Source organism: Phyllostomus discolor, chromosome 12 (assembly GCF_004126475.2).
Source record: "Phyllostomus discolor isolate MPI-MPIP mPhyDis1 chromosome 12, mPhyDis1.pri.v3, whole genome shotgun sequence".
In the NCBI taxonomy this organism is placed as follows: Eukaryota; Metazoa; Chordata; class Mammalia; order Chiroptera; family Phyllostomidae; genus Phyllostomus; species Phyllostomus discolor.
Window position 1 is genome coordinate 52,065,880 of NC_040914.2, and position 70,234 is coordinate 52,136,113.

Genomic DNA, 70,234 nt, shown 5'->3' on the forward strand with positions numbered 1-70,234 from the left:
CAAAGCCCCACAGCCTAGCATTCACCTGCCAGCGCCCTTAATGAAGTATTTTCCATTATTTTATGGTGCAAGAACTTAAAGTAAAAAGTGTATGTCACACATCCATAATAATGTGCATTTAAAAAGAATCATTAAAAAATAAAATAAAAAGAATCATTAAGGACTCTACAGTTTTGTGACTAGAGGTACTTTTTAAAAAAAAAAAAGAATTAAGGCTTTAGCTTTACCCCCCAATAAATAACAAGCCAAAAGAACATATATTTATCCATTTATTTTTTAAAGGAAAAAGAGCTCACAGAATAAAGAAGGGCAATTAGTAGGCTATTATTGCCATATAGACATACTTTAATAAACTACGAACTTAAAGTGAAACCTGTTTTCAACCTTTTCCACTAGAGACTGTTCCACCAGCCGCCTTAGTCCCCGGACCCAAAGCCCAGTGCTCTCCCGTCCTGGTGGGAGTCGGCTCGTGGGGGGGCTCTGCGAAGGGAGAGCGTGTTGAGGGGAGGTGCTACAGCGGAGCCCCCCGCCCCCCCGGCACGTCACCCAGCTTGGACAGACCACACAGAGAGCTGGCGTGGACACGAACAAGGATTTTCAGGGAGACAAGGGCTGCCTGAGGTTGATATGCACCTGCCCCGTTCCCGGGCCCGGGAGGGCCGGTACCCTGCCTTGCCTACCCAGGGCGGGGCAGAAGTAGGGTTACAGTGGTGAGCATGTGAAACACGGTGTTGGTTCTTGCACTGTTATTTATTAATTGTTGTGTTATCTTCCAGGAGAACGACTGTGGACCCACTTTTGCCCCGCCCTGTATCCGAATAAGCTCCGAGACCTGGTCTCCGAGTCCACGGAGCATTGAAGCAGCGATGGGAAGGGCAGAGGGAGGGCCGCAGGCAGGCCAGTGGGAACACGGCAGACAGCGATGGGAACAGACCCGCCTTAAGAAATGCCAATGAATATTTAAAAAAAAAAAAAACACAAAAAATTAAAACAAAACACTCAAGTCCTTTAATGAGAGCTGAGTTTTACAGTCAATTCTTACTGGTGACCACGAGTTACTACCAAAGTTCAGTGAGACTCCTATAGTTTTCAAGACAAGAGGGAAAGTTACCATCCAACTTTAAAAGGTTTCTATCACAAATAATCCATGCTAGTTCTTTATGACATTAATAAAACTTGGCTAGCTTGAATAGCCCACACCCTCAGGGTTCCAGATTATCATGGTTTTGCTGTAGATACTTTTATAGTTAATGTAGCATGGTATAAATAAATATAGCTTAGCTTAAGTGTCTCCACTGAAAATACGTATGCCATAAAATGACAAATATAATAAGTTAGGTCAATAACCAAACCCATGACATCAGAATAAACTAGAACTAGTCCTCTTCAAAACTGATGACAAATTTATTTAAAATGCACCTTCAAAATAACTGTCCAAAGGTAAATGATGAGAAAAGAAGCTTAAAATTGCTAACTTAAGCCCTATTGATAAAATCTAAATAATTATGCGTATATTCTATGCCCATGAGAAGAAGCTACAGGAAAACAAACCTAGCGTATACACCTGTGCGATGATCAAGTAATTTTCCATTCCTCTCTCATTGGATCTCATGTCATACATAGTAGGTGCTCAATAAATTGTTGTCGAATTGAAATCTATCTCGCAAGTGGTTTGGATGTCACACGAGTAAAAGGTGGCAGCCAGTGGGAGTCACACCAGCTGAGGGTGGCCTCGGACGCGTAAGACGTCAGCAAAGGGGAGAGTCTGAGACTCGAGGGGGAAGCGCCCCACGGCGGCTGCTCGCAAACCCCGCCTCCTCCTCCTCTGTGCGCTCTGGGCAGTTTGGCCCGCTTACCCGGGCAACTCAGAGTGACCCTGGAAAACTACAAAAAAACGGCACAGTCCCCACCCCCAGCCATTGTTTTCCCCAACTGCAGCCTGGTCTCCCGAGCTGCCCCGTTGTCCGGAGCGAAGGGGCAATCCCTTGCCGGCCCTCCACGTTTCACGTCTCCGCCCCTGATTTCTGCGGACAGACCGGTATTTCCGAACAACTCAGATCCGTGTGCCTGGACATCACAGGAATGTCCAATTGCTTGAGGAGTTCCCAAGTGCTTTCTCTTGTTTTTGGTGTTTATCTTGTCACAGGCTGATAAAAACCTAGTTTGCAGACTTCTGGTTCCCGGTCTGGCTCGAAGGAGCATGGGAGTCACCCACCACCCCACCCAAACGACAAAAGGTATGCAAACCGAAAACTCACCATATCTTCTCAGATCTGTAAGAGTAGCGAGGTCACAAGGCAGATCACTGCCCCACCCTCTACCCACCCAAATCCTAGACAGACAGGTGAGCACAGAGGATCACAGCTTAGCTCCATGGGAACCAAGGCCGGGAGTGGGGCGGGTAGGAGAACCTAAATTATAATTGACGGATTGCTGGAGGCTCCGTGTAGACAACTCTTGAGAGTAAAAAAAACTCCAGGGGATGCAGTCACAGGGGGTCCCCTACACTTTTGTGAGTTTTCCCTCCAGGAGTTCAACCAGCTTCTCACGGAGAACAGCAGAGGAAAATTCCCCTGAGCTTCAGGCAGCGGGAGAGGAAAAGGAATCCCTTTGAAAAGTGCCAGAGCGTTTCTGTTCTTCTTAACAAGACACACTCTCGGGAGAAGCTGTTTCCCCAGCACCTGGCCTGCTGGGGTTTTATCAGGGCCCAGGTGACCCGGGGAAGGAATGCCCACTCCCAGCTGGCTGCACCCTTCCACACAGAGGAAGTACACAACTCTTTCTGAGAATTCCAACATCCCTGCCCCTCCCTTGGTCCCCCCGCCCGCAGGGAGGGACAAACGGAGGGGCAGGGAGGAGGTGACAAAGAAGCACTTTGGAAGTTGAGGCACTGGGCTCACTAAAAGACGGAGACCCAGTCACAGGGCTAGTAAATGCTTCCCCACCCGCCACACCTTGTCACCCCATCACCAAAGGCCCACCTACAATAGTCCTCTTACACAGGACATCACATGTAGCTACCAGGAAAATATTACGAGACATACTAAAAGGAAAAAAAGCAGAGTTTGAAGAGACAGAGCAAGCTTCAGAACCAGACACTGTTATGACTGGGATGTTGGAATTCTTAGACCCGACATTTAAAACAACTATGATTAAATGAGAAAAATGCTAATGGGTAAAGTAGACGGCATGCAACAACAGATGGGTAATATAAGCCGAGAGACAGAAATTCTAAGAAAAAAATCAGAAAAGAAATGCTAGCAATCAAAAACACTGTCACAGAAATGAAGCGTGCCTTTGATCGGCTTATTAGCAGACTGCACATTGGCTGAGAGAGAATCTCTGAGCTTGAAGATACCTCAGTAGAAACCTCTAAAACTAAACCAGAGAGAGAAAATAAAACTGAAAAAAGAAAAAAGAACAGTATCTGAGAACTGGGGGATAAATACGAGAGGAGTACATATGCATAAAGATACACCAGAAGAAGCAAGGAACAGGGGAAATAGATGAAGCAATAACGACTGAGAATTTCCCTAAATTAATGTCAGATATCAACCCACACATCCAGGAAACTGAGAACAACAAGCAGGTAAGTGCAAAACAAAACAAAATAATACAAAAAACAAACAAACAAAAATCCAACCCACAAAAACTATATATGTAGGCATATTATACTTAAACTGCAGAAAAGCAGAGATTGAAAGAGAAAGAACCTCATCAATCTAGAATTCTGTACCCTAAAAAATTATCCATCGAACATGAAGAAGAAATAAAGACTTTCTTAGAAAAACAAAAAATGGAGAGAACTTGCTGACAGTAGACCTGTCTTGCAAGAAATGTTGAAAGTTTTTTAGAGGAAAGAAAAAAAGATATAGTTCAGAAACTCATATCTACATACGAAAGGATGAGCATGGCTGAAGGAATAAGTGAAGGTAAAATAAATTTGCTTATACGATAAATCCCTAATTGCAGTGGGAGATTCTAATACCTCTCTCAACTGACAAAACAAAAAACAAACAAAAAACTCCCCCTCAAACCTGGCTGGCGTAGCTCAGTGGATTGAGCTCGGGCTGCAAACCAAAGTATCACATGTTCGATTCCCAGTCAGGGCACATGCCTGGGTTGCAGGCCATGGCCCCCAGCAACCGCACATGGATGTTTCTCTCTCTCTCTCTCTCTCTCTTTCTCCCTCCCTTCCCTCTCTAAAAATAAATAAGACTGTATTGGTGGATGCGGGTCATTATGCATTCGTCCGAGCCCTAGGGCATACACCACCAAGAGGGAACCCGAATGCGGGCCATGGACTTTGGGTGATAAGGACGTCACTTTAGACCCATCGGCTGTAAAACACAGACCACTCTGGTATCAGTAAGTGGGAGGTTAGGCAGGCGTGGGGCCAGGAGGTGCATGGAAAATCTCTGTACTTTCCGCTCCATTTGACCGTGAACCCCAGACCACTTTAAAAGTAAGGGCTGCTGTTTGCAAGCCTGTGGTCTGTCCCATTAAGGGACCTGCGGACTGTGGCCTTTGAGGTACAAGGACCTCAATTCCTCAGCCTCGAACCCCGGTGTCTGTTACAGCGGGAAGGGGCTCCCGCATGGGATTGGGGAGGCTTCGGAAGGTGAAACTGACCTACCCGGAGAGGATCTCTGAGGGTGACAGTGACCTGCTTTGGTCGCCAGGGCAGGAGCAAGGCCACGGACCCAGGCAAAGCGTTGAGGGGGGATGGGAAGAACGAGGCTCAGCGCAGAGAGGACAGTGGGGGGGCCATCAGGAGCTGCCCCAGGAGACGGCGGAAAACCCCAGGCAGGGCTGGGGCAGGGGAGCAAGGCCCAAGTGAAGGGCCGTGCCCCGGAGACCAGCTACCTCGGAGGGGTTCACTGAGGGGGGTGGCCAGCAGGAGCAAAAGTCAGGGGTCAAAGAACCCAGGGGGCGGGGCGGCAGGAGCTCAGAGGCCAAGAGGAAGGTCAAACTGAAAACCCTCCGATGTAGCAGCTGGGCCTTCAGAGAACTGGAAATCCAGATCGCGCGGGGATGAATGAGAGAGTGGGGAGAACCAGCATTTCCACCCCGCGTCTCCCCGTGAGCTCCTCAACGGGGGAGGGACACGCTCAGAGGGGGGCCTGGGGCAGTGCAGGGTCAGGAGGGGGCTTCAGAACAGGAGCCGCTGAGGAAAAGGGAGGAAGCGCATGGGGCAGGCTCTCGGGGGAAGAGGAGAGGGAGGAGAAGGAGAAAAGTTAGCCAGGAGGAGGGACGCCCACTCCCCCGAAAAGGGAAGCACGATGGAGAAAGTGTAGCAATACCGCATTGTGGCTTGCTCAGAGGTAATTCCATTTGCTTTTAAAATGTAAAAAAACCTGCATGAGTTCCGCTTCCCAGTGGATGTCAAGTGTTCAAAGCCAAAGTTTCAAGGAATTACTAGGTTCTCATTTCCTTCTAACTCTAAACCCCGTGCACACAATCTCAAGTTTTTGTTTGTTTTTGGCCCTTACCCCTTTCAGCAAATGAGTCTATTCCGTAGCCGCCGGGGGAACAGCTGAGAGGCACGGTCTGCACCCACCCCAGCTCCCCGCTCCGAGAAGCCATCCCACCACGCCCACCTCCCAGGGAGAAAGTCAAGGCCGCACGGAATCCTTTTTTCCCTCCTGTGAACGCAGTGGTGCCTCTGGGGGTGCACGTATTTATTGCTCTGGGATTTGAGAGTCACAGCTGTCCTCACCCCGTACAGCAAGTATATTAAGCAGACACCGACAGGAGCATCAAAAAGGCCTCCCTTCAGGATTTCAAACCCGTCCGCTGGACCATACAGCGGGTGGGGTGAAGGACCCAGCCCGGGGGCCCCAGGGCTCCCACTCTACGGGTGCCCCTCATCCAGCAGGTGCTGAGTGCTCATGAGATGGATGTCTGAGGCAGTAAGACCCAGATAACATTACATGCTAATGACTTAAGCACACAGTGCAATCCAAACCCATCCATTTCTGAAAACAAAAATATTCTCCAGAGCCTCTTCTCTCGGAGATGCTGAGCCCCTCTCTATCCTTGAGTCCCCACGCACAACTGACATTCCCTCTACTGCGTCCCCTGACACATTTAGGGGACAAGGGCAGCTCGGAACACTCTCGCCCCCTTACTTTTCATTGTCTGAGCCCCATGCTGGTCAAAAGAAACACTGCCCACTAACCCCGATCAGTTCATCCCAGACCCAGGGCCACTACAGCTCTATCCTGCAGTGAAAAACTTGATGATGAAAGAACATACGTTTTTTGAGGAATCTGCCCTTTAAGAGAGTAAAACACATACCACTACGAGAGACCACCAGGTTCCCCGCCTGCTAGTAAGTTGCGTGTTCCAAACCCCTCGGAGAGCCTCCTAGCGCCTCCCAACCCACTGCTGCTCAGCCCACCCGCACTGTCCCTTCTCTCCCCACGTGACCTGTCTCCGGTCACCGCCCCCACAACCGATGGCTGAAGCCCTCTGGACACCCCTGTTGACATGCTTCCCCTCGACCCTCGTGTGTGACCGGCCACCAAGTCCTTTTACTTCTAGCACCTCAGTATCTACCCCTGGACTCGCTGACAGCTCTCCCTCCCCGGCCACTCTCTCGGGGCAGGCACCTGTCCTCTCACCTGGAGGATTACTCACTAAAACCACCTTACGTGCCTCTCGCTGTCCATCTTGCTGGCCTCCAATGCGCTTCCCTCGCCACCGCCAAACTCCAGGTCCCTGAAACGCAGACCTGAGCGGGGAAGTGAGGATGCAGTGTGGGCTTCTCAGGTATCTAGCAGGCCCTCCGCAGCGTGGCCCCCACTTCCTCACCCACCTTCTCCTTCCCCTCTCTGCACACACTCCTCCTTCGCAACCGCCTGCAGCCTCCCAGTGCACTGCACCCTCCCATCTTTGCTCCCCCTGTCTGGAACGCTCTTCCCTTCAGGACTCAACCCCAAACACCCCTCTCCTCCAGGGGGCCTTCCTTGGCCTTGCCCATCCTGCCAGGCTTGGTTAGGGGTGGCCCCCCGTGGGCCCACAGAACCTGGCCTTTCCCTCGCACCATGCTGTGACAAATGGCCTGTTTGTGCCTCTCTCCGCACAGCAGACGCTGAGCTCCAGGCTCCACAGGAGCAAACGCTGTAAGCCCTTCACCGCTCTCTCTCCAGGCCTGGGCCCGGCGCCCACGCTGTTCAAGTCAGGGAGTATGTCGTATTCATGCTTGCTTCCCCGGATGCGTCACAATGCTAAAACACCGTAGGTATGCACAAATGGTAATGAATGAATGGAACATTCTACTGGTTAAAATTCAGTCTTGAGATTAGCACCCTCTAATTTGCTGCTTATCCTTGTTCAGTGACCAAATGTTCAGACGACTCGTACAGATGACAGGAGACCTTTACTTCTACCGTGTGCAGGGGGAAAAGCACTGCTGGGAATAAATAGGGTTGTGATACAAGCATCCGTTTGCCGAATTCCCAGGACTGGGGACCGGCCTCTGCAAGTTGGCAGCCTGGGCTCTGGAGCCCAAAGATCCTCGTTATCACTTACCAGCGAGTCGTTGCATCTTCCCGGGACTCGGCTTCTTCATGGGAGAAGCAAGCCTTCCCCAGGTTCACAAGCCAGCACGTGGAAGCGGCCTGCTATTTTTACGCATTGAGTTTGAAAGGCGTTGTGAATAATAAGGCTCCCGGAAAAAATAAAATAGTCTACCCCTGCCTCTTGCAACCGACGCCTGAGTGCACACACTCACGCATACAGTGTTTTAAAGACGGCAAGTGGGCTAAGGACGTTTAGCACTAAGTTGTTCTGGAAACATTCTACGGAGAAATGTATATAAACAGTTCTAGACAAAATGACACAGGCCCAGTGCTTGAAAAGCATGTACATAGAATACAGCGACCGTGGCAGGGCCAGGGAGCCTAGTGGTAACCAACCTATGATTTGCAGTGTTTGTAAAAATTTTTTTTAAGAACCATCTAAAATTGCACCTCTTTCTTTTTTTTTTTTTACTGGCTAGATAAGCAGTATGACAAGATGATTGCACAATGCTGGATCATTCTATACACCCCGAACTTTTAGGTCACCGACTTCCTGTAGCTCTTTCTTAAAACACAGTTCATTTTGGCTTCCCCATGGGCAATGCTATAGAGCTGGGGGTGCTGGGGTCAATGTTATTCCACATACAATCCCGAGTACCTTCACCGCGCTGTCTTCGTTACCAGTTCGATGGCTCGGTTTAAAGAAACGGCAAGAGACCTCGTGTCTCTTTCTTCTTCCAAGTCCCCAAGTTAAAGGGGGCTCAGTCATAGTTACAGCTTCCTATTTTAGCCGCCTAAAATTAGATGCACAGTTACAAAGCCTCTCAGCTCAACTACCACCTTGCACAGTTTAAAAAAAATGATGCACAGAAACGCTTGCACTTTCTTAGGCTGCTCAAAGGAGTTTTTTCTTGTTAAGGCCATCAGATTTATATATAATCTTACAGATGCACGCTTCGTGTAACTTTGTATCTATATGTGATTTGGAGTTCTTCAAAAGATCTTTAGGTTCTTCTGTTATTTTAAGCCTAAAATAAACTTAAATTTTATAAAGGATGATCATCTTACAGATCATGCATTTAAGATAACAGAAAAGCATAAAAGAGCATATTCTTTACCAAACATAAAAATAACAAACAGCTCGAGCCTCTGCCACCTAACTTCCAAGTCGCACTTTTGGGAGAAAGAGCACCTATTCGTTTTTTCACTCAAACCCACATGTTTAAATTCAAACACCACTCTCCAAAAAAACTCAGCATGCCTCCTTTCTGGCAAGTTGCTAAAGCCCAGGAAGCTGTTAAAGACACAGGGAGGCAGTGACATACCCCTTGGCCGCCCCAGGCAGTTCCAGCCCAGATTGCAGCCCCCTTGCAGCAAGCCGCCCTCCAGCCCGGGCCCCTCCCTCAGCTGGTGTCCTCCCCCGTAGCACCTATTGCACCTTCAGCATTCACGCCTGGCCTGCCACTTCCTGCAGGGCGGGCTGCAGGGGTCTCAGCTCTCCTGAGCTCTGAAGGCTCCCGATTTCCAGCGAGGTGGCACAGTTGTGTTGGTCTCTAGCTCTGTATCCTTTTATGTTGACCATCCCCACCGCCCGAGCGAAGCACTGTGAGGACTATACTATGCTCACAGTGACGGGGCTGCTCTTCTGCACTCTTAGGTTCCCGGTGCCTGCAAGTGCTAGACAATGGGGCGCATCAAGGGGCGCTCACAGATGAATGACAGCTGGTACAGAAAGACTCCATGCGTCTATTCCATCTTTTACCCGGGTCGTTCTTAAGAGCAAGGATTTTTATTATCTTATGTCATTTGTACCACCGGGGTCCTGACCATAATGGGCTGAGGATGAAACAATATTTAGAAACACTGAAAGATGGGGATCCCCTGAGCCTAGTGCCCCACGCAAACACGGGCAAGGCTGATGATGCTGACTTGTATTAGGAGGGTCATTTGACCAGTTAACCACATGCAATGTTTCAAAAAAAAAATGGAGGTACATCTTCTGTAAGAGTTCTAAAGTCAATGTATCTGGTGAAAATATGAGAGTGAAAAGTATCCTTCCAGTGGGTCTCCCCCACAAACACAGCATATGAGGTCCTGCACATACTGCCCCACGTCTCAGTAAGGAGCGTGTGACGGTGACGTCTCCACCAGGATTTGGAACAGAGCTGTTGTTTCTGCCATTAAACATGCTGTAAAGCAGTTGCATTTTTTGGAGCCGTGTTCTAGGAAAAAAAAATACTTAATTTTTTCTCTCTTTCCTACTCAGTGTGTATAGTTGAATTAAAGGAGCAGTCAATGCAACAGCACTGAACAGACATTGTAAACATAATCAATTAATTCTACCAATAGAAACTGCAGGGAAGACGATGGCCACAGAAGCTCAAGAGTCTGACTCGGGAACTGCCACAAGGAATCCCTGAGCGCCGAGTCTTTACCGGCACCCAGCAAACCCTCCGAAAGCTTCTCCGAGCGACTGGTCCGCTGTGCACCGTCTTTTCTATAGGGCATGTCTGCGTTTATTCCTTTACATAGAAATTGTTTTTTTAATATATATATATATATTTTTTTTTTAAAGATTTTATTTATTTATTTTTAGAGAGGGAAGGGAGGGGGAGAGAGAGAGAGAGAAACATCAATGTGCGGTTGCTGGGGGCCATGGCCTGCAACCCAGGCATGTGCCCTGACTGGGAATCGAACCTGTGATGCTTTGGTTCGTAGCCCGCGCTCAATCCAGTGAGCTATGCCAGCCGGGGTCTTTACATAGAAATTGTTTACCAACTGCTCTCCCCCCCACCCCCGGGGCAAAAGGAGTCATTTTTGAAGACGTATTTCCCTCAAAATAAGAAAATATCTAGGTTGTGGAAAACTGTCTTTTGATATTTGGCAACAAGTTATTTATGATAGTCTGCATGTTTTAAAGTCCTCAACAAATTCGGTTACAGCAAAAACACCACAAAAATGCAGATGTCCTCTGTTTTCCCTTACACACACACACACACACACACACACACAATCAATTCTAGTCTTCAAAAAGTACTGTATGTAATTATCATATGAACCACAATTGCATTCCTGGGCCTTTATGCCAGGAAAATGAAAACTTACATTCACACAAAAACCTGTACACGAATGTTTATAGCAGCTTTCCTTGCAATCATCAAAACCTAAAACGACCCCGTCCCAGCTGGTGCACGGTTAAGCAAACTGTGGGCCAGTCACACCTGGGGATACCACCCAAGCATGAAAACAGAACAAAGCATTGTGTACGCAAGTTGAAATCTCTATGAAGTGACGCTGATCGACAAATGCCATCCCAAAAGGTTCCATGGTATACGGTCCCACTTAGGTCACATGCTAGAGAAGACACAATGATCGAACCGGGGGACAGACCGGTGGCTGCGGGGTTAGGCAGAGGGGTTGGAAACGTCTGAGTGTATGGATGCAGAAGGGCGACATGAGGAATTCTTTTCTTTTAAATTTTTTTGTATTGATTTTTTTTTATAAAGAGAGGAAGAGAGAGTGAGAGAGAGAGCGGAACACCGAATTGTTGTTCTGCATGCTTGTGCATTCACTCACGGGTAGGTTTTGGTGAGTGCCCTGACCAGGAGTCAACCCCACCACCTTGCAGTATTGGGACGATGCTGGAACCAGCTGAGCTGACTGGCCAGGGCGGGGAGCCCTCATGGTGATGGGAGAAATGCCCTTTGTGCGCCTCGGTGTCCAGGCTGTGGTACTGCCCTCCACACTGCAACACGTGACTGTTGGGAGACACTGGGTAAAGGGCACAAGGGAGCTATCTGCTATTCAGTACAACTGTGTTGGGAACCGCCCTGCCTGGCTGCAGAAGCTGCAATCCCCCGTGGCTAAGGCTGAGTAAAGGACCTTGGGACCATAAGCCACTTAGGAGACAAAGCTCATCTTCCTTGTAGGGGAACCACCTCTGCCCCCTTTCTCTTCACCCTGCTTGGCCCTGGGCAGATGACTGGTTAGCCAAGGACAGGTAAGATTCCTCAAAAGAGGGACAACCTAAGATAGGCACGGTCGTGAAGGGGCCCTCGGGGAAGGACTTGGGGGGCTATAGAAAAAGGGGGTGATGGACCCTCGCCCCTCAGCTTTGACATAGCCTGAGTCCTCATTCTGTCTGCAAGAAGTCTCCTAATCTCTTGGCCCACTTCCTTCCCCTGCCTGACTTAAGCCTGAAACAATGCTGGAGGTAGGTGCGGCCCTGGGCTGGAAAGGGCGGGTTCCCTAGGGTGGTCAGGCCTAAGAAAGAATGCATAAAATCCTAGGAAACCTACTTTGCTGATACCCTCAATTGAAATGATAAGGGTCCGAGCAGGAAGTTTGTTCCCCAAAGTTTTATGGCCCTTTAACTATCTGACCCTGACTCAGAATAAGCCCTTAGTTCTTTGAATGTTATCTATTGTTTAATCACTTCTGCCTGGCAACGATTGATGAGCTTTACGTATACACCCTATATTCCTCTGAAAATTAAGTCCAATAAAATCTTGTCAAGGCAAGGGTTGAGGTGCTCTCCCCTGGAGAGAGTGGGTGTGCCGTCCCTTTTCCTCCACAGGACTCGGTGGTTCCTGTGAATTTGCCTCATCTCGTCCATCAGGCCGCAGGCCCCAGGAGCCGGGATCCGAGACACGACTGCATGTGAAATACATCGTCACCTCAAAACACAGAGTCTAATTAAAAGTAAAAATTAAAAAGGAGACTCTAATCTAATAGATTAATCTCGCCACATTGCAACGTGCACCTAAGCGCTCACCACCTCGCCTGGAGTCTCTGCAGAAACCACAGACCTGGAAGAACCGCACACTGTCCCCCCCCCCCACCCCCCCCGCCCCGACAACACTGCACCGCGCTGCAGTTAGCACGGTGGGTGCCAGCGCCAGCGAGCCCCCCAGCTCCACGGCCGCGGGCCCCTCTGGTCAGGCGCACCCGTCCCCCCTAAGCATCCACAGAACCATCCTCCCATTTCCCCCCGGCCACCGCGAAGGCCACCAGGAGCACTTCCCCGTGGGAAGGCAGCGCTGCTGCTCGGGCTCCGCAAAGGGAAGGCGTCTGTGAACACGGGTGCCAGCCTCCTCTGCGCGCACCACACGTCCCGACACGGACCCGACGCTCGGCCGGCGCCGGGGACGGCTTCTTGTGCGTGAGCGAGCGGATGGATCTGGCGAGCAGAAAACGTCCCATTCCAGAGGCACTGAATACAGAGAATTAAAGTGTGTGTGTGTGTGTGCATACATACACGCACGCTCCAAGTCTTTTCCCTTCCCGGACTGCAGCATGCTCGCATCAGGAAAAGGTTTTAAACCTGCTCCCACGACACTGGACTGTCAGAATCTCTGTGATGGAGAAGGGGATTTTTTCTGGAGACTTCTCTTTCAGGTACAAACATTCATCCAACCCAATAAAGACGTTTTAGGGGAAAAAGTCAATCTATAAAATTGATTTTCCCCTATACTTTGATTAGAACAGATAATGTTTGCTAACACGCCGCAATACTGAGCATTTAAAACTGATGGCCACCGGAAGTGCAAAACCTTCTTCGGAATGAGAACGGAGAGTTCTAACGGGAAAAACACCGTGGTCTATAAATAGGAACATCCCACACATATTTAAACCCCTTGAGCACTTGATTGCTACATGACCTTCGCATCGAGATTGAACAGACCACGGGAAATCTCAGACCGAGGGCTGAATCTCAGAGAAAGAAAATCCGTTTAGCGGTCAGGGTCCTTGTCACCTTCAGTCTCTGACATCTGCCACCTCCCCGAGTGCACTTGACTCCGCCCCGCCACTGTACCTTGGGGAGAAGCCCGGTCCCTGATCGACTGTGCACACTAATGAAGAACGCTACCTGTCGGAGGCACCTGAATAACGTTGTGCCAGGGGTGTCCCTCCTCACCGCTCACTTGAAAACGCACGCGACAGCACGCCAGCCAGGACGCACGGAGCGTGTACAGACACGCACCGCTACCGTCAATCTGCACCCGCTGTCACACTGCCTCTCCCACAGCCGTGTGCCTCTCACATGGGCTGAGGTTGCCTGGAATATAGAATTATATGCCAATTTGTTCCCATATGAAGTTATCATGGAAGGTCTGGCCAAACACAGTGAAACGAATTCTGAAAAAAAATATTAACTAAGTTGGCTGGTCCGTACCACAGCAACCAACGTAAACGATTCGTCTTAAGAGATATAAATACAAGAAATATTTTTCAAATGCACATTTTCTCCTCTTCAATAAATAAATGCTTTAGCCAACCCAAGGCAGCGACTCGCATGATTTAACAATGTTTACGTGGTTTCTCCCCACAGGAGCACAAGGACAGGCTGTTGCTGTTTTCAGGAGGGCAGGGAGATGGAGAATGGTGCAGTGAATCCCAAAAGAGAAACAGTTTGCCCGGAAGATGCTTTATTGTATCTACGCATTTATTAAATGCAATTCACATAAATAGCCCTCCACAGGTACTGTAAAATGAACACACAGGTTTAAAAGAATGCTGAGGTCAAGAGGCACTCAATACAATGTATTTACTATTTCACTCCAAAATAAACTAAGCACAACAATACAGATGTTTTCCTTAGAATAGATTTGTCGGAAGAAACTATGCTTTATTTAAAAAAAAAAAAAAACCTATTAAAATCTCTTTCCTGGAAGGCATAGCCGAATGTCTTATCCATAGGTAAGTGCTGTGGACGCTACATCCACTTAAACAATTATAAACCAAAGTAAAGGTTGGAGAATGAGGACCGCCAGTTTTATGCTAGGGTGGTGGTGCGTCCCTCCTGTTTCTATTTCCAAAGGCTCTTTCATAGAACAGGGAAAGGACGTGGGGGCAGGACGACGTAGAGTCGAGGTCCCACGGCATCCAGAACCACGAAACCGGTCTTTTATAAACCGCCTGGCTCACTGCGGGGCCCCACGAAGGCAAGCGACAGAAGTCCTCTGTGTCCCGGCCTTAGGCAAGTACCGGGGCAAAACAAAACGGTGAATTTTTGTGCTAGAGGCCATCCCGTGTTCCACGAAAAGGTATGTTTACGGGTTTCATTTTATTGCAACATTCCTAATGCCAGCACTGCACTCACAAAGAGCCATCTGAACTTTCTTGAAATGACAACTACGATTTAATTTCTAAAGGGATTCCACCGATTGCTTTTTAATAAGATTTTATTATTATGAGTTATCATAGAACATGTTAGGTTCCCATGAAATAATCAGTTTGACATCTTGTTCAAATAGTTACTTTTCTGCTACATGTTACTGCCGTTGTTTGCCCTATTGCTCCTTATCAAGCTAGATATGGAGATACTGGTTCGGGCATAAAATCTTCAGGCTTCGTGACGGACTAGGAAACAAAGCTATATGCTTTTTTGCTGTCACCCCTGCGTGAAAGACCTTCTGTGTTGAGATCTTCATCCACAAAAAGGTGAGAAGGACATTTTTAAAAGGGGGAGAAGTCTGATAAAAACAAAAACACACACCAGCATCTACAATATCAGGGCTTAAGTAAATCAATCTTCATCCCCCCTGAAAGGGATCTGATGTCCGGGGACTGGGAGTTATTCTACCATAAAACACGGCACATTAACTACTACCATAACCCATTTGAAATGTCTTAAGGTAATTATTATGTCACCTACAAGGGACTGTGCGTATGGTTACATTTTAATATTCATGACCGAAGGTCTAATGCAAAATATGTGGAAGCTGTAAAAATATTATGTGGGTTAAAGATCAGCTCGAGCAAATCAGCAGCCATCCCGTCACTCAAGTACGAGTCCACACGAGATTTCAAAAAGAAATCGCTAAGAGCCAGGGCGAAACATTTGGACCGCGGTTCTCCGGAACACCACCGTCATTCCTGCTGCTTTGCATATAAAACTCTTTATCTCCACTAGCTGGCTGGAAAGAATGAAAAGCTCCTTGCAACCAGCCGAAAAGCAAGTCTTTGCCATGCCCCTTGAAAAAGCTCATTTTCACATTACTCAGGCTTCATTATGCTAAATCAATATTCGTTTAGTCACTGGGGTTATTGACATATTTTAAAATAAAAGTATACCCTTCAGCTACTGCGCTCATTACAGGTAATTTGTCTTGTCAGAGAGCAGGGAATATTATCCTGGCCTTTCAGGGGCTGACAGCCCGTGGAAATGCCTCCCCATGGTTACAACTGTAAATAATTTTAAGGTAAAATATTGAAAAATCAATGACTGCTTCCTGCAATCTGTCACAAACAGATCAATCATAATCTTCACTGCCAGAGAGGGGGACGTGGCGGAGGTGGGGGCAGACGTAATTCTTGGCTGGAACCTCTCATTTCAAAATCACTTCACAGAATGGTGTCATCATTTAAACACTTAGCAGTCGGCACGGCCGCCACTGCGACACCGCGCTGGACAAAACCACAAGGAGGAGGAGGAGGAGGAGAAAATGCCATTGCTATTATGTTAACAAACATTTAATTTAAATGGTTGCTGCATTAGGAAATTTCAGCTCAACACGGTTTTGCCTGCCCCCTTCCAGACTCCTAAATTAATCAAGGCTGTTTTTCTGTGTACTAAGGCTTAATAAATCAGCCCGAGACTCAAAATTTCACTCTCTGAAGCACGTACACACCTTTTATTGGAAAAGCCCCAATACGGAGACTAGAATTTGGAATTAATAAATACATTTGAAATGTAGAATAGCCATAATTCTATCTACATAACAAAGACAAAAATAGTGTCATAGATGTCAAGATTATACTTTTAAAATAGGTTGAAAGGTCTCAGTTGCCCAGATATTAAATTTTATATTTTCCTTCTATTAATAAATATGACATTGTAACTTTGTAATATCGTAGCATATTTTAAGGTGACCAGCAAGGGCTGTTAGCCAATTCAAAAAGACTCTTACGTTCTGCGTGAAGCTATTCCAGAGGCCGGTATTTTACACACTGGAGCCATAAACCAAGCACATGAAGTGTAAAAGTTGGTCAAGGTCCTAATACTGGACTGCTTCGCAGACCTAAACTGCTTTCTAAGGAATCACTCCAGTATCACCATTTTTTCTCGGCCCCATTGTAACGCTTTCCTCGGCTGCTTACAACCACTACCTGGGCGTGAAGGAAAGAACTTTTGAGATTGGTAATATTTTCCCCTTCCTGTTGTGTTAACCAAACACAGCGTTTGATTTAAAGATTGAAGGGGATTTCCCGAGGGTCTTTGTTTCCAAGTGTACACTAGCTCCTTTAGTGGAAGAAATTAATTTGAGTTACCACCTTGCTCACCAATTTCCTCATTATGTAATTAGACACCACGAAGCCCTTTATTGTCCTGCTAATATCTTCCCACAGATATAACTCAGGGAGTAGATATTTTCGATGGCTAGAGAAGTGTATCATTTTCCTTAAAAGTGAGACATATATAAACACCGTGACTCAAAGTGACCCTTCATGAGCATTTTTAGAGGTGCTAACTGGCCCTTTACAAAAAGCTTTTACGTTTTCAATTTAACCTGCGCACTCGATGCGGTAACACAGTTTGAGAAGACAGAAGCTTTTCTTATGGGCACAGACTGAACATGACACTTGTTCTTCAAGAATCTCAGACTCAGTCTTTATCACCGACACGGGGTTCTTGCAAATGAAACGGCCCGCGAATGGATTATCAAGGACATCCTCCAGAATCACACAGGGCTCTCCATTCCACGGGACTCCCCGCAACAGCTGCCAAGGAAGCAGCGGGCCGACCTAACGAGAGGAAAGGGAAAGCATTACCCGCAGCCCGGGATCACGCAAAACACGGAAAGGGACTTAACGCTGCGAACCAGGGAAAGCACCCGCGCCGGTGAGCTCCCAGCCTGCGGCGCCCTGGAGCGGCCTGGGCCGAGGCCGGGCCGAGTCAACTCCTTGGCAGAGCCCTGGCACCGGGAGTCCAGCACCCATCTCCCACTCGGGGTGTGGCCGTGGCAATGAACGCAGACGGAGCGCTCACCCAGATAAGACAACAAAGGCCGGGAGGTAAACCAGGGCAGCTAAGCGACCTGCCGACGACACCCACATCAGTGACAAACTAACACAACATCTCGCAGGACCGCTCGGGCCACCGCCACGGTCCGGATTCCCAGAAAGACGCTATTTTAAGGGTGCTGAGTAGGCCCCGACGGGATTTCTCAGCTCCCCCAGCACAACCCGCAGCCCTGGAAGAAGCAGCTCAGAACTTAGCACGGACAAAAAAAAATCAGATCATTTTCCTATCTCCAATGTAAAGACATTGCTGTCCACTAGATAAAGTTCTTATATGTAATAAGGGCTTAGGATTATAGAGGAAAGTATTCTTTAAAAAAAAAAAGAAAAGATAATATTACCTCCCTATCTTCAGAATCTCCTCCTTCCAATAGCCAGTGCGGTAGCTCTGTTGCGGACGGCAGAGTCTTGAAAAGAAAAACAGCCATAAGTTAGCCTCATCTCTCCCACTCTTCCGTCCTTCATGGAATTACAATTTAATTACCAACACCTCAATTGATTTTATTCCTGAATTATACATTTCTCAAAGAGTAGACTCGAGCTATTTCCACCAGAGAACATTCAGGACAACCTTCTCAATTAATCAGCCACAACCTATTCCTGCCGAAAGGACACGTTTTCTTCACACCCTCAAAAGAGTGGGGAGCCTCCTGCCAGCTCCCCGCCCCACCGACAGACCTATTTTATGTAAAAGGAGTCTTAGTTTTAATATGTTTGACTACCATTAACATACATGACATATTCAACTTAATACTATATGTTGGCTGACAGCAAATATAAAACTCAGCCAATTCACATATATGTTTAGATTTTTTTCCTGTATTTATTCTCAGGAGGAAAAAAAAAACCCAATGCTCTTACCTTTTAAATTCTGCAACTTTAACGTGGTTAAAACAATACAGGGGGTGGGGGGAAAAACCTAAGCTTAAAGGCACACAAAGAGAAATCAGAATACTCACTGCTTAACGTGTTCTTTACATTTGTGTCGCGCGTTTTCTAACTTGTCGTCATACTTCAGCTCTCGGTCATCCGTGCAACCCCATGTCGATCAGGCCTAATTGGCAATAGGGGAACACACGTGTGCTTTTTAAGTACAATTACACATCACTTTGCATGACGTTAAAAATCACTCTCCTGCCCTTGAAGGTGTTCACAGAGAAGCATTTGCTCCACTGCAGGCTCTGCGGACTACAGGGTCTTCTGCACAATCTGCTTCTCTGGGTCACACAACCATTTCCTTTTACTTAACAGAATGTTTTCTCTCACCAAGTCTGGTCCTTTGCCCTCCTCGCCACACAACACAAATACGTTGCAAAATCATTTGTTCTCATAGCTTTTCTCGTCTGCCTGTGTTCGGCAGCCCCCGTTCTGATGAGAAACGACAAGTTTCACACCTGGCTGCGCACTCTGGGCTACCGAAAGAGCGCGGCACTCACACCTGGGGCTCATGCTCCCGCCGCGTGTATTCTGGAGAGAGCTGGGTAATGAAAACAATCAAAACCTGCAGTTTGGTCTAAACAAATTATTTCTTTAATCTGTTTAAAATTCTTTTATAAAAGATAACCTCAGCCTTGATTTTATGAAAAGCACTCTCATAAATCTCACTATCTAATGATACTGTTAAAAATGAACGATTCAGAGTATTTCCGTGAGTAATCAAAATGTTTTCTGCTCCTGAAGCTCTGTTTCATGCGCGGGTACAATCACACAGTCCAAGGCCCCAAGTGGCTCGCTGCGCTCGGTGCCCAACAGCAATACAAATGCTTGGGTAACACCGACACTGCCGCTCCCTGGGGCTCCCTGCACGCACACGCCCCGTGCGGACACTCACTCGCAGATGGGCCCAGGGGTGTGCAAGGGCGCCGTGCAGCCAGCACCTGGAGGAAGCCCACGGGTCAGCAGTCACCTCAGCTGAAAACATCCCAGTGTGTTACGGAAGCACCACACTCACCGCCTGCACGGCAAACGGAGACGATTCTGTTTAGGGAAGCACAGAAGACTAGTTAAGTACTTTGGGGATATTAGACATGAATATCTAATCGAATTTTCTCCAAGGAATCACTGCATATCACGGCGAGTAAACAAATAAAGGCCCTATCAAGGTGTGGAATATCATTAGCCCGAGAAAAGGCGAGAAAAGTGAATTACGTAAATGACAACTGCAAGAGAAAATTATATTCCCTTCTCCTGAACAAATGTTAAGAGCACCCTTACTAATAAAGACTTAAATTCAAACTACATTAGAATATACTGGTTTTCAATTTCGAAGCACCTAAGCTAATTTGCCAAGCTAAATTGGGGGTGAGGTATACTCTGGCTATAAAAATACCGCAGGTTTATGCAGAAATAAGTTGTAAGAATCACACTTCAGAATAGTGCTAGAAAAGCAACCCAAGGTCATTATTGAATAAGAAAAAAACCCCAAGATTTTACATCCTCTTTGAGCTGCATCAATGGCTGTTCTATTAAAAACAATTATTCTCTATGAAACAGTGAATAATCGTACCACAAAAGGTTAAAAATACAGAAGCCGACAAAATGTAGACATTGAAGGGAAATATACAGATATTGAGATATCACTACACAGAACAGGCTGTGCTACCTGAATTTAAATCATTACTCCAAAATATAATACTGTTTCCACAATCTATAATTCACTCAGGATTATACAACTTCATTGACTTGCATGCCATCAGCTAAAGAACATTTAAATTTTTCCTAAGAGTTCTGTAATGTAAATATAAATGAATAATTATTTGTTATTAATAAAAAGGAATGATAGGTAATTGATTCATATGTTCCTTTTCCATTTCTTTTGACACGGCATGTCAAATTTTAAAATACATGGGAAATAGCATGGGGATGTTGATCTTAATTTTTTTAGCTGCCAGAAAAAAAAAATTCTGATGGAGGCATTGGGGGGATAAGTAAAGCAATTATCCTCACCATTAATGCTCTTGCTGTAATTCCAGCAAACAAATCTAAGCAGGTCTGTCTTTGGTTTTAGTCTAGGAGGTCGTGCTGGCCGGCTCATCAGCCCTGGAGTCAGGAGTGAGCCGCGAACCCCCACCTGGCCTCCGGATCCCTGTGCCCACGGCCTCCTCCACTTTCATTTCCTCTCTCTACAGTGAGTTTTCACATTAAACAAAAACACTCACACGTCTCACACGCGCACTGACAGACAGCCGACTTCCAGGAAATCGTGATCTACAAAGAGAGGGGGGAAATCTTAATGCGATGCTGATGGGAAGGGGTGTTAGGTTCTGGGTAAGCCCAGGGCAATGTGATCGACAGTATCCGTCTTGCTATTGTTTCCCCATTCAGAGACTTCGAGCCAAGGGCAGGAGCATTAATTTAGTGGTCACCCAGGGTGTGTTTCAGATCCTTACACTATTCAGAGAGGCTAAAGGTGCTACCTTCACTGACTCATCCATTCGAATCCACAGAACAGCATTTTGGAAAAATAAAAGTTTGTTTTCTCTTTCTGGAAATAAAAAAAAACAGGGCATTCCATAAGCAATGTTAGCTAAGTACCTGATGATATGGAAAAAAAAATTCTTTTCGATCATGAAAACATTCCAGGAGAATGTTTTCCAAAAAAAAAAAAAAAAAAGAAGTGGTATAAATGCCTGATATATTTACCTTTTTTATTCCTGTCTCTACACATGAAGCACGCCTTCCCCTACAAGATTCCCAGCACTAATAAACATTTGCTTAGTACTCGGCTCTGCGCTTTTATTTCTCAATCACTAACCACCAAGGCGCAGGGCACAAAGAAGGCCGATGAAGCCACTGCCCCAAAGCCACAAGTAGCAGGAGGACAAGCCGGAACACTTCACGCTGAACTCCCATTTCTCGCTAAAACTCCTGTTGCCAAAGCGCTCACAAAAATCTGGAAGCTCAAAGACGGGTTTGGAGGGCAATTAAATTCTCCAGAAGCAAAACTGGACAGAAATATGTGGCCCTCCTTGTGTCACGGTTTCATAGACAACACTTTCTCAGGATCTTAATTAAGATAACGATGCACACCTGTGTCAACATTCTCTGGCAGGACAGCCTTATCAATCATAATCCTTTAAGTACACTCCAAAACAGCAAAGTGATGTGACGGAAGCAATCTGTTGGCTCTCCCAGCGCCCGGTGTTGGGTCCCTCCCTCAAGAAGGATGAGATCTTCAAAAGACAGCAGACCTCCTTTCCCGAGTCTTCAAAGTTTCCACTGTAAACAGTTATTACGCTAAATAAACAGGAATAACCTCCTTTTGCGCCTGATTTAAACAATGACAGCTGTACAGCCGAAAACTCAAAAAGCGAGCTCTAACGCCATGTCTGAGCTACATACAATGGTGCATCTTATTTTTAACATCTTTCAAGTTATGCCTAACCGGATCCGTGCAGACACGGCGAACCAATAAATCCTTGGGGAGCTGTAAAATTAAGAAATGCAAACTCCGGCGTGAGAAGCAACCAGGAACATACCTACCTGTCCCTCGTCTAAGTTAAAAATGTTCAGAAAGATAAAACGCAATAGTAAGCTCCCCCACCCCCAAAACAAGCCATCTTGGTAACGCGAAGGAAGGGGGAAGTCGTCGCCACCTCCGCTGGGGGAGGACGCTTACAGTGACAACAGCCCGAGGACACTACTACTGACAAGTCCGCAGGGTCCCACTCGGAAAAGCCCTTGATTAAAGGGGGGAAACGGGGAATGGGGGAGGGTAACGAACTGCCACCCCTACCGAGATAAAAAGTGAAAACCGGCAAAAAAAAAAAAAAAAAGCGAAAGCTTTCGCGCGAAGGCGAAGAAATCCGCCAGCCCCGAATGCCTTCCTCCTGCTGATGACCCGCTCTTCCCGTCCGTGCCTGAGCCCGGGTCCATGGCAGACGCCGCGCGGCCGTGGGCAGCCGAGCCGCGGAGCCCTCCGTGTGTAAATAAAGCAGAAAATAGAGACATCCCTTAAGAAATGAGTCGTAAATCTGACGTAGAGCGGAGGTGACAACCACAGCAATAGGACCATAAATTCTGAATGCTGCCCTATCTTTCGGGATGCTCTCCAGGCCCCGACACCCAAAAGGAGACAGTGAAGGGAGAGCGGATGGGGGTTGGGGGAGGGGAAGCGCCCAGCGGCCCGAAGTGGCAGCAGGATGTAATGAGGATGTCTGTGTGACAGACCCGGATCCTCGGTGGCACAAACCTCCGCGGCTCCATTTCGGCACTCAGCATCCCGGACGAGAGCCGAGAGGGTGCCGCCGTCGCGCGTGGAGGGAGGGGACCCCACTCGCGCCCGCCCGGGGTCCGTGACCCCAGGAGAAGCCCGCCCCCAACTCACGCGGCCTCTGCCCGCCCGACGCTCGGTGGCGGCGCTTCGCCGCTGTCTAGCCGGTTCAGGAGGGGACGCGGATGCCGCTCGAGGGGCGGGAAGGCCGGGCGCGACGGGGTGGGGGGACCAGGCAGGATGGGGGCGCAGGGCTCACCTTTCCTTCGCGTCGCGGGAGCGCGGGCCGAGGACGCTCCCTCGTGGCCAACGCGAGCCCCCGGCGGGCGGCGCGCGCGCGGGCCGCTACCGACCGTTACCGCGAGGGGCTGAACGGCGGCGGCGGGCGGAGCCGGGGGCGGTCGCTCGGGAGCCGAGGGGCCAAGAGAGGCGGGGGACCGTAGGGGGGGGGCAAGGCAGCAGGGCGGGGCGCCCCGAGGCGCTCCCTGCGACCACCCGGGCCTGGCTGCGTCCGGCAGGACGCCGCCCCTGGGCTGCCCGAGAAGCCGCCGCTCGCCGGCTCGCGTCCCCTCCTCGTTAGGTCGTCCTGGCCGCTCGGCCCGGCCTCAGCTTCGGCTGGCTCACGGCCACCTCTGCCCGGCTGAGCCCGCCACCGCTGCCGCAAGCTTTCCGTCTCCATGACAATAGGGCGCCGACGCCCCGCCCAGCCCCGCCCCCACGGCGCCGGGGCTGGGAGGGAGGCGGGCTCAAGTCTTCGGGGGACATTGTCAGTGGAGGCCGGCGTCCAATTAGAGGTGAAGGCAGGGAGAAAAGGCCGAGGGGATCGAAAGGGTCCCGGAGAATAGCGCTCGAGGGGCGGGGCCTGAAGAAGCTGACGGAGGGGAGGAGCCAGGGCGCGTGCGCTAAGCCGCTCGTGTGAGCGCGTGCTTGTGTGCTCAGTGGGTTTGAGTGCGGGGCCGGAGGTCGGGGAAATAAGTGTGTCCTGCCCATCAAAATCATTGCGGGGCACTTTGTGTATAGTCGTGCTTCGGCTTGCGTGTGACCCCATTATAAAAGGCCACAAATTCCCTGATATATCAGGCTCAGGCGGAGTGCCCAACCGTGTGCCCGCCCCTGTCCTGGTTCACCAGCGCCCCTGTCTGTCCCCGAGATCGAAAGCGTCTGTGGCTTGTGACCGCGCGGGGTGGAGAGGCTGGCAGATGGTCTATTTTGTACTTTCACTGTGTGGCTGTCGTGGGCAAGGGCTCTGCCTGTGACTCAGTGGTGTGTTTGCCTTGCCAGCGCCTCGCTGAACAAACAGCGGCTGGGTTGGGCACTGCTCTGCGGAGTGTTTACAGTGCAGCATGGGCGGGTGTGAGCGCGTCCGAAGGGGTACGGGACCCTCATCCTCCACCACCACCACCACCACCACCGGCCTTGGCGGAGAGAGCTTCGCATGGAAAGCGCCAAGAACGAAGCAGCGAGGCTTGGGCCGGGTGGGGAGGGGAGGGGGCTCCAGAGACCTGTTCCGGTATAGCTGCTTCTCCGTCCAGCAGCTCTTGCTCACTGCCTCCCCTCTAGAGAAACGCTACCACCACAGGTCCCAGGCCCCCAGTGTCTTCTGCCTCTCAGTCTGGAGGGGAGTTGGTGGAAGAAAGGCCGGATCCGATACGTGCAGATGTCCAAGGCCTGTCTCTCGCCCACCTGCTGCTGCTGCTGCTGCTGGCGAAGAAGGATAGTCGTCCGGACTCCCTCGCCTTGGACTAGGGCATTCATCGGAGTCTTTCAGGGACCTTCATTCCAGATCTTGAACTCACTTTCGGGGCCCCTGCTTTGGCGAAGAAGCCAGGGGCAGCGGGGTGGCGATCCGCCTTGGAGCCCAGCCTCCTAGCCAACAAGAAATCCGCTAACTCCGCGGTTTACCGTGGGGAGGTGAGAACAGAGCATTCGCCTATGCGCAGTCCTCTACCTCTTTTCTTTTGTGCTTTGGGTCGGCCAGACCTGCCACCAGGGCCTGTGGCGTGTCGGAACGGCCGCTCCACCCGGACTTAGCCAAAGAGGAAAGTTGGAAGCGAGCGGCGCGCCTGGGATGTGATTGTCATCCTGGGGCCGGCGCTCGAGAGTCAGAGAGAGAAAGAGGGAGAGACCAGAGAAGGGAGGGGGTAGAGAAAAAGGGGGGTGGAGACGAGGGCTTTAGAGGAGAGGCGGGCGCGAGGGAGGGGCGAGGGGAGAGCCAGCGAGCGGGAGAGGGAGCCGGGGAGGAAGAGGGAGAGGGCGAGGCGCGCCTGGCGGCCGGGTTGGCTGCGGCCGCCCAGAGGCTCCTGCCAGTCCAACCACCGAATACACCCCGGGAAGGAGGAGCTTCGGGCGCGCACAAGGCGTCAGAATCCTCAATTTCCAACTTAGCATCTTGGCAGGACCTTTGCGAAGCCAAAAGCAGAGCCCCCCAGTGCAAAGAGCGAGGGGGGAAAAGAGAAAGCCGTAAGGGAGGGGGGAGACTCCAGCCGGGGCGAGTGAGGCGCGCAGAGGAGCGGGCTCGGCGGTCGCAGCCGGAGGCGCGCGGGAAGCCAGCGAGGAGGTGCTGCGAGCCGGAACCCGGGAGCCGGGGCCCGAGGAGCGGCGGCCCGGGGCAGCCGGAGGCCAGGTGCCGGCCCGCTCGCCCTCGCAGGGCGCCGCCCGGCTCGTTGGCGGCAGCGGCGCGGAGCGCCCCATGCCCGTGCGTGGCCATGTCGTACCCGCAGGGCTACTTGTATCAGCCGTCCGCCTCGCTAGCCCTTTACTCGTGCCCCGCGTACAGCACCAGCGTCATCTCGGGGCCCCGCACGGATGAGCTCGGCCGCTCGTCGTCGGGCTCCGCGTTCTCACCCTACGCCGGCTCCACCGCCTTCACGGCGCCCTCGCCGGGCTACAATTCGCACCTCCAGTACGGCGCCGACCCAGCCGCGGCCGCGGCAGCCGCCTTCTCTTCGTACGTGGTGAGTGAGCGGGAGCCGCGGCGGGAGAGCGCAGCCGGGCCCGCGCGGGGCGGGCGGGGGCTGCGGGGACACCGGCCTCAGCGCCACCGCGGGCCACCCCCCCCCCGGCCAAGCTTCACGGCCCTTGCAAACTTGGGCGATTGTCTCGCTCTGCCGCGGCCGGGCCTCGGGCTCCGGAGTTGCTCGGGAAGGAGGAGTACCGCGTCTTGCTCGGATCGCTGAGCTGGCGGAACGTGTTTTGAGAGGAGAGGTCGCTGCAATTAAAGAGCAGCATTTGATTCAAACATGAACTTCAGACCGCCCTTCAATTTTTATCTTTTTTTTTTAAGTTTTGTGATTTTGGAAAACTAGTTCAAAAGAAATAGACCCGGAATCCTAACAGAAGCATGCTTAGTCTATGTAAATGCGTTTGGCCTTGCCTTTAATTAGTCCTCCAAAATGTTGCAAATCCGTAATCCTATCTTCGCAATCCGATTTGGAGGTATTAAATTTCTGAAAAGTCGGCGGAGCTGCGGTGCATCCGGGATTTTTCGGCCGGGTGCACTTTCTGGTAAAGCGCCTTGGCTTCGGTTTGGGGTAACATTTTTGGAGGGGTGGGTGTGCCCGGACGAGGTTTAGCTTTTCGTTTGTCTTTCTTTGGAGGGGGGAAAATGCCTTTACTTCCCTTGCTCTCCCCTCCTGCGGCTAACGCGCTGCCACCCCGGCTCTGAGTGCACGGAGTCGCCACCGCTGCCGGGGCCTCTCTCTCTGGGGTGGAGGGCCTGGCCGTGGCGATTGTATCTGAGCACCGGAGACGAACATGCCCCGGGAGACGGGGGCCTACCGGGAACCGGCGCAGCCAGGACGGCTTCAAAGGCCCGGGCAGAATCGGACTCCCGGAGTTGGCGCTCCCGCTGCCTTCCAAGAAGGGGGAGGGGTTGCCCTTGGGTTTAAGCCCGCCAACCGTACCCCAGTGGAGTTCGGGCCTCGCTGCCCTCCGACCACAGTTTCCAAGGACAGGGTGCTTTGGTCGCCCAGGTGGCAGTGGGGATCCTGGCCCACTCTCACCTTCTTTCTGCGTGTTCCCTGCAGGGCTCTCCCTACGACCACACACCCGGCATGGCAGGCTCCTTGGGGTACCACCCTTATGCAGCTCCCCTGGGCTCCTACCCTTACGGGGACCCGGCGTACCGAAAGAACGCCACTCGAGATGCCACCGCTACGCTCAAGGCCTGGCTCAACGAGCACCGCAAGAACCCCTACCCCACCAAGGGTGAGAAGATCATGCTGGCCATCATCACCAAGATGACCCTCACCCAGGTGTCCACCTGGTTCGCCAACGCGCGCCGGCGCCTCAAGAAAGAGAACAAGATGACGTGGACTCCGAGGAACCGCAGCGAGGACGAGGAGGAGGAGGAGAACATTGATCTGGAGAAGAACGACGAGGATGAGCCCCAGAAGCCGGAGGACAAGGGCGACCCCGAGGGCCCTGAAGCAGGTTGGTGGACGCGGGAAAGCGTGTGTTGAGTAAGATGGAAAAGGGGGGTCCGGAGAGGGGGCGCACAGGGTCTGGGGGTAGGGTCTGGGGTCTTTGCCTTATCCCGCCGCTCGGCCTCTGCACCTCTGACGGCCTGGGTTTCGCCTGCAGGAGGAGCGGAGCCGAAAGCGGCCTCGGGCTGCGAAAGGCTGCAAGGGCCGTCCACTCCTGCCGGCAAGGAGACCGAGGGGAGCCTCAGCGACTCGGATTTTAAGGAGCCGCCATCCGAGGGCCGCCTCGACACGCTGCCTGGGCCTCCCCGTGCCGGCGGGCCCTCCCCGGCGGCGCGGCTGGCGGAGGACCAGGGTCCTCACTACCCCTCGGGCGCGCCGGCTCCGGGCCCTCACCCAGCTGCGGGAGAGCTGCCCCCCGGCCCCGGCGGGCCCTCGGTCATACACTCGCCTCCACCGCCGCCGCCACAGGCGGTGCTCGCCAAGCCCAAACTGTGGTCTCTGGCAGAGATCGCCACATCCTCGGACAAGGTCAAGGATGGGGGCGGCGGGAGCGAGGGCTCTCCCTGCGCACCTTGCCCGGGGTCCGTGGCCGGGCAAACCCTGGGAGGCAGCCGCGCGTCGCCGGCCCCGGCGCCCTCGCGTTCGCCCTCGGGGCAGTGCCCCTTCCCGGGCGGGACGGTGCTGTCCCGGCCTCTCTACTACACGGCGCCCTTCTATCCCGGCTACACGAACTATGGCTCCTTCGGACACCTTCATGGCCACCCGGGGCCCGGGCCAGGCCCCACAGCCGGTCCGGGCTCGCATTTCAATGGATTAAACCAGACGGTGTTGAACCGAGCGGACGCTTTGGCTAAAGACCCGAAAGTGTTGCGGAACCAGCCCCAGCTAGACCTGTGCAAAGACCCTGCCTATGAACTGAAGAAAGGTATGTCGGACATTTAACGCGGGCCGCGTCGGTCCCGGACTTTTCCTAATTTATTAGAAATCACGGCCTTGGCAGTTATTTTTCCATCAACAAGAGAGAGAAAAAAACTAGCCCTCCTATTAAAAAGTTTATAGTTCTTGGAGATGGATGACATAAAAGTGTAAACATCTCCACACACACACACACACACACACACAAATGTCTTAACCAACCGAAAAGAAAAATTAAAAAAGAGGATTTGTATTAAATCTTATTCTGTATATTTAATGTAGCATTTTGTATTTAAATTGATAATTCAATATCTTTGGAGTAAATTATGAAATTAAGACACCTGTACAGGCATTTAATGGGTTTTTTTTTTGTAATATAAGTATATGCATTTGTGTTTCCCCCAAAACTGTTTCATAGTTTAAAGATACAAGTTTAATTTAATTTTTTACACCTATTGATTTTTCTGGGTATGAGCTAAAGTATTATTACAGAAAGGAAACAGGTTATACTCTTAGATTTAAAAAGTAAAAGAGACTGCAGCCGCCTTTGTAAAATGCAAAATATTTAATTAAAAGAGATTTTAACATAATCAGAGCCACTCATTACTTTTTAGAAGCCTCAATAAACTGTCCATCGCCTTGGACAAAAGGTACCAACGGCAACTTTTTTTTTTTTTTCCAACTGGGGAATTAAAGGTTCCATGGAACCTCAGTGTGCCAAGAGTTCGTAATTAGCCTGCCGGTCCCCGGGGGGAGCACGGCCCTGCCCCGAAACGCAGGTTGGATCACGGATGCCGAGCTGCTTGGGGGGAGATTGGATCCAGGAGGAAGGAGGAGAGAGACCCAAGTGTATGCCCAGAAGGGAGAAAGGATGGCAGAGTCAGCCAGAGACGCGCACCACCCGAGCTCCAGCGCTTAACCTAATTACTTTCAATCAGTGTCGTGTTTTATGCAAAGCAATCAGCTGGTGAACTTTGCTAATGAGTTCGATTTTATGCCGGATTTAGCCCTTATTACTATTTCAAAGGTGCTGTGGGCTAATGCGGGCGGGAAGCGTGAGGGTGTGCCAAGAAGGCGCTCCCAAGTCACTGTCTGCCTCTACCCCTTCCCAACTGGGCATTCATCTCCGTGTTGGGTTTGATTAAATTAGTGAAGGTTCTCTCCGCGATGAGGTGGAGAGTGGGCGGCCCCGCAGACCCCCCGGCCGGCCGCGGGGCTTGGGGCCGCTGGGGCCGGCGAGGGGACGGTTCCTCCCTTTCACAGGTAGGTGTCACACTTGTCCTGAATTTCCAGCCTGCACTTTGCAGAGTCGGAGACGAGTTGAGTAGGCGGAAGTAGGGGAGGGAACGCCGCCGGAGCTTGGGGGAAGGAAGGGGAGCCCCAAACCCCCGACCCCGGAGAGCCCCACCTCGGACAAGCGGCCTTCCAAAGTTCGAGGACATTTGCCTAGATAAGGAGGCCTCCGTGCCCTGGATCAGGCTTGTCGTCGCTTGAGCACGTTTACCCTTCAGATTCAAGAGTTCGAACAGCTACAACAGGGTTTTTGAGGTTTTTATATTCTCGTGTTAACGCCGCGCATTTCATCTCGACGTGAAGGGTCGGAACGCGTGTCAGTCCCGAATGAGGAGAGACGGCCCCGCGTCCCAGGCCCGTCAGCCCTGTGGGTGCCCGCGTCTCCATTTCGCTCAGAGAAGAGGTGGAACCGCGGACGTGTTTTACTTCGTGGGAAATTTTCAGTGGTCGGGGGAGGGGAGGGCTTACTCAAAAAACACACTCCGGCGAGGGGAATTAATTTGCTCTATTAAACTGCAGCCCGAATGTAGACAAGAATGTGTTTGCACATAACGCGGGTTTAATTAGGCTAAATCAAAATGCGCTTATTTGCATTTCTACTCAAGATTACTTTAACCTTACTTGCTTTTATAAACACTCCCCAAACTTTCACTGGAGTTTAGACTTTTGCTATTTTTTTTTTTAAAGCTGAAACGGGCTCCTGGAGCTTTATTCGAATTTAAAGGAGTTTGAAAGCATTGTCCAGATGTGTCACCCCCCCCCCCCCAAACAGCAGCCGACTTTAGCGTTTAAATTAGTGAGAAAATTCACACAGGGAAAATGGTTTCCAAGCCGAAAGTGTGAACGATTAAATATGCATGAGACGATCGTATTTTATTTTGTCCCTTTAATTATAAATGATTTTTTAAACAATTGAATTCCAGAGATGACTTGCGCTGCCCCCTCGCGCCCCTGCCCCCTCCACCCACCCCTACGCCCAGAGAGCCTGGTTCACAATCAGCTTGTCCCCCCTGTTGACTATGCAGCCCCAGGAGTCACCTTGCCTTCCACAAAAGTCAGAAGAATAGGCCGGTCCTCAACTCCTAAGAGAGACTTTAAGGACGCCATCAACTCTGCAGGGGTTTTGGAAGCCCTGGCCCTAAATCCCACCCAAAGATTTTAAAGAGAAAATTGCAGGCCTCCTGTGTTGCCCGGGAATATGTAAACGGCGCAACGCGGACCTCCCCAGTCTGGTCGCCGAGACTCGGGGCTGGGTGGCGATAGCCCGCGGGGCTGCCTGGGACCGGGAACCGCGCACCCGGGAGCCCGCGGCATTTCTCCCCAATGGGGGGCTGCGCCAGGAGCCTCGCGGCTGCGGAGCGAAACCGCCAGGGGCTGGACGGCTGGTGTCCTAGTCGCTGCCTCCACTCGCATCCCTCCTGCCCTTGGCCTCCGCGGGGGTCTACGGTTTTCTTCGCGTCCTTCGTCTTTGATTAAGTTTAGGGTTTTCTCCTTTGCAGAGCTGGGTGTTCGGTGGCTAGTGGTTACTGCGGTGTCTGGAGACTTTCCAGTTTGGGGCGGCCTGCTGGGCACATCGAGGTGCGGGCATTTAGCAAATGTCTCCGGCGTTTAATCCCCAAAGTGGTTGCGTGTCTGTATGTCCTACGTCTCCTCGAGCCTCCACTCGGTCGCGTCTTGGGCGGCGTCAAAGGCGACGCGCCTTGGAGGAGCTGGAGGCACCTTCCAGGATCGGGGTCTTGCGCGGGCTGGGACTGGGGCGCGGAAGTAGACGGAGGCAGCACCCAAGACACCTCGGTTCTGGGGCTGTGCGGGCATTTGCCACCTGTGCTCGGCTGCACTGCACCAGCCCCCTCGGGGAGCCTAGGTTGGCACTTAGGAACTAGGAGGCGCCGAGTCCCTGGTGGTGGAAGCCGCAAGGTCACTGAGTGGGATTTATGCAGTCAGTCCCCCAGAAGCAGCGCCGAACAGGGAGTGGGCTGGGTTCTTTCCTTTATCCCTTTGCACGGGGCGGAATACCTTCCTGGGACCTGGCGGTGACGAACCAACGGCCCAGTCAATCCCCGAGGGCACCTATGGGGAGCACGTAGGGCCTGCAGAAGGGGACCTTTCCTACCCAAGCTCCTAGGCCCGGAGTGCCAGGCCCTGAAATGTCCCTGGCCTGGGTGCAGGGCCTGCATCGAGGCCTCCTAGTTTGCAAAGCCCTCGGGGGGCCTCTTACTCCTGGGGATGTGCACAGCTCTCAGAGCATGGAAGGTGTGTGGGTGGGGGATCGTCCTGCGTGTGGTTTCAAAACAGCCAGTGCCTCTCAGCTCACCTTTGCCCCCTGCAACTAGCTGCCAACTCGTCAGAGGCACAGACTAGCGCTTTGCAAAGCGCCCGAAGTGAAAGGAATGTGATTGCGCTCTCAAGAGAGAGCCGGGCGCGGATTCCATTTAGGAAGGGCGCCGCCTACTGGTCCCTGGGCGCCGCGCGGTTCGCAGGGAGGAGGAGTTAGGCGACGCCAGGCTGCGCCCCTACCCGCAGCTGTGCCTTAGTTCTGAACCCCAAGCGGGTCAGGCCTTCACTGCTCCACCACCCCACTCGCTGCGGCCCGGGATCCAGGACCCACTTAGCATTGGGGGTTTGGACCAGGGCCCGAGACTAGAACTGTTTTAATCCTACATACTCGCCGCCAGGGCTTGGGCACGGCCTGGAAAACCAGGCAGGAGGTTATTGAGAACGGTGCCCAAGGTTGAAACAGCCTGCGGGCGGGGGCCGCGGCTGTGCGCGTCCTTGGCGGGGGCCCTGGAGCTCCCGCACCGCTTGGGGTGCCTGCAGTCGCGTTCCTGCTGCCCAGGGCTCTAGAACCCGCGCGGTTTTGTTTCATTTGCAGTTCAGCGTATCTGGGGTCTATCAGGCAACTTGGCCCAAAGGCCGTTTCTGTGTTTTGGCCTGTGGGTAGGAAAAGAAAAAAAACAAACAAAATAAAACTGCTCTCCGGTGCTTCAAAGCCTCCCATTTCGAAAGGACCTTTCACGAGGTCGACGTGGCAAGGCAAGAGGTGCTCACTGGGAGACCCCCTTCGCCCCTCCAAAAGCGCTAATGGGTAGTGTCACTGGCCTCCCCCCTGGAGCAGGTATATGGGGGGGAAACGAGGGCGCGCCTTCTGTGTGGCGCTTAGCATTCCTGAACACACAGCCACTGGACAGGGGGGAAAATCGGGCCTGACTAGCACGTTGCCGCCTGCCCGCCCCCCAAACTGGCGAAAGTTGCAGGACTGTCCCTAGATCCACCCCGCCGGTCTCCCTTTGCGACCAGGCTAGAGCCAGTCTCCTTTTCGTTTGTGCGCTACGTGCGACCTGGCTCCCGGGCACAAGGCATGGCCCAGGTTGTGGACGAACGGGGGATTGCCTCGGCCGTGCTGCGGCTCCGGCTGAGCCCCTTGCTCTGCCCTCACCCCTTGCTCTGCCCTGGCCCTTAGCGCTATAGGGGTCTCTGGCCTCCTGTCGGCCGCAGGGCCCAGCTCTGGATCCTCCAGGCCGCCGGCCGGGCCGCGCTCGTTTCCAGCGCCCGGAGGAGCCCGGCGGGCCCAGACGCCACTTTCCCCAGTGAAATCTGCTTTTATTTGCTCCGAGCAAACCCCGGGCTCTCAGCGCTCCCGCCTGATGGATGCAAATGTAAATGTGCACTTATTTAATTGGATCAGGCCCCAAGATAAAAGAGATAAACGGCTCCCCGTTTGCTAACTTATTTTCCGAGGCATGCAGCGCCGCGTGGAGGAGAAGCTAATGAAGGCGCTGCGCGGCCCTTGGCGCTCCAGCTATCCGCCGCCGCAGAGCGCTGGCCTGACCGCTCCGCTGGAGCTGCGGCTTCTCCTCTGTCCGCTTTGCGTGGGCCCTGCCGCCGGATAGGGTCCCTGTGGGACCTTCTGTGCACCAGGACCGGAAAGGGAGAAGGCGCGGCGTGGGCTTCGGGCGCGCAAGCACCTCTGCCCTCACCACAACGTTTTCCGGCTAGTTCTCCTGTCCTTTTCTTACCCAACTCCGCAGGAAGGGGTCCGACCCGCCGCGCCCAGGCATAGGAGACCCCAGGCGTCGTCTTTCACTCCAGGTGGTGTTTTGAGAGAGAAAGACGTGAGGGCCACGGGGAAAGACTAGGCGGTACCCGCTCCTGACCATGCGGGGCCCGTGAAGCCGCCCTTTAGACGAAAGGACCCCCTTCTCTGTTGCTAGAAGCCCCTCCTTTGGAGCCTGGGATTTCTTTCAGAACCGTCAGGAAACTGTGGATTATCCCCTGCGCCCAAGGATGCACACGTTCAACATACACAGCCCTTCAGTAATTTCAAGGGGTCGTGGAACCCCGACATCCAGACACTAGGAGGAGAAAGGGTTTCCTCCCAGGGGCTGGAGTTCAGAACTTAAGCGCCAGAGCGTCCTCCTCTGCCACCCTCCGGTTCGTTCCCCAATTTGGGGGCCTCGGTTTCCCCTCCAAAAGTCTCTCTTCTGCTCAGATGGGCTGGGGAGGATGTCGGTGTGGGTGAGGGCAAGAGTCCAGACGAAAAAAGTCGGAGGATGGGTGCAAAGGAGTCGGGCAAAGCGGGTACCCTCCGCGGAGACCCCAGCCCAGTAGCCTCTGGGGGCAATGGGGGGCGGGGCGGGGGGGGGGGGGGGGGGCCGGCCGGGGTGAGGCCCGGCTGGGCAGGGTGAGGCCATCCCCAACGTGCTGATGGATTGGCTTGTCAGGAGAGCTCTGTGCGCCGAGCCCATCAGAAAGCACTTACCTCGCTAAACTGAAATTACTGTCTTTTCAGGGGCTAATTTGTGTAACTCCCATGGAGGGGCTTGGAGGGGGTTTGATGAGGCATAAAATGATGATTAATGAATTTATTGGCCGCTGCTCATCAAACAAGGGATGGAGAGCCCCGGTTCGCACAGGCGGCCTGGCGGCGGCGCTCCACGCACCTGGGCTTGGCCTCCCAGGCTGCGGGCCCAGGAGGGTCTCCTCCCTCCGCGCGCGCCTGAGGCCTGGGCCGCGGATACTTTTGTTGACTTTAGCTGCTTTCCGCTGGCCGGCTGGGATTCGGCCGCAGGCTCTACCTGTGCCGCCATCGCCCCCTACGGGCGGGCCGCGCAGACCTGGAGGAGGCCAGGGCTCCTGTGGCGGCAGTCCTAGAGGGGCACGGTGGCCTCTTAGGCGTCCTCAGCCTCATAGAGAAGGGGACCCGAGTGTGTCCAGGGTACCTCGGACAGTGTGAACGTGGAGACACCAGCTGTCCTCCAAGACCTGATGGCTCCCCGGTTGGGCCTTGGTGCCTCGGTCCTGCCCCTGCGACTTCCTAAGCTGTGTGTCGTGGAGAGATCACATAACCTCTCTGAACCGCAGTGGCTTTTTCTGTAAAAAGGGGGCTTGCTTTTGTGAAGATCCTCGTGGGCGGCATATAGTTGTTGTTTAATAGAATTATCGGGGTCATGCTGTCTTAAGACTTCACTGGAGACACGCTAGCCAAAGCCCGGGGAAAAGAGGTGGCAGGGGACAGAGGCTTTGGGCTCTGACTTGGGGAGGGTCCTGCTGGAATGGCTGGTGCTCCTTAGCACTCCCCACCCCCGCCCCACCGTCTCCACTCCTCTGGCCACGTCCCTGGGGCTTGGCAGGGGACACTGGAGAGTCAGAAAGGCACTCAGACCGTGGAGTGGCCGGATCAGAGCTGAACTTCATGGAGCTGACTGCAGCTGATGGAGTGAAGTTGAAGTTCAGGTTGGTTCCCAGGGCAATTCAGAGCTCCCCCTGCGTGTAGGAGTCCGCGCACTCCTATGTTTCAAAAGCTGTCCACAAGGGCCTCTGAGCAACTTCCTCCGGTCGAGAACCTGCGGCCTTATGATCTTGTAAATTCAGCTGGGATTCTTTACCTACCCTGCCTGCCTCGCCCACCACCCCACCCCTGACCCCCAACCAACAGGCCCACCCAGATCTCCTAACGATGGGTGACCTTTGACTCCCTAGTGCGTGCTGCCCTGGTGACACAGCACCGGAAAGGCCTTGGCATTGGCCTTTCCAGCAGAATGCAGAGGCTGGCCTCCATCTAGTGCAGTCCCCCTTCCACGGGTCCCTTCCCCGCCTCCGACACACACTAACTGAGCGCCAGCAATATCCTGGACGCGCGGCTCTGTGTGCCCACGGGGCAGAGATAAGCAAAACAAAGTCCCTGCCCTCCTGAAGTTTACCATCGAGAGGGAAGACGGAAGGTGAGCACAGGAGTGTGCCGATGGCTTATCGTAACGCCCAGGGGAGGCGCGCTTGGAGAAAAATGAAGGAGGAGGAGGACATGGAAGGGAGTGTGTCCCTTTGGGGAGGGCAGCCCAGGGATGGCCCCTCAGGAGGTAGCTTTTGGTCAGAGACCCGAAAAAGTTGGGAGCCAGGCCCTGAAGAATTCAGAGGTAGAAGGGAGAGAGCTACCTCCCTTCTACCTCTCCTGGGCAGAAGGAAGCGCAAGTGCAAAGGCCCTGAGGTGGGAGCAGGTCCGCACCACAGCGAGGAGGCCTTGGTGGGACTGGATGAGGCCGAGGCAAAGCCAGCTTCCAGGCACAGGCCCCGGTGGGTCCTGGTGAGATCTTTGGGTTTCATGATGAGAAACAGACAGGGAAGAGGAAAGGGAGGGAGGGGAAGGACCTCATTTATGGTCGAAAGTCCAGTGTGAGGCGCTAAGACTGTCGGAGGGCAGGCACAGGAGCAGGGACCAGTGGGGAGGCTGATGGAGAACCCAGGGGCAGGTAATTCTGCCTCCCAGCAGGGCGGTAGCCGGGAAGATGGGGACAGGCGGTCCGATTTGATCTGTATTTTGAAGATAGAAGCGACAGGCTTTGCTGACGGAGTGGGTGTGTGGGATGAGAGGAGGGGCACTGTGGATGCCCCCGGGGGTTGGGCCTGAAGCACCCCAGGCTTGGGAGGCGTGGTATTCGCCAAGTTCCCAGGGTCCAGGGCAAACCTGACGGTAAACACACCCTCCCTCCTGGCACCAGCGGTCTCACAGCTCTCCGACCACCACGTCTTTCTTTTCCTTTTTTCTCAGTGGGGAAACTGAGGCTCAGGAAGTGAACACAGTGAGTCGGCGAGCAGAACCAAACTGGAAAACCCAGGTCTCCTGACTCCTAGGCCTTCTCCCTCTGCCTCGCCCAATCTAAGCTCCCCGGGACGTCTCTGTTTTCACAGAGAACTCCTGGAAACAAAACGCCGTAACAGAGAGGAATGAATTTATAATGGCGGAGCCTCAGACACCGTGACAGGCTGTCAAGGGAGATATTTTTAGGCCGGGCTGAGAAACACAGCAGCCCTTCCGGGCCGCGGCTGTAGCTTGCTGCCTCCCTGGCACTCCGTGGGTGAAGTGCAGGCGAGGGGAAGCTAGGAGAGGGCTGCCCCTCCCCAGACACTCCACGGAGAGGAGGTGCGGGGACTGTCGCCTGTTGCCCATCGCCCCTGCCAGGGAGGGAGTCCCTCCCTAAGTAATTGCTCTCCAAAACCATGTGCTCATTTCTCCTGTTGGAAGTGATTCTCCACCTGCCCACCATGAGCTCGCATAATGGGAGCAAAATTTCACGTTCCTTTGCCCAACACTGTACCAGCCAACTGCTATCAAACAAAGATTTCAGTTGTGGGGTGGGGGCAACTTCCTGAGTTATGGCTCTTTGGTGCCTTTATTTGAATTTCTTCTCTTTTCTTTCTTTTTTTCTTTCTCCTGTCTCAACTTGACTGTTTCTCGCCCCTCAATCCTTTTTCTTGACTGCTTGTGTTGTCTAGTCTAGATGGTCGTCAGCTTGGGGATTTTTTTTTTCTTTCTGTAACACTATCAGCGGCTTTGCCTCCCCAGGGAGCCCCCGGGCCCCGAAGAGCAGCACCTTGACGTCTTCCGAGCAGAGGCAGGCATCTGCCAGCCCTCGGTTCCGCAGCCCCCGCCGTTCCCGGGCATCCCAGACACCTTCCAGGCGCACGCGGTTTGACATCCGACTAACCACACGGTTGTCATTTCTGAGACTTTTTTTGTTTTTTTAGATCCCAACCACAAGGGTTTTTTCTTTTTTTCGTTTGTTTGTTTGTTAGTTTTGTTGGCCCTCTATTTGTAGCCAGCATCTAAATCCGAACCCTGTGGCTCTTTTTCCAAAGACTCCCATGTGCAGATGCGCCCTGGCCGCAGAGGACCCGTGTTCCTGGAGGGCATGGAAGCGTGGATGAGTGGCAACTTAGAGAAAAGGGTTCATTTGGAATAAACACCACCTCTTTGCTCGCGTGAAGAGTGTGGTAGAAAAATTCGTCAGCCTGGCTTATTTTGGTCGCTGTTGTTTTTCTGCCCAGATTTTTTTTTTTCCTTCTTCTTCCCAGAACATGTAGGAACGGCTGAACAGGCCCCGTAGAGCTGGAGACAGCAAGGAATGAGCCCTCAGCGGCCCTGGACATGGACCTCTCCAAGCCCCAGCCTCCAGCTATTTGTCTTGGCCTCCGACGGCCGAAACTACCATTTCCAGAACAGCTCCCTTCGAGTCTTGTCATCGTTGACTTATTTGGGGAGCAATACTGATGCCGTGACTGTAACCGAGAAACTAGTGTCACTTGCCATCCCCAGAAGACAAATATAAAAAAAAAACAAAGGTCCCGGCACTGACCCTTTCTTAAGGCTCCCTTGCACACTAACCCTCCTCGCAGGGGCGTGCTTCTGGGGAGGCAGGAGCACCTGAGAAACCTGCTAAGCTGGTGTTCCTTCCAGCCCGCTGGTTCTGCAAGGTCTCGCTCCCCTTTCCACGTCTGTGTGTCACTCTTGGGGGTGGGGTAAGAGGCCAAGACCCACAACCCAGTGTGTCCTCTGGCACCGCAAAGCACGCCGGCCCTTCTCCTTTCCTCTGCGGGGGGGGGGGGGGGGGGGGGCGGGGACGAGGAGGGGGCGGAGCAAAGTCTGGAGAAAGGGTTGGTGCGCAGGCCTTGGAGGGCTGGACGCTGCCACCGTTTGGGAGGCTGTCAGTCCATCAGACCCTCCCTGCAGGCGCTCACAAGTGGGAGGTTCCCGTCCTACTCCTCCCTCCTGAAGCCACCCACTGTAACACAGTGGGTTCTTCAGTGCTAAAACATGGGGGGCTGCTGGGATCCTGGCGCTAATGTCACTCAAAGCCAAGACCCTGCCCCTTTTCCCCTTTCCCTTCTCTCTTCTCCCTGGGTAAGGGCCTTCAGCATGGCTCATCAAGTGGGACCTCCCCCAACTGCCATGGCCTGCCGTGGTCCCATGGTTCGAGCCTGTTCTGACATCCAGCCCCACCTCTCACCCCTGCTCCAGGCCACACACACCCGACTACCTGAAGCAGGTCCCCAGCCGGCGGGACCACAAGCGAACGCAATGCAAAAGGTCCCGAACTGAAGTCACCTCCCTCCAAAATTCCTCCTGTCCCCTCAACCCCAGACCAGCTTCTCTCCCTCCTCCCTCGGTGGAAGGACTTGAGAAATAGGTTGACTCTGCTTTCCCCACCCCCGCCCACGTCTCACAGGCCTCCCAGCCCCAAGTCCCACAGACCCTTCTGAGAGGTCACCTTCAAGTGCCTCCCCTCCCGCCGCTGTCCTCTGAGCCGCCGTCCCCTGTCATACAGACTGCAGCCGGCCCTCCTGACCGGCTCCCCACCCCTACCATCCCCAAGGCACCACCGGGCGGTCCAAAGCCTGGAGCATCCTGAGTCCTCAGTGCATGTCTGTGCGGATGACAGCAAACGGAAGGACCCCAAGGCAATGCACTTGTTTGTATTTTCCCATAAAAGTATGAATTTTGAAACAGCTCTGGGGTCACACAGATGGAACTTCAAATCCCGACTGCATTCTGTTACCCTGAGTGCATTAGGGAGACACTGAGTGACCGAGAAATCTAGGCAGAGAAGCCCAGGACCTGTGGAGACGGAGGGGGTGAGCTTAGGTGCCGCACTGCTCATTCTACCCCACCTGTGCCGTGTGCCTGCTGTGCAACCCTGGGCAAGGTCCTTGGCCTCTCTGAAATTCAGTGTCCCTATCTATAGAACAGGACTAGTAACAGTACCTACCTCAGAGGGTGAGGATTAAATGAGATTAAAGTAAGCAAAGCCCACGAAAGCACATGGTTAATTCTCCATTACTTCGCCACGATTACACAATAAATATGGTTTCATTTTATTGAAAAGGACTCTATCTGAGAATTTCTAAACTTGTGTATTTTCCCCAGTTCTTAACTACTTCACATCTTCTTGCTGACCAGCAACAGTTAAGGCGTCTAGAGTTAAAATAAATAAATAAATAAAAGCTTCTTTGAAGACTCCTTGGAACATTATTTCATTACTGAAACTTTCTGCTGACTCATTGCTTCCTTGGGAACCGAGTCTTTCTTTACCAATAACTTTAATTACATCAATCACTCACTGCAAATCCTGCTGAATAATGAAAACTCCAAAACTGGAGGTGACACCGTGGACTCCTGTCACGCGAGCCATGGGGGGGGGGGGGGCGGTTGTGGAGGGAGAACAGGTTTCTCTTTTCTTTCTTTTTTAAAAACCGCCGCCGGTACTTTACCCAGGGAAAGATATGTTTAGCTTTCATGATTTACTGTCTGTTCATCTGTCGCTCGATCCATTTATAATTAGCAACCTCCACAGCAGGAGGAGTGACCATTCATGACTACTCGAATCAAATTGAATGAGATTTGTTTCACCTGATATTTCTGAGTCATAAGGCTCACGTCTCCGTCTCGGGGACAAAACAAATGACGTTTGAGAATTCCAAGTCCTTTGCTAAAAACCGCTAAGCAGATAGTTCCAGGGTTAACATATTACCTAAACATTTTATTGTCTATAACAATAGCTACCCCATTGAGCTCTTAATATACACCAGTTATTATGCTAAAGGCTTTCCGTACAGGATCTGGGTAGAGCCCCACCAAAGCTATGGAGTAGGAGCTATTATTATCCCCATTTTACAGATGAAGAAACTAAGGCACTAAAAGGTTTACTGGTGTAAGAAGATGTCAAAGTGGGATACAAACCTAGGAATGTGTGACTCTCCCTTTCTGGGCCTAGAAGGAGCCTGAAAGGAGATGCTCACTGCTCTTTGCCGCTTTAGGCATTAGCTACTTCTCTGGCTATTCATGGCTCAATTCTACTGCAGGTAGACTAAGGTGCCGGCTGTTTTCTGAGCTGGATATGTTAGCTGGTGCTCCAGGGAAGCAGTGACCCTCCATTAGGGGAGAGGAGTAGGAGGCAGCATGGGGTATGGTGGGTGCATTTTACAAAACCTTGCCCTCGAGTGCATGCTCTTCCTTCCTCCTCTCCCCTCCAGGTCCTTGTCCACCCCCCTGCCCCCCCCTTAGACTGTGACCCCAGCCTCCTACTCGGTCTCTCTGTCTCCAGGCTCTCCCTGCCTCTTTCCATCTATGTATACTTACCTTCTTAGCCTGGAGACAGTGGCCAGGGGGAGCCACGGGAGGTTGTAGGGCAGGAGAATGACAAAGTCAAAGCCACACTTTAAAAAGATTCAAGTCCCGATTCCTCTCCATGGCATTTGAAGCTCCGCGTGTGTCTGACCGCGCTGTCCTACGCAACCCCGTTTCCCAGCAGTTACTCCCCGAGCCCCCCTCCCAGGCTGGTCGGCCGCTCTGGCTCCCAGGAGCCCATCCCCATCACCTGTCTAAATCCACGCACACTTCTGAGATTGAGCTCAAGTGTTTCTAGAGGCTTCTAGGGCTTTCTCAGTGGCTCTTGATCACACAGCCCTCTCTCCACGGGGGGCTGCCACTGAGGAAGAGACAGCAGAGTGCCCAGGCTCTGGGGTCAGGGAAAGCTGGGTTTGCACCGCCCCTCTGCCACTCACCAGCTGTGTCACCTGGAGTAAGTGGCTCCACTTCTCGGAGCCTCGCTTTCGCCACAGTAGAACAGCAACAATAATAATAGCTGAGTCCTGGAAGCGTGTCTCTGCTCTAGAGATTGCTCATGCTAGCACTGCCCCCAAAGCCAGTGACATTTGCAGTGACCGTGTATAGAGCTGGAACCAAGATGATCCCAAAAAACACACACACTTCCGTGAGCTCTGACCTGGCCTTGCCTCTCGGCACGTACGGTTCCACGAGCACATAGATCTGGTCCTGAGCTCTCATGGTCTGTTGGTCTCGTCCAGCTTCCTAGGGGCTTTGCGGTGTGTCTTCAAGTCTGGGAGGGCAGTCCTTCATTATTGCTTTTTCAGATCGAAACGAATTGACTGGACATTTATCTTCCCACACAAAGTTTTAGATGAGTTTATCAAGTATGAAGTCATTTCTATTCGTAGGCTTTACAAAGGGTATAAATAATTTCTCACTAGTTCGCCAGGCACAGTCTTAACTTCAGGGTGGAAGGGCTGAGAGCATCCAGGGGCTGCTCCGAGGATGCAGGCTGAGAAAGGACTGGAGTGCACCGCAGCGTCCCAGCGGCGTCTATCTGGGGGACCCTGGTAGTCAGTGCTCAGGTGGACCTGAGGGCCCAGGTGTCTCACCTTGGGTGGAAGGGAGGAGCAAAGGCCCGTGTGGCTCCGAGGCAGGGACCAGAAAGAGGCATTCACCTGTGTGAGGTGTTCTTTGTAGACTGTGGCGCTGGCTTCGTGAGTACTTGGGACTTCCAATGTACTTACACCCAATGAAGGGGGTTTCTTCCCTTTCATCAGGGCTTGTTTAATATCCCCAGCCTAGTCCTGAGTCCTGACTTTTCCCTATTGAATAACAAGTGAGGGGATTCAGAGCGCATGGTGATTCAGCGCAGGCTCGGGAACTGAGATATCCGGGGTCCTGTCCCTTTGTGCTCTCCTCCACCTGCCCCACCTCAGCAAATGACAACGCCACCTAGAAATCTGAGAGTCAGTCTCAGCCTTCTCTGTCCTCGCCAAACTGTCATCTCCAGTTACCAAATCTGGATGAGATTTGGTGGCTTCAACTTCCTCGGTCCCTACTTCCTTTCTTTTCTTCTTCCAGCCGTCACTGTCATCCAGGCCACTGTCATCTCCCACCCCCTCAGTGACCCCCCCGGCACTAGTCCTGCCCCCCGCAGTGAGCTCATGCTCCCGCCTGCAGGTGGACCGCATTCCCGTCCCTGAAATATGTAATGGCTCGCTGTTGCCTTCATTGAAGGCCCAGACTCCAAAGTGTCATGTTCCTTTAAACTCTGTGCTCCAAGCCTGTAAAACTGCGCCATTTCTATGCACTGTTTTGCCTCTGGGCTTTTGCACATGTGATTCCATCTGCCTGGCGTGTCCAGGGCTTTCACTCTCTCCCTCCACCTTTCTGCAGTCGATTCCTCCATCGTAGAAGGTCTGTGCTTCAACCTCCCCCTTCCCTCAGGGCTCTGTCCATCTCTGTGCTAAAGGTATAAAGTAAGGGATACGCAAAATGAACCAGTTGTGGGACCTTGGGTACTTAATTCACCTCTGAGGTTCAGTTTCTCCATCTTTGAAATGGGACACAGTCATGGTGATAAGCGTGGATACCAGTGGATATTTCAAAGGTCAATGTATGATTTAGTATCTCGAGGGATTGTTGTGAGGATTGAAGGAGATCGTTGCAGGTAAATTTTATTGACCATTGGAGGAATGGACAAAGGCATAGGCCTAGTCCCGGTCTTAAGGAACTTGCCATGAGATCAGATTCATACCGCTGTGGCTGGCAGCTCTTTGAGAGCCATTGCTTTCCTTCTGTTTTTCATAAAGGAACCCCAATTTTGTTTGGGATGATAATGTGCCCAGCCTTAGTAGATGAATCATTTATGTCTAGGCCAGTTGAGATATTCCCATTCCTCTTTGCCAGATGCTCACATTTCCAGCATCCCTTGCAGCTAGGTGGTCATGTGACCAATTCTGGCCAAGGAGACAGGAGGAGACATCTACTTTCTGAATCTCAATCTATGCTTCTGTAAAATGATGCAACATGAGGAGGTGGGATCAAAAAACAGCGATGCGTAATTCCTTCCTCCCTGGTTTTTAAAAGCGGAGGATCTCAATTTTACTTTTTAGTTTCAAAGAAATCTTACATGGAATGCTAAAATATAAAAGAAATAAAGTGCAACTGCTCTAACTGGAAGAGAGAGTGGAGAATGCAGGAACCCTGCCCACACCTGTGCAGGCAGCCCCTGAAGCACAGCTAGAAAACAACACTTGAAAAACCCCTGGGTCGGGTGTCCTATAGGACATCCTACAGTGGACATCTGTGATTTTATTTGTGCACATTTTTGAGCACTTACTCCCGTCCAGTACGCTTAGTCTCCTCTGGAACCATCTCTCCCTTCCTTCGGGTTTCTATGCTTTGGATGAAGTTAATGCAATTCTGATTCTAGGGCGAGACATATTATTTAGGCCTGACCCACCGTCTGTCTCCCTGGATACAGTGATTGGTTCAAGGACAGGCACATGACCTAGTTGGGTTCAGTAAAACTGAGATCTAAGATGTTGTTAAATTTGAAGAGAGATAGAGGCCTTCTTTTCCCATTGAACTTGACCCCCGGGACTATGCAACCTGAGAACAAAGTCCACATGGAAGGGAGCAGAGCTGAGAGATGGACAGAGGCCAGACCGTAGAGACTCTGAGCCCTCGGATTAAGCTTTGCCTGCAGACAGACAGAGCTACTGCTGGATGTTTTGGTTTTGTGAGGCAATAAATTCCCTTTGGTTTCAGTAGTTTGAGCTTCACCTTCTATTTTTGCAACCCAAAGAGTCCCAATTAGCACAGATCCTTTCCAGACCCAGAATCCTGGGGTCTTCTGAGAGGCAGATAGGAAGGCTGTTCGCAGCCTCTCCAGTTGATCCCCTCCTGGGCATGTGGTAGGCTTGTCTTGCACTTCCCACGCATGGTAAGGGAGGCGTGGCATATGACTTTCTTTGACAATGAAATGTGAGTGGGAGCGATACGTCACTTCCGGGCGGGCTCTTTAAAAGTCAGTGCGTGATTCACCACTCTCTCTCTCTTTTCCTCCCGTAATGCAGTTCCAGACGGTGGAGGCAGAGGTTCCATCAGCCTGGGTCCCAGACTGAGGACAGCGTGGAGCCGAGACCCCTGCTGACCCTCGATGGATACGTACTGTGAGCAAGAAATAAACCTTTGTTGTTTTAAGCCATTGAGATTTGGGGTCCTTTGTTATAACAGCACACCTTCCTCCACCCCGAATAATTTACTCAGAATTATTCATTTCTTTTCCCACTCTTTCTCCTCCTCCTTCCCCTCTAAGTGGACACGGGCAGAGATAATGACCCTCCCCCTACAAAGCCACGCCCCTGGCATCACCGCTGGTGCCAATCAATTCCAACAGCCAATCAGTCATCCCTCCTAGCCCTGGCTTCCGCAGGCCAACTTCCTGATCATATTACTGGACTCCCAGGGCTCTGAGTTCCGGAATCAGACCTTCTTCCGGAATTCCCATTAATTATTGTGTGAAAATTAACAAGATCCCAAAGGTTGTGCTATGGTATTCATAACATAGTGCTCCTCCAAGAAAAAAAAAAGGACTGTTAAAAAAAATAGTCATACTGGCCTATAGTGTAATAAGCAATTTCTGGAGCTGGTCAGTTAATTAGGCCAATGCTCAAGATTCTGCAGCTGGGGCCGAGGCCTGGCCGGGACTGAGTTCTTTGGAAAGCAGAGGAGGAGGAGTCAAACGTTGCCGAAGCTTGGATGCGATCATCATCGTTCACATACAGGACACTTGCACAGCTCTGGTGTCCCAAACTGGCCTGCTGGCAAAGCCAGACTGGTCATGTCAATAGGCACACGGCAGGCCTTATGGGAGTGGTGGGGACTGCGGCGAACCTCACAGTGATACCTCACCTATAGTCCACTCTTGCTCATAGTCACCGGACAGGAATGCAGGCCCAGTGCTGCTAGTTTGTTTTTTTTTAATATTTTACTTATTTATTTTTAGAGAGAGGGGAAGGGAGGCAGAAGAAGAGGGAGAGAAACATCCATGTGTGGTTGCCTCTCATGCACCTCCCTACTGGGAACCTGACCCATAACCCAGGCCTATGCCCTGACTGGGAATCAAACCGGTGACTTTTTGGTTCATAGACTGGTGCTCAATCCACTGAGCCACACCAGCTAGAAGTGTGTTGCTAGTTCTTTCAAAAATTTTTTTTCGGGAAGAGTTAAAATTCATAGAAATTGTCACCTATATCACATTTCCTCTAAAATACTGTAATATCCAAACTTAGCAGCCACAGACAGAATTTTTGAGAATGTATTATAGGGTCACCCTCATTATCACTTTGCACTCCGCATCATCTCCATTTCACAGATTAGGAAACTGAGGCTCAGAAAGGTGAAGTGACGCACCCAATGGGACACAGTCAGACTCCGAAACTCAGATCCATACCCTCAGACACCAGCTCTACTGCTTTCTCTTCCTCCACATCCCAGCTGTCTCCTGACCCTCAAGTGTGTGGAGGAGAGGCTAACTGTCCACTCCATAATCCTGGTTCCTCTTCAGTACAATAGGTTTTCCATGGGAAACAGCTGCCAGGACTACATTTCCCAGCCTCCCCTCTAGGTGAAGTCATGTGACTAGTTCTTGCCAATGGACTCTGATGGAAAGTGCACCAGCAGTTAAGAAATGGTATGCCTCCTCTACCCTCTCTTTCCCCTTCCTCCATGTGTTACACATGAACACAGCAACCTTGGCTACCATTGTCGAAGATAAAAGGAACACAAGGCAATGAACCTGGGTTTCTGAATCATCATTTGGAGGAAATTCACCTCCAATCAGGAGCATTCATTTTGGACTTGACATCAGGGAGAAACACATTTCCATTGCGTTTGAGCCATTATACATTTTTGTTAGCATTACCTTAGCTGTAGAAATATGAATGGACTTTTAAAAAATCTCCCCCTGCCCCTCCCCCTTTCTATTTCAGGGGGAGGAGCTCCTGGTGGACAGGGTCATTCTCCTGAATCCAGTGGGACTGGATGAGAAAATGAGTCGTGTTAAGTTTGGTTTCTGGGGATGGGGACTGATCAGCCCTGAGTGTCACTGCGTCGTGTCCCCCCACCCCCACCCCCACCCCCAACCTGGCTTTGAAGAGGGACTTATTCATATTTCAGCTGGAGGTGAACATATCATCAGCCAGCCCTCCTGGAAAAAGACAAAAGACAAAACAAGCATTTGGCCTGTCTGGGCCACACACCCTCCACCGAGATAGGAGTCAACATGTTTGGGAACATCAAAGACAGCGTGATATCTTAAACATAAGGAGATTAACATTTACAAAGGTTTACCCCTCGGCCTGTTCCCAGGAATCCAGCCGACAGAGCCAGAAGGGGCAATTAACATTGCCCACCTGCGCTGTGGTCTTCTGGCATCTCATACTTGAGCTCTCTGCTGGCATTCGGGATGGAGGAGGCGAAGTCTGGCCTCACGTTTGAATGAGCACCTTCCACACACACAAGGGGGATGTGAAAACACGCTGGGAAATGAGAGCATGGGTACCCGGTCCTGGGGGAGAGTTCTGCCCCCACCAAGGCCAAACCACAAACCGCTGCCTGAGGGGGAAAGAGAGAGAATGACAGAGAGAGAGAGAGAGAGAGAGGGTCTTTACCCACCTTCCCAGAGTCAGAAGCAGCCACGTCCCCCGATGCCAGCCAGTTCGCGCACACGCGGCTCTGACAGGGCCTGCGGGAGTGGAGGAGGGGGCGAGGCCCCGGTTCGTCTCTTTGAAGCGGGAGGCCAAGAACATCTCAACACACTCCGAGTACCAGCAACAGTAGGCAGTGGATGGGGACCAAAATCCCTTACAGCTGTTGGAAACCATACCCTATTCAGAGATAATTGGCAATTAGTTAAACAACTCCTGTTTAAAACACTCCTCCTCCTTACCCTCAAAGACAGCTGTGTTTAAAAAGGGGAGGGGGGGAGCCTTCTCAGGAAATGTGGAAACCTAATCTTCAGGTCAGAAGAGCAAAACGGGAGTAAATGAGTTAGAGAATTTCAAAATATGGAACACCCCTCGAAAATGCTCCGCCTCGTTTTCCTCTTGTGGCAGGAGACGGGGGTCGATTTGGGAGTCAGAAAGCCCTATGTCCGAGTAGCTGCTCTGCCATTGACCAGCTGTGTGGACTTGGCAAGTTTCTGAGACTTGCTAAGCCTCAGCTTTCTCATCTGTAAAATGGGAATGATAGCGATTGCACGATAAAGACTCAGTAAGACAGTGCATGGAGCCTGGCACATAGTAAACATTTAATTCCTTAGCCCGACAGTTCAAGGTCCTCCACAATCTGTCCCCAGACTACTTTTCCAAACTCTTCCCCATTTTTATGTCTCCTGTTAACTGGCAACAGAAAGGACTAAGTCACCGAGGCCTTAGTTCCCTAATCGGTGACATGGAATAGCTGAACTGGCTCATCCTTTGTTCCCATCTCGAATGTCAGTTTTACCAAGTCCTCAGGATCCAGCTCAGCCGCCACCACGAAGCTGCCCCTGGGAAGGATGTGATTTCTTTTTGTAAACCTTGAACCAGAGCTGCAGGCTGGTGGGTGGCTCTTCTGATCGACCCACGCCATATTTTTAAAAATCAGAAAATATTGCAGAAAGGTTTGGGATTTCCTGCTTCTCTAAAATAAATCGGAAGACCTGCTGATTCTGGCCCCACATTCCTGAACCAAAGCAATTATCTGCAGATGGGTCGCTGCTGCCCCCTGCAGGTGGGGCAGGCATTTCTAGATTTCTCCATGTCTGGTGCTTTCTTGCTGGACTCGACCTGCATGAACCCAGAGATCCTCTTCCTCCTCCCTCTGCCTCTCCTCCTTCCCCCCTCCTTCTCTTCCTCCCCCTCTTCCTCACACTCCTCTTCCTCCTCTTTCTAATTTTTTTCTTGTAGGGACTATTCCTTGCCTTCTATCTTATGTCGGAATTATTCACGTTTATAGACATCTTCATCTCTTCTGCTGCAGACTGTGAAGTCCTTGGGGAGGGGGGGGACTCTCTTCTATTTGTCTGTGAGGCCCGAAGGCCCTGGCCCAGGGCCCGGTTTCCTACAGGAGAGGAGCAGGGCCCCCGAGTACATGTGAGCGGCACACCCAGACCTGTGCGAACAGCCCTGTGATTGAGTGACAGCGTGAATGAATGACGGGGTCCTGCACTTCCACAGCAGCCACCCTGTGCCAGGCCCTGCACCGCGTACCTCACAGATACTGACCTGATCATCACGTGAATGAATACATATACATACATATGAACGAATGTCGAAGGAATGGGTCCCTCTGCTTGGCTCCCAGCTCAGGGTGCGAGCGAGGCCCCTCCTCCCTGGGAGAGCGGCTGTGAGACCGGTAGGTGTGGGCGCTCTGTCCCAGCGTGAGGTCTTGGTCTAACCAAGGTCGACTCACATCACTGGAACTCAGACAGGGCAGACTGGGATGGTCCCCAACCCCGAAACCTTGTTCACTGTCCAGGGGCTGCCCGAGGCCTCAGCCAGACCCCGAGAGGAGTAGACAGAGGTCCCTGTAGCTGCAGAGTCAGATCATCTTCTTGGTTTCCCCTCCAAGGTCACCCAGAAGGTCTGTTAGAGCCTTATTCCCTGGGGTGAGAACAAAACGCTCCTTATGTTTGCACAACTGTTCACACCCATCTGTTTCACAGTCTACTTTGACCTTGAAGAATGACCCCCTGTGTCTCCCGCCTCCCATCTCCATTATAAGGTAAGTAAAACACGCATTATCCTATACCCATTCTACAGATGGGAAAACCAAGGCCAAAATGGAGGAACGGACTTTCTCTGGGTCATACTGCAAGGCAGAGATTATAACTTGGACTCCTGGCTCAAGTCTTTTTCTGTTGTTCACAGCAAAAGTATGCCAGGTGGAGAGAGCCTACCAATCTATTAGGCACCATTGTCATATCAACAGACCAGAGGGCATGGGCGTTGTGTATACTGGGGGTGGGGGAAAGAAGGTGCAGGGAGGTGAGGCCTGGCTCCTGTGTAGCTGAGGAAGACCCTGAGGGCTGGGGAGGTGAGAGCGATTGCAGGGATGACGAGAGGACAGAGACCATGGGGACAGATTCTAAGAGAAGCCAGTGGGAAGGGGCCTTGGGAACCATGAGAGGAGGAAGGCAGAGTGACTGGAATCCAGGCTCTGGCGCTGGATAGGCCTGGGTTCAAGTCTCCCCCCTTCTAGCTGTGTGACCTTGGGCAGCTGACTTGACTGCTCTGGCATCCGTGTGCTCATCTGCAAACAGGGATGTGACTGTCCCCGGGTGGCTGTGAAGACAAACGGGGACAGGACATAGTAGGTGCTCAGTAACTGGTAACTGTGGCAAACATCAGCTACTCTGACCTCCTGGCCGTCCGTTCCTCCGAGGGACAGGAGCAGCTGGACGCTCGTCACCCAGCAGGCGAGGAGAGATGGCGTCCTCTGCCTTCCAGCCCCCTGCGCTTCTCACACATCACTCGGCACTCCGGGCGGGGGGCCCGAAGGCCCCTGCATGAGGAGTGCCCTCGCCCCACCCAACGGACACTGTGCCCACCAGCTCCGCCACCCTCGGCTTGCCCCAGCCTCAGCAGAACCCCCGGTCGGCCCAAAAGTCAGAGTGGGAGACCCAGCAGGAGAGGACATTATATACCACCTTTGGTCTCTCTCTTCTTTCCCAGCAATATGTTCTTTCTTCCTAGGCTGAAAAGGCGGTCCTGATCCAGCCCCACCCACGGAGAAGGTCCCAGAACCGCGGGAAGCTCGCACCCTGCCGAGCCCAGCCCCAGCCCCAGCCCTCTCCTCCCTCCTCTGTCTCCATTCCCACCCACGCTGCTGCTGCCGCCCTCTCCCCCAGCCCAGCCACTCCTCCTAAGGCTGCTGCCCCAACCCAACGGTGCCCTCACTAAAGTTCATCGGCCCCCTGCCTCATCGCAGAGCCATTGATGACTGCTATAGAAATTAGACAGAGCCAGAGAGAGAGAGAGAGAGAGAGAGAGAGCCAGAGAGAGAGAGAGAGAGAGAGAGAGAGGGAGAGAGGCAGATTCATAATTTATGGCATGGCGGAGCGTGAGTGACAGGCAGCAGCGGGAGGCCTCAGCACCTTATCGATCTTTTCAAAAAACCCAAGAAACGGCTCGGTGCCGAGGGCCAGGGGAGGCATCAGAGGTGCAGGCGGGGGTGAGGCCATTAAGGACGCACCGCGACCAGGCCGGCCGCCGGGGTGGGCAGGGGGCTCGGGCAGGTGGGGCACACCCGCGTGCTTCCGATCGATGACACCGTGTCAAAACATAAAATGCATGCTTTGGCTCTTAAGCCAAATGGGCATGAGATTTTTTAAAAGCATTGATTCAGAATGGATCAATGGAAATCGAGGCATATGTATTTTTTCCCCCGTGCAAAAGAGGGTAATAACACTTTGCAGAGAGGCACCCGGCGGGGGTGACGAGAGTGAAGGTTCTGTGAGCTGTGCCTTCTCCTCCGATGGCCGCTGGAGCGCTGCGGGGGGGGACGGCCGAGGGGCCTGCCTCCGCTTGCGAGCTGCTCAGGGTAGCGGGGGGTTATCTTGTCCTCATCCAGGGATGCTTCCGCTCTTTCTCCAAGCCCTGAGCAGTTCCAACCAGCCTCCCCCCCGCAAAATGCATCCAGGATCCCCCCAGTTTTACCATTTGCACTGCTTGCACCTGGCCCACCTCCCCCCTGGACTATAGCCTGCCACCCCATCCAGGGTAAATTTGGGTCGTGCGTGATCTGACCCAGCCTCTGTCCTGACCTCCCCTTCCCCCACTCTTCCCTTTGCTCACAGACCCCCCTCAGCGCCGCCCACCCCTCTACCCCTGCCGGCTGTCCAACCGCCCGTCGGCCAACCCCGTGATTCTCACACGCACACTTTTTCCCCTGGCGCTCAGCGCTGTTTACAGTGTTGCTGTTCGGGTTTGTGTGTGTGTCGTCTGTAACCGTTTTATAGAATGTGAACGGCAGGAGGGCAGGGGCCTTGTTTGTCTTGCTGACTGCTACAATCCCAGAGCTTGGGGTTGGGCACAGAGTAGGTGCTCAGTAAACATTTGTTCAAAGAAAGAAAATGGTGGGGGGAGGAAAGGGGGAGGAAAGGGGGAGGGGGCGAGGAAGGAAAGAGCCCCACCCCAGTGGGAGACCACTACTTAGCAATGTCGCCGCCATCGGCGGTGTTTCCGTAAAACGCAACCACGACACAGAAAGTCGTCAGCCGTGACCTGCAAAGATGCTCACGGGGGCGGCGCATCTCCAGCTAGGGCCTTCTTCTATCCGGAAACCAGGACTCAGAATCATGGAGAAAATCGAGTTATCAAAAGCGCTCTGTGGGGAGACAAGCAACCTCTCTGCCTGAATCAGTGAAATGCAGGCAGCACCCAAAGCCTACCCAGCTCTTAGGGGGGGGGCGAGGCATAATCGCAGGTGAACCTCTCTTTCCCACCAGGGGCCAGGCGGGTAGCAGAGGCTCCCGCCCCAACGCCGCCCTGCCGTGGAGCAGAAGGCTGCAGATTCCGCTGGAGTCTCCGGGTTATCCTGGCCTCCCCTGGACGCCCCGGGTGCTGGGTGCTGGCGTTCGGGCTCTCGCTGGGGGGTGGAGGCTGCTTTTATTTCTCTGGTACCCTTTCTGGGGCCACGGGTCATCTTGCACTGTCGCCAACACTTACCTGGCCAGGACAGTCAGGCACGGTGATGGGATGAAATGAATCCTCCCCACCCGTGAGGGAGATGGAGAGGTAATCCCCCGCAGCAGGCCAGTGCCCTGGTCCCCCTCCCCTCCCCCACCACCCCGCCCCGTCTGGGAAAGGACAGGTCGGAGAGAATCATTTTATCTGGCCAGGGTTCACCAAGACAATGATTTCACTGTTTTCCCGAAATCGTTTCCCAAGCCCCCGGTCTCGTTCTATTTGTTATTTACAGGATAGCTTAATCACCCACTTGGAGGAGGGCGGGAAACGGGGAGGGAGGAGGGGATGCCGGGTGGGGAGATTGAAAAGTGCTTGCTCAAAAATGATTCTCTCTCCTTTTACTTTTTTTTTCCAATTGCTTCAATATGTCTCTCTCCTCTTTTCCCCTCTCCCTCGATCTCACTCGCTCCCCTCCCCCCTGCCCTCCCCTCCGCCTGCTTCTCTTTCTGTTTTAATAGCCTCCCTCTCATCTTCCCGCTCCACCCCCTGCTTTGGCCTGGAGCCAGGCTCCCAGACAAACTTGACCCCTAATCGTTTCTGACAGTGCGATCACCCCTGTGCCCGCCTTCCCCGTCGGCGACATCTTTCCTTGGGCACACCCACAGGGTGTCCATTAGAGAGACCCAGCCCCGGGGAGGGAGCCTCAGACAGGAGCTTCAGGTTTGCGGGTCCCGGCTGTCCCAGCTGAGGGTGCCTCGCGACCCCGCTGTGCTCTCCAGTTGTAAGAAGCCTGTGGCTGTTCATCGGGGCCGCTGGGAGTCAGGAAGGCCGGTGTTTCGCCCGGCACCTTCTCGCTTACCTCGATGCTGCGTGTGCACCGTGCTCAGGGCCCCCTGAGACCCGCGGAGGGCCCCTGCCCAGGAGACAAGGCAGGAAAGCAGGAAGGCCCTGTAGCCAGACTGCCAGCTGCCAGCAGGGTGACCTCGGGCAAATTGCCTCACCTCTCCAGGCCTCTGTTTCCTCATCTGTGTAACGGGGGCAAGTTTGATCTTTCATAGGGTTTACATAAGGATGTGTTGGTACTTGCAAAGCATCCTGAAGTGTGGCTGACACATTACAAGCACCCATTCCACGTTAGTCATCACCAGTACCTGTCATCTCGTGTGTTCATCCTGGTGGTGTGGCCGGGAGCCGGGGCCTGGACCTAAGACGGACAAGCCCGTGAGCTGGCTGTGACAAGAAAGGGCTGAAACCATGGGCGAATCACTTTTCCCCCTTAAATCTCAGTGTTCCTATCTCTGCCACGCAGGTACGGATAGTCCTGCCGCCACGAGGGTGCTGGGAAGCTGCATGAGCCAATGCAGGCTAAGAACAAAGATTCTAAAGCTGTGTCTTCCGTGTTCAAATCCAGGCACTGCCACTTATCAGCGGTGGGACCTTGGACCAGTGACTCCTTGTGCCTCGGATGCTCCTCCCGTCTATAACACAACCCTCCTCTCCCCTCTGATAACAACTTGGTAGCTAACTGGCTGCAGTAGATCCTTCCTGTTGGATTCCCAGAGCGGGGTTTGCCTTCCGGGGTGCGCTCTGAGCCAGCCATTGCCCGAGAGATGCGTGGGCCCGGCATCGCCGGATCTGACCTCGCAGGCATAGGCAGCTACCTGGGTTTCCACGGGGTGCTAGCAACTCATTCAAGCTTCAAGCTTTCATCCTGAAGTCCGAATAGAGCCAGCCCACAGGCCCCAGGGCGCCCCTCTGTTCTTTGCCATCACTCAGTGTTTCTGCCACTGCTTCCTCCCCTTGGTAGGCCCCGGGCCGGGCCCCAAGACAGGGCATAGGACCAGTCAGCTCACGTCTCTAAAGCCACGTCACTGACAACTCGATGGACTCACTGCTGCTGGGTCAGGTGCCTTCCTTTGACCAAGCGGCCATGGTCAGGAGCGGCCACCGGGGGCATGAACCAAGCTGATGAAGGAATATGAGGCTGGGTGTCTGCATGGGCACGGGAGTCCCTTCGGCAGAATGGCTTGACTCCCAGTCCAGTGCTCCTCCCTCTTCACCAGTTGGCCTCCTCCCGTCACGTGGCATTTCCTCATTTTTGTTTTGTGCGTCGTCAAAGGCAATCCTAGGACCCAGCTCTCCAGACTTGGAAGAGCATGTTCTGATGTTAGGACTTCGGCTCATTTTTCTGAAAGATGAGAGGCGTGTCCAAACCCTGGGGGTCTGCCCCAGATCTGGAGGGTGGGGCTGGTCTGGGGCAGGGGGCTGAGTCCTGTCTGAGGGCTTCCCATCGTCCTCATCCAGGGTCTTTGGGCCGTGAAAACTCCTTAGAGCCTTGGCTTAAAACTGCAGAAGTTCTCCCTACAACTGGAGTATATATATTTTTAAATATTTTATTTATCTGTTTTTTGACAGAGGGGAAGAGAGGGAGAAAGAGTGGGAGAGAAACATCCACGTGTGGTTGCCTCTCATGTGCCCCCTACTGGGGACCTGGTCCACAACCCACGCATGTGCCCTGACTGGGAATCGAACTGGTGACTCTTTGGTTCACAGGCCTGAGCTCAATCCACTGAGCTACACCAGTCAGGGCTGGAGTATAATTCTTTTACATAGTCTTTCCCTTCATGTCTTCTATTGCAATGGTGATTTTATGGCCCTCTCCCCCAGCACCCTCTAAGTCCCACGATGTCAGAAGCCACGTCTGATTTGCTCACGTTTGCACACCCCGCCTCTCACACAGCGCCCGGCACACAGTCGTCCCCCCATCCGTATCGATCGAGTGGATGGGTGGATGCATGAGGGAGCTGAGACCCAAAACTAGCCCCAGTTCTTTCCGCCACCTTCCTTCCCAGACCGCCTGCCTGGTTGGCAAGGCCGATCACGTCCAGGCTCAAGATGCCCCTTATGCAAGTCAAGGCCAAGATTAGTGGGAAACGACCGGGTCAAAGCACAGGATCCAGATGTGCAAATTCCCTTCGACGAGGCAGACGTGACCCAGGGATTGCACGCCAGGCGGAACGGTTGCATCGGATTCCTTATTTCCATTAAAGGAATTGTAGCAGGTGCAAAAACCGGAGATTATCCCAAGAATTAAGATATGAAAAGCATGTTAGATCACTAAACTCCAATTAGGGAAATTAAATTGTACACACTTCCCTCCTGACGCAATATCGGGAGCTTGCATTAGCTCTGGGCTCCGGTGCTAATAAAATTAGAGAATAACACTTTAATTGAATTGTGCTTAAAAGGATCATGCTGACAAATGTGATTGTATCTGGCTGGGATGCACACCTTCTCCAGCAATCATTAAACCCAATGAAATGCCAGCCTCGAGATCTTGACAGTTTTCTGCAACAATCTGTGAGCCGTGCCGTATCTTGGAGTATCTAATCAATTTAGAGCCGCCTCATTAGGACTTGGCTGCTAACGGATACTTAAAAATCAAAGCAAATTACTGCACTCCATGGATAACTAGCTAATCATATCGATACAACATGGATGGATTGTGTTGCAACAATTCATTTCCTCTTTAAGAAGCCACTGTCACCCATCATTTAGGGATTGAGATTCATAAGCCTGGTGCAGACAGCTCTGATGTCAAACATGTCCCTGGGCTCAGCGTCAAGGGGTGCATGTACCCCAACTAGTGGGGGTGAGCCACAGGCAGCCCCCTGACTCCTTTTATTTAGACTCTACCTACCCCCTCAAGCTCTTTCCAGGAGATTGAGCCCAGGCCTTCTATTGTACAAAAGAGAACCTGTAAGCTCAGAGACAGACAGCATCTTTCCTAAGGTCACACAGCAATGAGAAGCAGAGCCAGGATCTGGCTGGCCCTTCTCGACAGGACATCAAATTTCCCATTATTTTATTAGCAATTTAAAACAGTGACTATTCCTCCACTGATAGGTCCTATTTTAATATTCTTACCAATAATGAGCATCACCATCATCATTGTTCTTATAAGAAAAACCTATATTGACATAAAACTCATGACCCATTTAATTCATTTATCTCTCTCAACAACCTTAGAAGTACATTCTGTGATCATTGTGGAAGGCACTAATGCTGTTCATTGAGCATTTCTGGCTCTGTGTTCTCCCAGGACACATAGTAGGACGGCACTTCCCGGCCCCTGTGGTTGAATGGATCGGGAGGCTAATTCTGACCAGTGAGTGTGGACAGAAAGGATGTAGTTATTTACAGGCCAGGGCATAATAACCGGTTCAAGATCCCCATCGTTCTCTTTTCCCCTCCGGCTCATCAACCGGCAGCACTTGCGTCCGTAGCTGCTCTGAAGTCAACGAGCAGAAGCTTCTAGCCGACCCAGAGGAGCCTTGCCACCCGAGGGAGAGATTGACCCATGTTGTTGGATGCCCTTGAGCTTTGGGGCTGTTTGTTACTGCAGCGCAACCTAGCTCGTCCCGGTGGGTGGGATCACCACCCCCATTATACAGATGAGGAAGCTAAAGCACACGGAGATGACGGGGCTGGTGCCGCGTCCCGTTCGGTCACTCTCAGCAGATCTCGCCACAGCCCGGATGTCCCCTCGGCTCCTGCTCTTCCTCCTTCCCTGCCTCTTCGTGGCAACTCCTGGACACCAGTTCCCGGGCCTTCCAGTCGCAGTGAAGGGAGGGTGGGGGCCCAGAACTGCTTTTCCAGACCCGGAGTGGGCCTGTTCAGACCGCCCACCCCCCGCAGCCCGCTCACGCCTGTGCAGACATACTGTACAATATGCTCCTTATTCAGGCACCTGAAGGAGTCCCCCAAGATAAGCATTGTCTCTGGGGTCCCCAGAGATAATCATTGTCAAGCAGGTACTTGATGAGGGCCCTGATTGACCAAAAAACTGGCTCTTGGATGGAAAAATTCTGGGCACAGTGACGGTCCGGCAGGGACCACTCGACAGGGAGCTTTCTGCACCACCTCCCCGCCACCACACCCCTCTGAGCCCCCAGCCTAACTACATTGGCAGCCGCGGGTGTCACGGCTGAGGACACTCAGCGGTTACGGTCCCCTAAGCACGCCTCACCAGGGACCTTGCAGGAGAAGTTTCAGGGGCGGAACGGCAAAGAGAGAGCCCAAGCCCAGGCCTCGAGTAGGGAGAGGAGGAGGAGAGAGTTTGCAGAAATTGTATGCAGCGTCACGAAATGCATGCCCTTTGGGAGGCCTATCTGGGCCGGTTAAGACGGTAATTGCAGCCTGTCCCCGACCCAGAGAGAGGGCAGAGTGGCGGGGCCTGCTATTATCACGTTCTCCCGGGCACAGCGGCTTGTTTACAGCGGGGCTGTGGCCTGCAGGCCGATGGTCCGGTGCCTCCCCCGGCTTGCTCTCGGGCTCAAGGCCGCCTTCGTAATGCTCAGTGGTCGGGGGCCCTGGCCAGGGTGCCCGGAGGAATGGCTGCTGAGGTGCAGACCCCTCGCTGGGGTCCGTTCCCAGGTCTGGGCTCACGCCTCAAGTCCCCGCCACCTGCCAAGGCCCGAGAAGGCCAGCACTGCCCCAGCTGGTCCGCTTCATTGGAAGGCATTTGGAGACCAAAGGCGGCACATCTGGGCCGTGGAACGGACTCCATGACTCACCCACGGTGGGATCCTGGCAGGGTTTTTTCCCCCTTGTCACATCCTCAATCTTTCCATTGTAAAATAAGTCCCGCTAGATGAGTGCTGATCAAATTTAGATTACATACTCAATTCTTTTGGGAGGGGGTGCTTCTTGTGGATGCTGAGGTTTGACACGGATTCTTTTTATTGTAATATCACTTCACCACAACGGTGGCTAGGCTAAGCAGAACACATATGCCTGAGAGGCTACAGAGTGGCCAACAGACGCTCCCTGAAGACCAGACAACAAGGGTGGAGCCCCTGCAACACCAAGTCGAATGGCAGAGCCGGTCCTGCAGATCCTGATGTAGGGCCACGGCGGCTCGGAGGTCAGAGTTTTCTCTGCAGACACCTCCTAGGCTCTACCCAGGTGCAGCAGCCGCCACAGCCACCAGCCTCCGCTGAAAGGGTTCCACGGAACCTCTCTCCTCTTTTCCATCACAGTCTTCTGATCAGTCAGGTGAGAGGGCCTGTGATTGGTGGGCTCATGTCATGTGATTTTTCTCTAGCTGCAAGGGAGGCTAGGAATGCAAATTGCTAGCATTGTCAGCTTCTCCATTTGGAAGTGGACTGTGATGCATAAAGTGGGGGTTCCACTGACATTGGAAGAGGGTCCTAATGCTGGGTGACAAAGAGGTCAGCAAGTATCCTTGGCAAAATATAAATATAAAACGAGCTTGTAGCCCTTATACAGCTCTATAATGCAAACACGTGAATGCATCAAATATAAACTTAGCTAGAAAACAGTAACATTCACATTTTAAAATATGAATAATAAAAAATTTACAAGTATTTACGATGAAGAATAATATTGTTTTACCAAAACCACATCATTGCTTGACATAAGATTATGGTTCTGACTGCTACACTGATGCTCTCTTGAGTTCTGGACAGAGTCCATAACGCATCTGTCAACTGGTTCTCGTTTGGCACTAATGCATCTTTTCATATTAACTTTACCTCTGTTCCTTTTCTCTTTGTGTCTCAATGATCACAGCTGGACTTCTTGACACCAGTGTGATTATCAACACAAAAGCAGACATGACGTCGGAATGTGTGGCCGTTCTTCCTTACCAGGTGGTCACCCCAGGGGCCAGAGTAGCCTGAGCATAGCTACAAAGACTCTGCAGCCTCCAGAGTCCGCTGTGACCTAAGGGATTTCCCCAGTCTGACCTCAGTCTGATGCTTTTCTTCACACTGTGGTGTGGCCAATGCTAGTCCCGTCTGTTTGACCAAGTTTTCAGTCCCCTCTCCCCTGTCTTCCAGACACACGGAGGTGTTCAGCTTCCTTCTCCCTTTAAACTTGGGTATGACTTTGTGACTTGCCCAGACCAATGAATGTGCCACTTCTGGGTGGAAGCACCTCAGAATTAATTCACATGTTGTCACTTTCCCTTTACCCTGTCGTGACAACCAGTGGCATTCCAGATGGGGCCCCTGTGAGCCTCTGTGCCTGAAGATGGCACGGAACAGAGAGCTGAGCCCATGTTGGATGGGCATGTGGTGTGAACGAGCAAGCGAGCCTGTGTTGCTTCCGAGCCCCGCACTTCTGGAGTTGTTTGTTATGCAGCATGACCCAGCCTGTGCTGACTGATAGACTTAGCAAGGTAGGGGTCACAATTGCTGTTACCTCCTTCTTACACCACAAAGAACTCTGGCACAGAGGGTCTGAGGGTCTTACTCAAAGTCAGACAGATAGAACAACGCAGATGTAGGACTCAAACCCCAGTCTAGTTGTCCCCAATCCCGTGCTGTCCCAGGGATTCGCACACAGTGGAAAAGAGAGAGGCTCTGTCCCCAGCAAGCAAGGCTGAGAGAAAACGCGGCGTGCCTCGGTGGCTGGAGTGCAAGTTCACAGAGCCACCTCAGAAAGAGCCCGTCCTGAGTGCCAAGCACATTTCCACCTCAGAGCTTCCCCGCTCTCACAGAGAAGCATTCTGAACATTTAAATTGAAAAAGTCACAGTTCTCGAATTCCCTCCAGCAGCCCGGGAGGTCGACAAGATGATCGATGTGCTGGGGGCTGTGGCGCTCCCATCCCGAGGAGCAGTCTCAGGCCGTAAACCTGTTTACAAGAGTGATGTGTGTCCCCGAGTCTGTGGGTGGCCACACGGTCTGCAGGCGGGGGACTCTGCTCTTCGCCTCGCGGGCTCCACCTCCCTTCCCTCGAGAAGCGAGCGTCTCATCTGGGGGCAGATGATGTGGCCAGTAAGACAGGTGGCTCTGGAAGACAGCAGGGTGCTCTGCGAGGGGCGCTCTTGCTCGCCAGAGGATGGTATTAGGGCAGAGGCTGCATAACCGATATTTTTTTTCCAAGCGAAGCTGCATCCCTCGGGCCCTCAAAGCTCAAGTCTAGACTCGCATTTAAGAAACAAGCGTTTCCTACGGGGTTCTGACCCTTTCCAACATGGGGCTGCTTGCCAAGACATCTAGGCTGAAATCAGGTGTATTAGAATACATATATGTCACTGTATATACTAATGCCACACATACTAGTCTATAGCTATGTATCTACATCATTTACATCTATCTACATCCCTTGTTTTATGAAGATCTATCTATCTATCTATCTATCTATCCACAAAGAGCTTTATTCCATGGAATTGTCTCACATATCGTGGGGGCTGACAAGTCCCAAATTCAGACGCTAAGCTGGTAGGCTGGAGACTCAGGTGAGAGCTGGTGTGGCCGCCTTGAGTCCAGCGGCTGACCACACAGACAGAATCTCTGCGTTCCGTGCTGGAGGCAGAGGTCCTTCCTGTAGGAATGCCAGTCTCTGCTCTTAAGGTCTTCAGCTGATTGGACGAAGCCCATTGTATTATGAAGGGTAAAACCTGCTTTACTTAAAGTCAGTCGAGTAAAAGACATCATTGCAGCAACACCTAGGTAAGTGTTTGACCAAGCAACTGGCCCCCACAGTCTAGCCACATGGGCACATGACCTTGACCATCGCCCCAGGGTTAATCTCAAGAACAGGCCCTGGGGAGAGGCTTGTCCACGGACAACAAAGAAGGGTCCTGTGGGCCGTGACCACGCACAAAGAGTCCCACTTCTGAGGTCTCCGAGCTCCGAGCTCCAACTCTGGCTCGTGAACTCTCCGATGAGGGAGAACGTTTGATAGGGTGATAGTAACAACAGCAGCGGGCACCTCCCCAGGCCTCTGCTGTCCGGGTGTGCATTTCATTGTGAGGACAGTCTGTGAAAGAGGGGTTTTGCTGTTTCATTTCACAGAAATAGAAACTGAGATACAGAGAGAGTCTGTAGCAATAAGAACTGGAACCCAGATTTCTCTCACCTTTGTTCTGCTTTCCCCCCTTACATCCCTACCGTTCACCATGGAGGGAGTTGCCGTTTTGTTCTGGCCACCATGGAGCCAGCAACGCCCGTGCTCTGGGGCTGAGGGGGCTCTCTCTAGGTCTCCTGGTGCCCCTGATGACAGCGCAGCACCCCGGGAGGGGTCTGCTCAGGGCAAGGCCGGCACTCCCTTGCCTCAGCGCTCGTGCGTCTACCTCGGCACCCTGCACGCACACTCAGGGGAACTGGTGTCCTGCAGCTTGCTCATTTCGTGGTCGGGCCAGCCCACGGGCCTGCACAACTGCAAACATGGGCCAGACCCTGCCTCCACGCACCAGGCCCTTCCACGTCTGTCCTCGGCCACAGCAGGGTGGAGATCGGGGAACTAGGCTTGTTCTTTTATGCCTCAGGGTCTTGTTGGCCTGCTGCTGGGGGCCCTGAGTCTCACTTGGTCGCTGATAATGAGCAGGGACCACACGTGATCCTCCAGGAAGGGCGGGTTCTCCCCCAGGCTCCTCTCTGGTAGGGCCCCCGAAGGGAGAGAGGTGGACTCGGTGGCTACTTCCCTGCCACTTGCATGCCACCACCGCCGCTGGTCTCCGCCGGACCAAAGGCTCAAGGCTTCTGTGGAAACATCTGGAGCTCCTTAGTGAAGGGTCAGTGCTTTCTCGGAAAGGACAAGGAGGCAGAAATAAAGACAGGGAACGATAAGCATCTCGGTCATTCCTTTGCTCCGGGGAAGCCCTGGCAAACCCAGACCTTCGCTGGGGCGGCTCCCGGATCCTCCGTCCTCACACCCCACTGGGTGACCTTCATCCTCCCGATGGCTCCCCGTCCCTGCAACACCACATTTCAGCACTTCTCCAGGTGGGCATTTTCCAGTTCTGCAAGACGGTGACCCTCAAAACACCCTGCTTCCTACGGGACTAAAGGAACGGGATTCCACCGCAGCGTGCTTCCTGGGACCCCAACAGCCCCTCCCTGTAGGGCACTCCCAGCTCAGCCACGGCAAACCCCAAAAGGGAGAGAGGGATGGTATCCCATCCCAGGAGCGAGGGTGAACGGATATGCTGTCCTTTGCAGCCTTTGACCCCAAGGGCAGCCCGGGGCCCTTTGTGGGCCAGCCACTCGGAGGGGGAGAGAGCACAGACCATCACGCAGCGTCGGGAGTTTCTGGGACAGCTCTGTGCCCCACTCACCCCCAGGCCACAGCCATCCCCTTCCATGCTAAGCCGCTGTGGAACCTTTGCCCCGCCCAGCTCCGTGGCAGTCACTGCTGGTAAGCTGAAGTGGCGTCTGACATGAACCACTTCGGCCACCTCGACTTGAGTGGCTAAAACACCACACGTGCCTGTGTGGCTCTGTTGGGGCGCTGAGGGGGAAGGGAGGCACCCTAACTGTGTCGGGAAAAATTTCGAATGATCTTGAAATGGGCAGGGGAAAAAAATCGCCGTGGGTCCTAACTCCTCCTTCTGGATTCCTCCCACGTTGCTTCGTCTTTGAGCTACTCAACATCTCAGAACGTGGTAGGAAACGAATAAGAATTCAAGCAGCTCTTGTTCGTAGGACTGAGATGCATTTTGTTGGGCAGAAATGTAGTCGATTCGGGCCACGGGCATAGATTATTTTGCATCTGTTTGTAGATTCATTTGAGCTTCTCGATCGCCCATGTATGTGGGTTCTTCGAATTCTCCTTAGAACGGCAGTCACGTCTCACTAGTGACCTCATTAGCGGGAAACAAAACACTTGATATGATTTGGTTACATATGTAAACAAGACCTTTCACAACTGAAAGTCCCCAGAGGGAGGAGGAAAACCCTGTGACCCATGACACTCCCCTCAGGCCCCTCATCCCGCTCCTGGAACAGAGGCAGGGCGAGGATCGTTGGTTCCGTTTGCTCTGTTTTGCAGCTAAGGAGACGGAGCCCCGGAGACGGGACTGGCTCTCAGACACCGAGGGTCACACGGCGGGAGGTGGTGGAGCTGAGCGTTCAACCCCGAGCCCAGGTCTGTTGGACCCTAAAACCTGCCTTGTTTCCCCCCGACTCTTCCTGGAGGCAAATGGGATATTCCCGGGGCAGACGCGCACCCCCGCTCTATTTGGAAAGCGGGGCGACTGAGGCCGAGAGACGTTCAAGGCCTGTGAGGTGAGTGCGGGTCCAGAGCCTCATCCGGGACCTCTCTCTCCTGGGTCGTCTTTGTATCATCCCGCTGAGTGCACTCTTCTAGCTCGAAAAGTTTGTTCCGTGAACATCTGTTCTAGCTTTCTGTCTTGTCAGAGGAAAAAAAAAGCAGGAAGATTACTAGGTGGCTTTGGTTCCTAAAATGCTCTCTGAGCCTGTATTCATAGAAGCATAAGTGAGGCGGGAACCTGGGCCAACGCGGGCAGCCTCTGTCTCGTAGGGTTCAGGCCTGGTCCCTGGGAAGGGCTGGGGCTGCGGAGCTGGCACAGAGGCTCCTCTGGGGCCACTGGAAGGTCAAGGTCACAGAGGGCCCTGCCCAGGACTTGCGAAGGCAAAGCAGGGGCAGGGCAGGGAGGCCTCCGGAGTGTGGAAGGCTCGTGGGCTTTGGGGTCCGGCAGGCTTGGCCCAGTTCCTACCTCTGCCACTTATCAAGTGTGTGACTTCGAGGATGAAATGGGTGACATCACTCTGGGCTTCAGTTTCCTCATCCGTACGATGGAGATAGTAACCTCAACCTCCTAGGGGGGACCCCAATCCATCCAACCTTCCACTCAGCCGCTCCCTGCACCACTTTCTCCATCAGCCAACATCACGTGGGCCCGGGCAGCCCCTGAGGGCTGCCGTGGAGGATGGGGAAGCCTTGGGACCACCTCAATTTTCTTCCCACCTCTTTCCTCTCTCGGATCCTAAACTTCCTTCACTTCTGCAAGATGGCTGCCACCTGTCACAGCTGGAAGGTCAAGTGTGGCTGCTGTCTGCTCCCGAAGGTTCAGAGAGAGGGAGAAAGCTTGGAAGCCAGCCTGGCACTGGGCTCTGCCCCTCCCTGAGCCCGAGCTGGGGCCCCTGCCTGATCACACTGGTCTGATTGGGGCCCCACCACCTTATTTATTGCCGTGTCCCAAACAAAAGGGACCAGAGAGAATCTCGGGGCCTGCCCTTCTGTCGAGCTGGCTGTGCCCCTCGCTGGCGTCACCCCGGCCCTTGTGTCGGGCTCCTGCAGGCCCGGGTTCTGCGGGAATCCTCTGTAAACTTTACCTCTCGTCAATAGTCCCCGTTCAGGAAAATTGGCTCCTTTGACACCGTTTTAGACAAACCATAATGTGTGTGGAGCTGACAGAGGTTCTATTTACAAGGCTTCAGGAAATAGCCCTGGGCAGAGGATGGTAATTGTAGGGCGAAGGTTCAGCAGGGGCTCAGACGACAGAGAGGACGGCCCTGGGGACGGGGGGCTGTGATGGGTGACAGAGAGGGCAGGGGCTGCCTCGGCCCTCGGGACCTGGGGGGGCAGCAGGGTGCAGGAGGGGTGCGGAGGTCTTCCCTTCTCTCTCCTCCAACCACGCTGTCCCCTCAGCACGCCGCACCTCATGCCCGCTCCCAGCACGTTATTCCCTCAGTATTTGAATGTTCTTCCCTTGTTTTTTTTTTAAGATTTTATTTATTTGTTTTTAGAGAGGGAAGGGAGAGAGAGAGAGAGAGAGACATCAATGTGCAGTTGCTGGGGGCCATGGCCTGCAACCTAGGCATGTGCCCTGACTGGGAATCGAACCTGCGATGCCTGGTTTGCAGCCCACACTCAATCCACTGAGCTACACCAGCCAGGGCTTCCCTCGGTATTTCAATATTCTCACTCCCTCGGCATCCTGGTTCAAATATGATCTTCCCAGATTGAGACTCCCAGCCCCCTGCACAACCTCACACACACACATGCAGCACACAGATACACAAGTACACATGAACACATACGCATGCACACACATGTGCCTACGCAACACCCCCCCCCTTCTTTAACCCGGTTCCATCTACCTGCACCTGCACGACGGCACTGTCACCTCCGACCACACGGCGTCACTGATTCCGGCCTGTCTGCCTGTTCCTCCTGCAGCGTGGGTTCAGCACCCAGGTGGGGCTTCGGTGGGACCTGCACCGTACTGCCAGCGCCTGGAGGAATGCCTAGATGCAGACGGGGCGCACTCCGGAAGGGCTTCAGGAAGGGCTGGTCAAAGGAACGAGTGAGTGGGTGACTGAATGATGGGGTCCCAAGGTCAAGGGCCCCTTAGCTTCCCTCCTGTGATGTTCCCCAGCTTCTCCGGTAGAGGCGGGCTCACTGGTGCCCTGGACTTTGACCTTCAATCACAGACGTTCTCAGTTGGAGCCGCAGGGGGTCACCCAGATAGCTGCCTACAAGGGGGATCAGAGCCAAAAAGAGCGGAGGCCTGGAAGGTGGGTGAGAGGTCGGAGGTCGCCAGGGTCAAGGTGGGATGGAAGGTTCAGAGAAGCCCCCTGGCCCCCTGAGCCTCCTGTGCTTAGCAGAGGAGTGGACAGAGAGTGGAGACAGGCCTTGGGTGACTGGAGGCCGAGGCCTTGGCTTAGGGGATTTCGGCGAGTGGAGAAGCCGAGGTGGGGAAAGGCTGGTGGGCGTGGGGAGGTGACGTCATCACGCAGCTTTCTCCCCCGACCGTGTCCTGAGGGGATGCCACACGGGCTGGGCTGAACTTTGCTTCACTTACAGCCTCTTCTCAACATCCCTGACATTTGTGCTTCACCTACCACCTGCGTGACCTTGGCAGGCCACTGAATGCCCCTGGGCCTTCCAAACAATGGTGGCCGTGACTCACATTAGCCAAAACGCAAGGGCCCCAGGGTGGGTTTGTGCCCTCAGTGGCCTGTCCCGGGAGGCAAGAAGGAGGCTGTCCTCACCCAGGAAGGGAGGCTAGGCCCCGGACAGGGTAGAGGCCGGTCACCCCAGTCTGGCCTCAGTATTTTTAGCATCTTCCCTCCTTTCCTCCTTCCCACAAGCCACTAGCCCACTCCTTGCCCAAATAACAGTCACCAAAATAGCCCTGGCAGTCGACGGAGGGGTGCTGGGAGGGTCCCCTCCCTCCCTCCTGCCGGTCAGTCCGGTGTGAGCAGAGGCCCCGGGGCTGGGCGAGGCCCAAGCGGAGGTTGTTAATTGCACCTTTGGTCCGAATAAAAAAATACTTCTCCTCCGGGCTGATTGCGGCCGTGGTTCTGAGGAGCCAGGTGCCTGAGTCTCGCCAGCCCCCGGGCTCACCAGGGACCCACGCCTCAGGGTCTGGGGTAGCACCGTCCTCCCGAGCAGGCAGCAAGCGGCACGGTGGGTAGAGTGACCAGAGAGAACGTCTCATCCAGGTCTCTCTGTCACACAGGTCTTGCCCATTGGGAGACCAAGGGCCAGACAGACATCACTGGACATCACCTCCCCAGGGAAATCTCCACGGACCGCCCTGCCCCGCCCCCAGCCCCTTACCTGTTTTCATTTCCTTCATAGCGCCGGCCACTCCCTGCCCGGCATGGCGTCAGGTATCTGTCTGCAGGTGTACTTCTTGTCGCCCCTCCACTAAAAGTCAGCTCCCCAGGTGGGGGTCCCAGCCTGTTTGTCCCCACCGTGTCCTCGGTGTCTAGACTCGTACCTGGAGCTGGAGAAACACAACATCAGCAAATACCTGGGCGAAGAAGCAAACCACGACGTAGAGCAGACCTGGCCAGTTTTGGGCTTCTGCTGGTGGGGAACAGCCAGAAGAGGGGAAAGCAAGAAGCAAGGCCCCCAGCAGCCCCCAGTTCCCCATGCAGCCTCAGACACCAGTGAGCATGGCCCTCCTGTGTGCCCAGCTATCTCCTGATTTCAGAACCCACAGCCGAGAGGGTCCCTGGGAATGACCTTGAACTGAGCACTTTCTCACTGCTTTATTTATGCAACTAACACAGGCGATTCTGGCAGAAATCCCAAACAGTCAGTCCCTTTATTATCTCCACATTATAGGCGATGAAACTGAGATCCTGAGAAATGAAACAACTTGGCCCCCAGTGTGAGGCCCCTGGGGATCTGGGCTGGAGTTCGAATCCAGCCTGGAACTTGAACTCCAGCAGCCTGGCTCCAGTGGCCGTGTCTTCATTTCTGCACGTATGGCCTGTTGTCTCATGAGACCCCCGATGCTCAGATAGGGCATGACCGTCCTGTAGCCAGACTGGACTCTCGCTGCCCTGCTTCTGCCACCAATTTCACGGCCAGTGCCTGCCCATCCCTTAAAGAGGGGACAGCCATGCATGTCACCTCCACTCCTGACAACCCCGAGAGGCTGGATTGTCATCACTGCACCCAGCCCCATTTCTCAGAGGTGACAGCAGAGGCCCAGAGAGGCCACTTTGCATGGAACCGCCTGACTTCCCTGGCTTTCTCAAAGTGTGCCCACCCGCCTCCCCTCTGCCCGCTCTGAGCCTCTCCCCAGTCCTGACTCAGGCCCAGATGAACGTGTTTGCAGCCACAGTGCGTTGGCCTCTTGGCCCGCAGGCAGCCCTGGCAAGAGCCCTTGTTCCCCCCAGGTGGCCGTTAAATACCTTCCTGGCTTTTTATGAGTGCCATCACCCTGCCACTCGTGCACCGAGTGGCCTTTATGGTGGCACCATGATGGCAAATCATCAAGATGAACGAGTACGAGTGGGAGGGGTGGAACACTGCAGAATTCCACGTGGGAGCGCAGGCCGCAGACCCGGGGCGCTGTGGCAAGGCGCGAGCTGGAGTCACTGCCCGTGGCCTGCGGCAGCCACCTCCCCGGGAGCTAGGGCCCTTCTCTCACTGCTCTCGCTTCTTGGTGCCTCGGGGTGTCGGATCTTGCCAGCAGGGACCAGCATCTGTGTCCAGGGTTCTTCTCCGGGGGTCTGGTGAGGATGGCTGGGGTTTTAAGGTTGTGTCTGCAGCAGAGACCACCTCCCTCCCCTCCAGCACAAATCTCTAAGCTCTCGAGGTCATTTTCAATGTCTGATCTACCTCTCTCCAGCGTTACCTGAAGCGTCTATTTGGCGACTTACGTGGGCCAGGTTGCTCCGGCCTTGTCCAAACTCTGGCTTTTTCTCTACTCTTTTATAAATTCATTCATTCCCTGCTCCAATGTTACCCTTTAGAGTCCTTACTGCACTCCTTTATCTAGGATTGCACCCTTAGGATCTGCTTTATTTTCCTTCCTTATAATGAGTAGCTACTTGACCTTAATTACATAATGTCTTCACTGTCTCTCCTGCTGGAAGGTCAGCCCCTCAAGGGCTGTGACCTTGTCTCCTCTGTACCCCTCAAGGTCAGCCCTGCTCCTGGCACAGAGGGGGAGCTCAGGGCATGTTTATTGAATGTTCAATTCACTTGCCCACCTCATGTGCAGCGAGGCCAGCCCATCAGAAAGGCCTCCTGGCCATTTCCTTTCTCGGGGTCTGCCGGGGGCTTCTCCTCTGAGGGCTGTAGCACAGGCCACACAGGGACACCCCACAGCTGGTGTGATGAGGAGGCCTTGGCAGGAGACGCTGTCTGCACCCAGGGGGTTTCGGACCCTCTCCCACCCATTCGGGGGGTCCACAAGGTCTCCTCCGGGTTCTTCGTCACCCCCAGCTCCAAGCTTGACGGAGCACAACAGGCCCCGTGTGGAGAGTCACACCCTGAGCGTCTGCCCGAGATGTGGTGTGAAGAAAGGATCTCACGGAACAGAAAACAAACTTGAAGCAAACCCTGCATTTTAAAAATGTTTAAAAGAAAGCAGCATATACGGTCCCGGGACAGGGATCGGCACACTGTTTCTGGGAGGGGCCAGGCAGCCGATGCTTCGAGGGCCCCAGGGTCCAGCCAGCACCCGCTCCGCACTGCCTTCGCGGCTCCAGAGCCGCCGGAGAGCACAGGGAAGCGGGTGAGAGGCGCCTTCCAGCAGGGCTTCCTCTTTCTTTTTTTGTGGGCACTTACGTTTCATTTCATTTTCACAAGCCACGTCGTGTCATTCTTCTCATTTGTTTCAACCATTTAAAAATGCAAACACTATTTTGGACTCACCAGCCGTAAGAAAAAAAAAACAAAAAAAAAATAACAGGCAGCAGGAGGGACTGGGCCCAAGTTCGCCGGCCCCTGGGTGCCAGTCTCTGCTGGCTCACTGGCTCGCCGAGGAGCCGTGAGCGGTCAGCAGCCCTGGCCTCGCTGGGGCTCGGTTTCCCCAGCCGGGAAAGGAAGGCCTGGGCCAGGGGGGTCTCCAAAGCCCTAACCCACTTTAACACCTAACGGTGGAACCTTCAGGCATTTTGCTGGGTGAGTGGAAGGAGACACTTTTGCCAGGAACGAGAGAGGTAGCCCCGTGGGGACCCCCACACCCCCTCATCTGGGAAGAGCAGACAGTGTCTCCTGGGCTATGGCCCGGCGCCACTGTCCTCCACGGGAGATTCGGGGGGCCTCGGGGCCCTAGGGGTCCAGTGACCCACAGACAAAGGGTTTTTGGCTGAAACATCCGGAGCGATCACCCCTACCCCCTTCCCAGCTCCCAGCCGGGGCCCCTCACCACTCCTGCCTGCCCACCCCCACCCCCCCACCCCATGCCTTGCTTAACAAAGACAGAGACAGCAGTTAACACTGTAATGTTGAAAATTGCTTGTTTCAGAACATCCCATAAACAAGCCCGTCTTTGTTTTAATCCCAGCCTAGCTTACTGTAGTTAATTATAGGAATTTGTGGCTATTTATGTGAACCGAGGACAGGCAAAAACATTCATTTGTCGGCCGTGTAAGTGCTGGGTGGGAATGGGCTCCCAGTACCGAGAGGACCTAGGTAGCATTTGTCCTGGGGGCTGTGCAAGGTGGTGAACGGCCCAGGTGTGTAATTACCGCCCCTGCCCCCCGACAGGGAGAGAAGGCCTCCATAGAAAGTGACAGCTAATGACTGTTTTCAGCCCACAATGGCTAACGGGAAAGGCCCCGTGTTTAAGGCAATCGCCTGAGATGTGGGGCTTGCACCTGCCAGGTGAGCAGGGTTATTTCTGGGCCCGGCCACCGCCTGCTTCACGTTCCTGTCCCCGGTGGGGCGGGCTGGCAAGGAGGAAGCTAGGCCAAGGTTTCCCAGGGGTGGGAGGGGCTGGGAGCAGGGCACGGAAGCCAGAGGACACCAGGGCCGCCCCCCCCCACCCCTTCTCCAGCCCCGGAGGAGCCACCGTCTGCGAGGAATGTTAACAAAGAGGAGACAGCGCTGGCTAAACAGAGGCCCCACGACAATTCCCGGCCCAAACAAAGCCCCCCGGGCCCCCACCCGCGCGAGCAAACAAGCCAGGCCTTTGTGCACACTCAATAATTATCACTCGCAATTACTGAGTCAGGGCAGCGGGCTGGGCCGGGGCAGCAGAGTCTGGGCACTGGGGGTACGGCATCTGCTCCAGGGGCCAGTTCTCTG

At 53.1% G+C, this 70,234-nt stretch overlaps 1 protein-coding gene and 1 long non-coding RNA gene across 5 annotated transcripts; one reads left to right on the plus strand and one right to left on the minus strand.

Moving 5' to 3' along the window:
• Positions 1–13,958: 13,958 nt before the first annotated feature.
• LOC118497481 lies at positions 13,959–23,859 on the minus strand. Of its 2 annotated transcripts, XR_004900003.1 has the most exons (5): positions 23,021–23,859; positions 19,381–19,526; positions 18,509–18,603; positions 17,891–17,956; positions 13,959–17,273 (listed from the first exon to the last, which is right to left on the minus strand). It is a non-coding gene; the product is annotated as an uncharacterized LOC118497481 (long non-coding RNA). The 2 variants fall into 2 exon arrangements; XR_004900004.1 differs by lacking the exon at positions 19,381–19,526 and having other exon boundaries at positions 16,755–17,273; positions 23,021–23,851.
• Positions 23,860–24,982: 1,123 nt separating this feature from the next.
• Positions 24,983–44,485, plus strand: IRX5 (iroquois homeobox 5). Of its 3 annotated transcripts, none has more exons than XM_036011845.1 (4): positions 24,983–25,715; positions 26,787–27,192; positions 27,343–28,110; positions 29,697–30,072. In XM_036011845.1, exons 1-4 carry the CDS (start codon positions 25,467–25,469, stop codon positions 29,903–29,905), a joined length of 1,632 nt encoding a protein of 543 aa, XP_035867738.1. In that variant the 5' UTR covers positions 24,983–25,466; the 3' UTR covers positions 29,906–30,072. The 3 variants fall into 3 exon arrangements, with proteins under 3 accessions (XP_035867738.1, XP_035867739.1, XP_028357850.1); XM_036011846.1 differs by lacking the exon at positions 29,697–30,072 and adding an exon at positions 44,364–44,485 and having other exon boundaries at positions 24,986–25,715; XM_028502049.2 differs by lacking the exon at positions 29,697–30,072 and having other exon boundaries at positions 24,988–25,715; positions 27,343–28,687.
• Positions 44,486–70,234: the final 25,749 nt, after the last annotated feature.

Coding starts and splice junctions, on each gene's coding strand:
- IRX5 (XM_036011845.1), top strand. CDS start 25,467: ATGTCGTACCCGCAGGGCTACTTGTATCAGCCGTCCGCCTCGCTAGCC. Junction 27,193..27,342: donor CCCCGAGGGCCCTGAAGCAG/GTTGGTGGACGC, acceptor TTTCGCCTGCAG/GAGGAGCGGAGCCGAAAGCG. Junction 28,111..29,696: donor TGCCTATGAACTGAAGAAAG/GTATGTCGGACA, acceptor CTCGACGTGAAG/GGTCGGAACGCGTGTCAGTC.